The sequence below is a fragment of the Vigna umbellata genome, chromosome 9 (assembly GCF_029865625.1).
Source record: "Vigna umbellata cultivar VRB3 chromosome 9, Vumbellata_1.0, whole genome shotgun sequence".
NCBI lineage: Eukaryota > Viridiplantae > Streptophyta > Magnoliopsida > Fabales > Fabaceae > Vigna > Vigna umbellata.
The window spans coordinates 22,149,741-22,221,829 of NC_142173.1; the positions used below are offsets into that span (position 1 = coordinate 22,149,741).

The 72,089-nt window shown below is 30.7% G+C and overlaps 3 protein-coding genes and 2 pseudogenes across 7 annotated transcripts; 4 read left to right on the forward strand and 1 right to left on the reverse strand.

Annotated features, from left to right (window-relative positions):
* Window positions 1–3,294: 3,294 nt before the first annotated feature.
* On the forward strand, window positions 3,295–5,302 carry LOC124847922 (hydroquinone glucosyltransferase pseudogene; annotated as a pseudogene).
* Window positions 5,303–6,649: 1,347 nt separating this feature from the next.
* On the reverse strand, window positions 6,650–21,734 carry LOC124847913 (vacuolar sorting protein 3). Of its 2 annotated transcripts, none has more exons than XR_007029659.2 (14): window positions 20,289–21,734; window positions 16,308–16,583; window positions 14,898–15,094; window positions 14,456–14,597; window positions 13,525–13,797; window positions 13,368–13,440; window positions 13,072–13,120; window positions 11,594–11,876; window positions 11,235–11,290; window positions 9,474–9,542; window positions 9,269–9,380; window positions 8,136–8,225; window positions 7,514–7,643; window positions 6,650–7,072 (listed from the first exon to the last, which is right to left on the reverse strand). XR_007029659.2 is itself a non-coding variant. In XM_047325504.2 (14 exons), the coding sequence occupies exons 1-14, from the start codon at window positions 21,408–21,410 to the stop codon at window positions 6,980–6,982; spliced, it is 3,006 nt and encodes a 1,001-aa protein (XP_047181460.2). In that variant the 5' UTR covers window positions 21,411–21,730; the 3' UTR covers window positions 6,650–6,979. The 2 variants fall into 2 exon arrangements, 1 of the variants encoding a protein (XP_047181460.2); XM_047325504.2 differs by having other exon boundaries at window positions 7,514–7,684; window positions 20,289–21,730.
* Window positions 21,735–27,704: 5,970 nt separating this feature from the next.
* On the forward strand, window positions 27,705–29,481 carry LOC124847912 (hydroquinone glucosyltransferase pseudogene; annotated as a pseudogene).
* A 3,355-nt stretch (window positions 29,482–32,836) lies between these two features.
* Window positions 32,837–37,191, forward strand: LOC148192930 (cyanogenic beta-glucosidase-like). 4 transcript variants are annotated; one of them, XR_015781877.1, is made up of 11 exons: window positions 32,837–33,085; window positions 33,365–33,447; window positions 34,013–34,082; window positions 34,176–34,234; window positions 34,391–34,466; window positions 34,559–34,636; window positions 34,725–34,812; window positions 34,901–35,156; window positions 36,724–36,784; window positions 36,887–36,995; window positions 37,071–37,191. XR_015781877.1 is itself a non-coding variant. In XM_088098113.1 (10 exons), coding segments are annotated over exons 2-10 (765 nt in total). In that variant the 5' UTR covers window positions 32,837–33,085; window positions 33,365–33,381; the 3' UTR covers window positions 36,888–37,156. The 4 variants fall into 4 exon arrangements, 2 of the variants coding, with proteins under 2 accessions (XP_087954239.1, XP_087954238.1); XR_015781878.1 differs by having other exon boundaries at window positions 36,724–36,794; window positions 37,071–37,156; XM_088098113.1 differs by having other exon boundaries at window positions 36,724–36,794; window positions 36,887–37,156.
* A 28,805-nt stretch (window positions 37,192–65,996) lies between these two features.
* On the forward strand, window positions 65,997–68,196 carry LOC124841794 (NAC domain-containing protein 43-like). The gene is made up of 3 exons (XM_047318134.2): window positions 65,997–66,367; window positions 66,627–66,901; window positions 67,091–68,196. Exons 1-3 carry the CDS (start codon window positions 66,184–66,186, stop codon window positions 67,898–67,900), a joined length of 1,269 nt encoding a protein of 422 aa, XP_047174090.1. The 5' UTR covers window positions 65,997–66,183; the 3' UTR covers window positions 67,901–68,196.
* The last annotated feature ends 3,893 nt before the right edge of the window (window positions 68,197–72,089 follow it).

A 72,089-nucleotide genomic window follows, 5' to 3' on the forward strand; every position in this document is an offset into this window, starting at 1 on the left:
CTTCAAATATTATTCATTGAAAATCATGAAATATATATCAACCTGCATTTCAATCGGATCAAACACCTAATTATACTTTTAAGACATGAATAACTTTTTAATATTTTATTATTTAAAACTAGCACGACAGCAGTGGGAAGACACGATAATTTTGTTTGTCTTATATTTATACGTATAATATACATCTATATAGATATATATCTATAAATATATATATATATATATATATATATAATAAATGGAGAATATCTTTCTTTACGTTATATTTTTATTATTCATGTTCATGATAGAATATTTATGTATTTTCATAGTGTCGAAAAATGTTTTTGAAACCTAAATAAATATGAATAGAACAATCAAGAAGTTTAACTCTAATATAGATCAAAGGTATTGATTAATTCTAAACATATCTTTTTAATGTAAATCTTGTATTTGAATATCTAAGATTAATATTTTTACATCAAGATTTAAAACTTGTTTTTAATGAATTAGGATTTGTATGTTTATGATGTTAATGATTGAGTATGTTAATGAATTAGGATTTGTATGTTACATCTAAGATTTTAATGAATTAGGATTTAACTATCTTTTCTAACTTTATAATTTTATTAAATTAGGATGGAAGGGTATTATGTACTTCAACACCAAAGTATGGGACAGGAAAAGCAGCAGAAAATGAAAGAGGTTACCTAGTTGCAATGTCGGTTTGTTATCCAAAACCTGGTTCTATCAAGATTAAAGATGGTGAAATTCTAACACTAGAGTCCATATACGTAAACAAATTTCATACTGGAGTCATGGGTCATTTTTACATTTACTTGGCTGATCAACTTCCATTAGAAGATTTAAAAATTGGATGTGAAACTAGTGATCTTATTTTTCTTGATAGCTTATGCAACTTGTGGTGTATCGAAAATAAGAATATTGTAATTCCTTTTTACTTTTATATTAACTAATGTAAAATTATTTCATTATGACATCAAGTAAATTATATTGTTAAAATGTAAAGCTAAATAGGTTATACAAGTAAAACTAACTATAAAGCTTGTTGAGAAATATGATTGTTGTTTAAGACATCCTTTTAAACTAATATGTGAAAGTTGTTTGAATCCTATAATTTGGGAAAAGTACAAACTTAATTATTAATGTGAATAATTTATGTTGTTATTGTTTAGGTTTAATGTTTTGGTAGGTCCCTTTTTTCATCCAGAATCTCAAATAGGTCTCCTATGTCTCAATTGGGTCTTTATTTTTGAAAACTTGAAACAAATAGAGGCTTCCTTTCAAATTGGACAAATGTCGTTTAAGAGGCCCTTACGTGGCATGCTGACAGTATTTTCGCCTAAGCTAAACCTTTTCGTCTGGGCGAGATATGCACTAGAACCTTTTCGCTTAAGCTAAAACTAAGTTGCCTAGGCGAGATTTCGGCTAAAACTTAGGGTGCCCACGGGAACATTTTCGCTTGCGCGAAACTTTGCTCGCCTGGCGACAATGTCATGCAACTAAGCTTGAGCCACTAGAGTTTTTTCGCTTAGGTGAAACTTGGTGCCTGAGCGAATCCTTTTAAAACTGTTGTCTCGTCAATCTAACTTAAGCGAATTTAGCTTAAGCGAGACCATGCGACCCTGTGTTAAAACTCAGAAAAGGAAGGACTGGTTCATAACCACTTTCTTTCCAACATAATGTTTTCTATCCTCAAATTATAGGACACGAGGTATGAAGAGATAAAACACTAGTACTTTATCACAAAAAGAAAAGTGGTTTTGCTTCAAGAGGAATATGATCCCTTTTTTATTAAGATTCCAACTTTTTGATATACCATTAATCATTGTTGCTATTGAGGTAAGGTATCTCATTTTCATGAATTACACAACAAAATATACTTTAATGAAATTCAACCATGAAACAGCTACTAAAAAGACCGAAACTAATTTAAATAAATAAAATATTAAAAATAAATAAAAATAACCTTCGTTAAATCAATCCTAATCTTATCTGTTTTGAATATTTAGAAAAGCTGAATTATAGTTAATCAAATAAAAATACTATTTACACTAAATATCAATTTGTAGATTTAGTTAATTTCATATCAAATAACTTAAGTGCTAATATGACAATCCAGTTCATTGATGACTTGACAATTTTATTACACTTATTTTAGCAGGAAAAAAGCAAAAATTTTAGAAAAAAAGGAATATATATATATATATATATATATATATATATGCACCCAAAAAAAAGTATCCATATCCATATTTTAAGGATTAAAATACATCCAATCCTATGTTTTACAGGTTTATAGTATTATATGATGCTAGGCTGCAATTGGGCTAACTTTAAGTATCATTTATGTGCTAATTTTGTCTAATTTTATTTATGAGTTACATTTTGTCTAATTTTATTTATAATATAAGTCATGCGCAGCTAATTATAATTTTAGATTGAACCTCTAACACTAGTTTTAACAAAGTGGCATAAAAATTGTCTAATATCTCAAGTTTGAGATGTCCTGAGTTTAATAATAGATTAAGCTAATTAATACTATTGCATCAAACTTGATCATTTCAAAGTTTTGTACCACATTAAAATACAAGCCAGGAAAACGTAGTCATAAAAAACCTAAAAATTAAACTATCCAAAAAATTATAGGTGAGAAATCCAAAATGGAAAACATAATTTAGTTCATTCATCAAAATATTTTTCACGAATTTAATATATACAAAACAATGTTAAAAATAATAAATAATATTTTTTAAATATCACTAAGAAATTTAAAATTCTATATTTTATCATGCATACCCATCAGTTTAAACTTTAAGGAAACCATTAAGGCCATCAACAATGTTATAGAGATTATCTCAATATATGTGAGAATAACTTTTTATTTATTAAGTAATTGATGTTATGAAATATCAAGCATCATTCTTACTAGGGTGAACTAATTGCACACATTCATAAAATACTGTCAGTTCATTTTTTGTTGTTGAAGTTAATCACATTTATTTATTGAAATATTTCTTCTATAACTCCACATTTTCAAAGAGTTCAAATAGAAATGTATTGTAACATAAAATATATGTAGGATCAGTTTCATTAAATTCCACAAACTTTAAGAAAAAAATGGTGGTTTTACAATACAATATCTCAAAACTTACACATTAGAAGATGTTTCAAACTCAAAGATAGAGAGAGAGAATGAGCAAACTGAAGAACTCTTGCATCTCTATAAATTCACCAGCTTTGTCATAAACCATGAAATATATTTGGTGAGAAAAACTGCATTATAGTTAATCAATGGAGGTCAAAACTCACATAGCAATAGTTTCAGTTCCAGTATACAGTCATCTACGTTCAATTCTTGAGTTCTCTAAGAGACTGATTCATCTCCACCATGATATTCATGTCACATGCATTAACCCTACATTTGGTTCACCCTGCAACAACACCAAAGCCCTTTTTGATTCTCTTCCTTTAACCCTAAACCAGATGTTCCTTCCACCAGTTAACTTGGAGGATCTTCCACATGACACTCACCCTGCAATCCAAGTTCAGGTCACAATCTCTCGTTCTCTACCTCTGATCTATGATGCATTGAAGGCACTGCATGCTACTTCAAGGCTTGTTGCAATCATTTCTGATGGTTTGATAACACAAGTGCTACCCTTTGGCAAAGAACTCAATGTGTTGTCCTACTCATATTTTCCATCCACAGCAATGTTACTGTCGCTTTGTTTGTATTCTTCTATGCTTGACAAGGCAATATCTTGTGAGTACAGAGACCTGCTAGAACCTATAGAGATTCCTGGTTGCATACCGATTCATGGAACTGATCTTCCCGACCCTCTTCAGAATCGATCAGGTGCAGCATATAAACAATTTCTCGAAGGTAATGAAAGCTTCAATCTACTTTTGTTTTCTCTCTTTTATAATGAACATTGATGTATTGACTTGACAATTTTGAATTAGCAATTACTTATGCAGTAACTATAATAGTATTTTATTCATGACTACTCATCTGTATTGTTAAACTTAAGTTGTAAAAGTGGTTATTTAAACATCTGTATTTAAGGCTTTGAATGTTTTAGATGTGAATTGTTTCACTGAATTGTAACCAAACATCTGTAATATCCTTTAAGTAATCTGCTATTGAATATAACATAATAATAGGAAGAAGGATATTTGTCACCACCATTTGACAACAACTCATTTAAGAGTAAAATAGTCACAGAAAAAAAAATACACTTTTTGTAAAGAAAAAGTAAAAGTGAAAAGTAATAAAGGATACTGAAATGAAATGGATATGAGTGAATTTTGGATGTCAAAATACTATAATTTTGTATAGGGTTTAGGATACCTCAAAATTTGTCACATTTATTTAGTTCTATGTTGCTGATAAAAAAAGGAAGTTTTGAATCTTTTGAGTGATGAAACTAATTATGAATATATATGTTGACAACATATTTTTGAAGGCAATGAAAGATTCTACTTAGCTGATGGTATATTGGTTAACAACTTTTTGGAGATGGAAGAAGGGATCATAAGAGCCTTGCAAGAAGAACAGGAGAAAGGAACAATCCCTTGTGTTTATGCAGTGGGACCCTTTGTGCAAGAGGATCCATGCAGAGAGGGAAGCAGCAATGACATAAAATATCTGAGATGGTTGGACAAACAACAATGCAATTCTGTGTTATATGTTTCATTTGGAAGTGGTGGCACACTGTCTCATGAACAGATAAAAGAGCTTGCTTGGGGATTGGAACTGAGTGGCCAAAAGTTCTTGTGGGTGTTAAGACCACCTAACAAGTTTGGCATTATTTCAGACATTGGTGCCAGAAATGAGGACCCTTTTGAGTTTCTACCAGATGGGTTTTTGAAGAGAACAGAAGGGCATGGGTTGGTGGTGCCTTATTGGGCATCACAGGTTCAAATCCTTGGTCATGGTGCAATTGGGGGATTCCTATGCCATTGTGGTTGGAATTCAACACTTGAAGGTGTTGTGCATGGGATTCCACTGATTGCATGGCCACTCTTTGCTGAGCAAAAGATGAATGCAGTTCTGCTGAGTGATGATTTGAAAGTGGCTCTTAGGGTTAGGGTTAGTGAGAATGGGATTGTGGAAAGGGAAGAGATAAGTAGGATCATAAGGAAGCTGATGGTGGGAGAAGAAGGCAAGGAAATTATTCATAGAATGAAAATTTTGAAAGATGCTGCTGTTGATGCTATCAAGGATGAAGGATCTTCAACAGTAACCCTAACTCAGTTGGCACTAAAGTGGAAAAGTTTGAGTTTGGGATGTGATTAAAACTATCTTTGCAGTTAAATAAAGATGGTAGATTAATGGTAAGGTGATACATGTCTATATTCATACAATCATTTTACACATTATATCATAGATATTAAAAGAATAAAAATTAATAAAAGAATGGATTTTTATATATATATTTTTTTAAAAAAATAGTATTAAATGAATATAAAAAAATGTGTTAAAAAGTATAACTTTTCAAAATAGTATATGTATATCTTTTAATTTTTTATATCTATTTATTATCTAAACATATTTATATATTTATTTTTCTATTTAATTCTTCTTAAATTATTTTATATTTAAAAATAAAAATATAATTTTGTTAATGTCAAGTAGGTGTAGAAAAAAAATGAAGTGTTTTGTGGATTATTGCTTTAGTTCTGATTGAACTAAAAATCTCATGATTATAAAAATCAAGACGATTCTTCATGTTTATCCATGAAAAAAAAACCAACTTAATTATCATTATATTACATTTTAATTATACTTTTTAACTATTAATTATAAATTGAATTAATTTTAAAAAATAATTGTTAACATTTAACTCCCTTTAATTATTATATATATATACATTAGTATTTGGAATTAAAAAATAAAAGAAAGTATGATTAAAATATGAATATAATGGTTGTATAGGGTGTTTTTTATTGGAGAGTGTCAAAGTATACTATACTTTTTCGATAAGAAAAGAGGATTTTACCAAATATATTAAAGTAAAATATATTTCTACAGAATTGTTTAATCCAATTTTTATTTGAGATATATTGAACAATGTCATTTATAAAAAATAAAAAAAGGGGCGGGTTGCAAACGTGTATTGTAATGTTCTCTTAAAATTAGAATGTATCATATTTTTTAAATATATAAATAATGTGCAGAGTTTAAGAATTGAAATAAAATAGTGAAAATAACAATGAAAGGGAAAAAAAATTCTATCTATCCTTATGATTGTTGACCAAGGAGTATAATATTTATTTCATAAAAATTGATTCAATTAATTTCTAATAATATTATTAATAATCTTACCTGCAGATATATGCAAAAACACGTTTTTTTGTTGTCATCCCGGCCCTAACAAGAGACACTTTAGAGGATAAAATACCCTTATAATCAAGTGTATTAGGAAATAAGCTGATTAAATTGTAACAGAATCATGCACATAATAAAATTTAAAATGAATTACAATTACAATCGTCCGTCTTCTAATTAACGTGATTATTTTTCTTTATCCTCAACTTCTTTTTCCTTCATTTTAAAGGAAACGTTTTATAATGTAAAGAGTGCAAGATGAGATATTTGCAGACAACTCATTGTCTGTATTAGAGAGATGCAAACATAAGTATGTTGACGTGTGAACTAAAACAGCTGATTATTATGGGCAAAAAATTACATTTTACATCATCAAATTTACAAAGAAATTTGCCGAAGGGGGATGAAGGTATGGAGAGTACAATGGAGAACTCAACAGATATTTACAGTAACATCATGGGATAATAACTATATGAACTTCTACTCTTTTAGCTTAGAATGTTAGAACCTGATCCTCCAAGCTTTTTACATCAACCAATTTCCTTTTCCAAATTTTGAATGAATTTGGATTGGTATAAGAAGTGGAAGCTGCTTCTGGGATTCAACCAAGCAATAGTTGCATCTAGTTACGACATAGTTTAAAGATCATCTACTCACGAGCCAACCCGGTTTAAATAGGATGTCTTCCTTAAAATTGCGGCCTGATACAGACACTGACTCACCTTGACGACGGTAACACTACAAAGGATTGAAAAGCATAAGTGAGAAATTTAAATTCTTATAGTGCTAGAAAAATGAGGCACAAATAAACAAAATATAAGTCAACCTGATATACTTGCTAATGTTATTAAGGAAAATTTTCTTCTTTCAATGCATGAACAGTAAACAATGAATTTAAGAGAAAAAAAATTGTAGCTGAAGTTTTATACTAAACAGATTAGTTAACAAAAATGACGGAGCATTACTTCGAGAATGAAATGGATGAGCTCAAGAAAGGTCTATAAAGAAATGGAGAAACAAGTTTAGCTGCTACATTTACTCTGTTGCAGAGGAATAAAGATCAAGTGTCCTAAAATCAAACATTTGGCAACAGCGTAGCAAGATTGTGGTGAGACATGGAAGTTTGGGACAAAAGTTCTATTTGAGGCATGAATTGAGAGAAGAGCTCGAGTAACTAACCTTGTAACATACAACAGTGTCATCGGGATACATTGCAAATAGCTTCGTACCAAGCCGTGCATCACAGGAATCACAGAGACTCTCGTCATCAATTTGAACATGCCTTGACCTCTCCTCCAATCTTGATAATCTTGCATCAATGTCCACAGCACGAGATAAATTATGCACAATCTGAAAGAATTTCTAACTAAGATCACAAGCCCATAATACGTGATTGACAACAGAAAGAAGAAATCAACCTTGAAATGTCAGACTACAGAGCACAAAGAAAAATTAATCTGGGGAAGATGGCATATAGGAGTTATTGGTAAAAATTAGTTTCATTTCAGAAATTACTGAATTTGGTGGTTACATTACATCCATACAAACTGGTGCTTGCTGTAAAGACTATACCAAAAGTATCTAACAAAAATAAGTCATACTTGTTCTATGAGCATTTAAAAAACAGTTATATTTGCCAAAAACCGAACTTCCAGAGAAGTTTCATAACGTGGGATTACTGATTATTTTTGACAGAAGCCACTACACCCTGAGTGGAGTTTAATTTTTCTTTCTCTATCACGTAGGAAAAAGACCTGAGATTAGGACAATCTATCCATCTGGAAAAAAACCAGGTAAGTACCTGTCCTTGACGATGATGATGAACTCTGGCCCTGAACATTCTTAGTAAAGTATCAGAAGCAAGTTGAAGTGGCATATCTGGAGATAGTTTCTGCATTATAAAACCAAAACTTTAAAATTAAGAACAACTCTGAAATGAATTAAATATAGTTAAAAAATGACAAACTGCATTTTAATAGATAGAGTCCTTTAATTGCAGAAAGATACATCCATCACTGACAATTATAAAACTTAGCATTTTCAATATGCCTACGGAGTGGCTTGCGCATGCAGCTCCATTGATTAATTTATAATATAACTGTTTCATAAAAAATAATAAAACTATTCATGAGACATCACCTAATAGTTTGAGGTTTGGGATAGTACACCACTGATATTGGTATTAAAGACCCCATGACAAACTCAAGAGTTCATATGTTGCAACCGCTATTTTTCTACACAAGTGTTGAATTTCAACATGATCTGAGTCATACAATTGCATTGTTCGATGTCCCAACATCAAACCCAAGATGATCTTGCATGTGGAGGAACTTTTAATACACCATCTATATACCTTCACCTAAGAGGTTATTGAGAACAACATTAGAAGAGAGGAGGTAATACAACCCTTCAATCCTTACCAAAGGGCTGAACAAGTTTAAAACCTGATGGCTTTATATGGGATAATCATTTTTTATATTAATAATCTAAAGGAACTCTTCCAATGCAAGGAATCAACCCAATCAAGAGATGCCTTTCAAGGTCTATCTATACCCATAGGCCCAAAAGGAAACTTGTGTCTATTCAGAATTAGCTATTTTAGGGAGAAGGGAGTGAGTTCAAGGAGAGAGAATTGTTATAGGGGAGAGAATCAGAACTGAAGGAGACATTGTGGAATTGGGAATTGATTGGAGTCCAAATATATCTTGTCTTGGGGAAGAGCATTGCTCACATTCATCTTTATATTTTTCCTTCTTTGCTAATTAAATACAAATCATGGCATTATCTGTAAGGATATTCCTAACAGGTACACATATTTTCATGTCAACAGATCCTTTATCCATTTACAGTGGAGTAGGGTGCAAAATATGCACACAGCAGAATCTAGATGTTGCGAACGATTTGATTAAAAACTTAATATAGTGAGTTTAGTACCTCTAAAACTTGCAACGGATCTAATGATTCTCCATGATTATGGAGTAGGCGAACAGCAGCAGTAAACATGGGATCCTTACCATCTTGTGGGTCCAAATACATTTCAAGCAACCTGAGGACATTAAAAAAAGAGCATTAAAACGAACTTGTTAAACAATCTCAGCATAAATAAAATAAAACATTAAAAGGGTAAGTCGAGACAAACTGCATGTATGCATCAGCCCTTCCTATCTCAGCACAATACTGCTCAGCAGCTTCACTGTCTTCAAGTTTCCTGGGAGCCACCATATAATAATAATAATAAATAATAATAATAATAATAATAAAGAAAAAAAAAGTCCTTGTTATTGATTTTAAGACATTGTATGCCAATTGGTTTTTCTGCGTGTGTTTAACCTTGTTCACATTAAACCTCACATTCCTAAATCTATGAGAAATTCAACTGTTTGCTAAAATACATATCCAATGGAACCATGCTGATTGCAGAACTCCCAGCGTTAGACAATGACATTAGTCTGAACAGAATATGGTAAATTTATATCTCCCAATGCTTTTAAAGGTTTTTTCTTTACAAATTATTAGAAACTGCAAGCTTTGACACCATAAAAGGATAAATATTTTCTAAAAGCGTAATACATATTCATGTTTTCTATTTTGTCTACAACAACCAAGCCTTATCCCACTTAAAGAGGACAGTCAAATATACGGATAAAACATCCTCTTTCATCCCAATCAAAAACAAATTTTTAAATGAATCAAATCATTGGAAGGTCAATTTTAATCACATTTCTCGCTAGTATACATAATAAAATCAAGATTCCAAAATCACAGCATTTGAGATCAAAACTCCTGCTCCAAAAAGGTAGTGCAGTGCAAAGATGGAATCAAAGTTCAAAAAATATAAAATATTACTCTTTGAATGTCCATGGACTATTGATCACGAGAAAATCCCAAATTTTTTCTTGCCTTTATTGGTCTATTTATCACACACTTCTATTGCAACAAATTACCCTGTTTCTGCCTTTGGGTCTGTTCTTCATCTATTCTCATTGTTTACTATTTTCTATCCTAAAAAATGCACACAAACGCAGCACTATTTACTAGAGTTGTCTTGCTTGGGTCCATTGGGTGTTGGTTTTTTCTATATTTGCTATTACTCCTTTCATTCCTATTTATAAGATCCTTTCAACAAATTCACACTCTTCAAGAAAATTAGTTAAAAACAATAAATTGATCAATAATTTGTATTGTTGTTTCAAAATTAACTTTGGTATATTTAAAGCTAAAGTAGTTGAGTGAGACTTTAATATAAATGAGTACTTACATTCTCAAATCAGAGTAGAAAAGAGAAACCTTATTTCATTTATTTCAAATATTTATTAATATTTTAAAGTAAGAAAATGTCAATTACTTAAGGGTATTTTAGGAAAAAAATAATTAATGCATCATTCAACTACAAAGGAGTCTTACAAAAAGGGTTAACAAGTTTTATTAAATGAGTCTTAAAAATCGGGACGGAGGTGGTAACACACAAGATTCCAGTTCACCAGTGGCTTGTTAATTTGGACAGCATAATATCACATTTAGGCAAAGTTTAAAAAGATACACCTTACTTGATAAATTATTCAGGGCATGCACATGTTGTTATATGATGAACAGAATGTATATACCATTGTCAGTCTAAAACTGGGGAGACGGTTATTGGCAGTGCAATTTAGATCAAGCATTTACGTATTCTCTTCTCTGAGTCTGTTTGCATGTCATCCCAGTAGATTATGAGTAAGCTAGTTTGTTTTGAAATATTTAAGCTTGAATTCTGACGTTTTGTACTTGTTTAACCTTTAGAGTTTTAGCATTATGACCTTGTAATTTGCTCATTTACGTAAGGGTTTAACTTGTACTTTCATAGCTTTGACTGAATTTATGTGAAAGCTAGTGCAAATTTTGAAGCTAATTCGACACTTACAAAGCCAAAATTTGGAGGACCAAAGTCTCCTGCCCCAGTCTTCTATATAGAATAGCCTGTCAAGTAAAGAAAAAATAAGTAAAGAATGTTAATCCTCCTGTTAGAATAAAATCACCGGTTACAGATTTCTAGGGAATTAGGTGTTACATAATCTGAAAAACTAGGATGATTAATTCTTAATTATTAGGTGTATTTATTATAATTGACTCTATATTATGTTATAAATACATGATGTGTGGCCTGCATTAGACACACAATTCATTCAGAACATATACAATTCTATATGGTATCAGAACTATTCTATATGGTATCAGAACTATTGTTATTACCCAAGAAAACATCAAAAGTTTCAAAATTACCTTCTCTAACCACAATTCTGATCCTTCAATCAAATAAAGAACTTCTTCTGGATCATACAAGTCTGAAGATTGCAAAAAAATCTGCAATCTTTCCCTGACAGGTGTGTCAAAGATTGAGTTCTTGGACACAGCCAAACTTGTCTCCGTATTTTCACTATCCAGAGTCTTAGAGATATTTTCAGATTCAAAGACTTCAATTGCTGATTTGGCAAGTGAGAGGGCATACAACGTATGCAACTGTGTATCATTACAGTCCTGATCTTCAATCAACCACTGGAGATACCTAAATACAAGAACCGAGCATAAACCAAAGTATTAGAATTTTAATAAATAGAAAAAAAAAATTATCTCAGTCTATTTCCTACTTACAGAGGAAAGTGAAGGCTCCTTCAGGTTCAAAGCTTATATTAAATTGTCTATATTTTACAAACAAGAGTTCATTCTTGATGTACATACAAGATACCTAAGTTTGTACTTTTTCCTTCCTTCTAGAATTCTAAAAACATTTTTTACTATTGCATTCATCACTAGACTTTTCTTATTTTTTAAAATGCTAATAAAATGGAGGTTTAGAAAACTTAGAAACTCTGGCTGCATTAGTGATAAGATGATTCGTGTCATGGATGATGGTACTATAGAGCTTCCAAATTGAAAGAAATTATGGGAACAGAATAAAGAGAAACAAGAAAAGGGATTCTCCTTCTAAATATAGAGTTTTATTAATATAAAAATTTAAAAGCTCTATGAATGCAGGTCACAGAAGCTCTTCTCTATATATATTGAGTTTTAATATCTTGGAGGCATACAGAGTCAGTTTACCTTATTTGGGAGTGACTCAGGATTTCAGGTGGGTATGAATTTTCCAATGAGCATGCATTAAATCAAACAGGACTTATTACTATACTAGATTCAAAGAGCATACCACATTTGGATTCACTGCTATACCAGATAAATCAGAGCATGAATTACATTCAAAAAGCATGGCACATCAGTCGTCCAGGAGACATTTACATTTTCAACCATCATGAAAACAGAAGAGAATCACAAAAACATTGTTAATCTGATTTTTAGATTCTATGGGATCAGTTTTGTAAGCAAATTTAAAATATTAAATAGATTTTGAATGAGAAACATTTTTGAAACTAGAAAGAGAGAAGGCATCAAAACAGGTCCTGAACGAATTTTACAATGATGATGCAACGATGAGATGTGATGAGCAATAGTAACTTAATATTGACACTCTATAGTAATAGTTCAGGAAATATAAATGTAGCCTAACTAATGTAACATTTTCTAACTCTAATCAGTGGTTATATTTATTATATAGTCAGCAAAACATAAAAGGAATGAAAATGAAATAAAAGAAGAATTAATAACTCTATCAAATCCTTCAAATCAACAACCATAAGCATCCTCATAAAATTCTTAAACATCTTAGTTTTGCTAGCATACTGCAGACAGAAAACACAATGGCGTACCTCTGTAGAATTTCTACCTTCTGTGGATCAATGGTTGTAACAACTTCATCTGTAGTGTGAAAGGAATAACACATCACTGATGGTTTCAGAAATAAAACAAACTTAACAAAAAAAAAACATAACAACGACTATCATATTCGAGAACCTTTTGGCAGAGTATATTAGGCATTGGATGATAATATTCATTAAAGCAACTAGTCCAAACTAGTCATAATTTACATTTCTCAATAAAAAGTATCAAAGCATAACAATAATCCAAATAACGAGCACAAAATTCTCATGGAATCAAGGCCAACCAGGAGAAAGATGGATCTCTCGTTTCTCTGAAGTTAAAACTTTGACTGCAAGAACCTGGCTAATATCTGCAATCTGAAATGAAAATATTCAAAACATGAATAATGATCACTTGATCAAATTATCAAGTTGGAACAACAAACACCTAAACACTCGTACCCATCCTAGATGCTGTAGAATCAACTCTTGATCAGAAGATTCCTCAAGAATTTTTGATGCTTCAGCTGCAGCAATTGACCTCCCAGAAATGAGGCTTTCCCCACTGTCCTGCGTGCTATTCTCCAAAGCAGGGTCTTTCCACAGGCCAGATGAATAATTTCTTGCTAGGATTCGCCAAATATGCACAGCTTTTGAGCTCATTCCTTTACTTGCACACAAGAAGGCAAGTGTCCGTAGGTGCCCAGACTCTTCTAACATCTGCTCCAATTCCTCCTGAAAGAGAAATGCATTCCATAAGGTCATTTTTCAAGCAACTCCAGGTAACTCCCATTATTTCAAGCAACTCCAGGTAACTCCCATTATTTCAAGCAACCTATGTTTCCATTAAAAGGCAGCATAGATTTAGAAAAGGGAATCTTCTCATTTCCTGTTCATGCTTGCAGTTGACATTCAAAGTAGGTTAGGTTTGTGGTTTCTCGTGTTCATTTTGCTATTGATGCTATTTTCTTTCCATAGAGCTTCAGAAATAATCATATCAGGAACAAGAAAAAGTAATTCCTCAAATCTACATAGAAATAATATCTGCAACTCCATTTACTATTTTTTACATTGCTAATTAGGAAAAAGTATCAAAATCATTTCAATCAAATAATTAATACATGTTAGAATAATGTTCAGTTCATGTATTATATCTTAAATGCTTAAAATTAAAAAGAATAAGTATTTCGGAAGTAGCACCCATTCTTGAGTATTTAGGAATCAATATTATAGATACAGATGTTCTGCATAATCTAAGTATCATTCAATAAGTCAGTCAATTTTTCACTTAAACAACTCCATGCACCTCCCTCTATTTCTCTCCTGTAAATTCAACAATTATAACATCCAGAACTCAGCTTATTTAAAAACAATAACATTAATTTGCACGTACCACAACACACCAGTTTGTAGAAGATGCCAGCCTCTCCATGTCCTCAACACAATTTAGAGCTCTATAGAGATACATTAGTAGAGTGTCAACTCCCTCCCTGACTGATTCGGTTAGGTCTTTTTCTCGACAGGCCTCCAAATACCTAAACACAATATTGATCAACAAAGATGGTTACAAAAACAAGTCAAAGACCATAACAACAGATTCCACAAAAATTATTAATATACGGTGCAATTTTGAAATGAGACTGAAACCCAAATTCAGTATATTCCGATCTTCTTCTATGTAAACTTTCCTTTATAATCTGCCAAAAGTCCTGGTACAGGATATAGGAGCTTTTTGTAGGAATCTGTATTGTATTAAATTACCATAGACTACATGAATATAATCAACATCCAAAACTGAAACAAATAAGTGAATAATAACAAAATTGAAGTCAGACCTACTAATGTTCTCGATTGCTGACTTCAATAAATCAGCTCTATTCACTGGATTGAGAAATAGATCATTATCTACTATTGTTTCTACACCTGCTTTCCTCAGAAAAGAAGCTCTTTGGATTGTCATCAAGCCATCATCTATAACATCTTCAAGGGGGGCTGGTGGAGGATGCAAACCCCAATACCTATTCCTAGGAACCTACAAAAGCCAGTTTGAACATCTGTACCACATTCATACAGCACAAATTTTAAATAGTTGAATAATGTATATGTATTCAGGACAAGTACCACATTTCACAATATAGCCCACATGACCTAATAGAAAAATTAGTAGTTAATACAGTACATTTGATTGAAATTAATTAAGCACATCAAATTGCCCAAGGTATCACAAGAGTGAACTTCTACCATTATGAGTGTGTTAAGCAAAGCTTTTTAAGCTAGCTTTTGGCTCATTTGACTAGCTTATTTTAATATTAAACCTATTTGATAAAAGAACTTATTTGAGTAGCTTGTAGTATTTTGCAGCATTTTTCTGAAGTTCTATCCTCTCAAAAGCACAACTACTTTTTGCAAACCATGCCACAAGCGCAAGAACCATAGCAGCCATGATAGTCACTTCAACAGTCAGCATATCAAATGAAAGTTAGGATAGCAGAGCATGGATCCGCCATGTAATAGCACTATAGAACCACTATTGCTGCTACTCAAATTCAACAATACTTTCTTATACGCCTTGCATATTGATATTTTGCCAAAAATATTACATACCACAAACATAAGTCAGCAACACAAAGCAGCCACTCCCAAAAACACTATAGCAGTATATTAAAATTTTAATTTAGATAGACGTAATCCAACCACAAAGCTGGTTCACTAAATGAGGGTTGCCCCAAATATCTTGACACTATTTCTAGTCAATGTAGAACTTGGGTTTTTCCCAAGACAGAATGGCATATAGCTAGATGGCTACTGTTTTAATATTATACTAAATAACCAACCATCAAAATTATTATTATTATTATTATTATATATTACTTAAATATTATTATTGTGCAAATAACTTTACAGATTTTAAAATCGAAATATTTTTAATATTATTATTGTTCTAAAATATTGTGCTTAAAATATCTCTATTTAAATTTGTGTAGAAAATTAATATTGAATATTGATTTTTTTCTTCCAATTTTTTATTAGAAGGGATTAGAAATTGATATATGAATAAGGATCTAAAAGTTAAAAGTAAGGCTCTGGACAACAGTTAAAACTGACAATCCAAATAATAGTTAAAAATATAGGTCAAAAACACTATCTTGTCTCAACGAAAACAAAACATTGCAAAGTGGAAAAAAAAACACAATTTTGAAACAAAGCTTAAGGCAGTGATATAAATAGAGACAAACACAATGTACCAGTAAGGACCATCGATTTGGATCACGCATTATAAATGGGAATACTTCAGAAGGTTGCATCGTGTCAGAAAGCAAGAAGTGGTCCACTGCTTCTTTAAAATGCAAGTCAAAAAGCAAGAGGAATCCCACTTGAGCATGAACAAACGAAAGCAAATCTTTTGACATTTCCCCTTCTGACTCAAGCTCCTCCACCAAGGATATGGCTCCCTTATAGTTCTTCTTCCTCAGAAGGTCTTTTATTTGTTCTACAGAAGGTAATTTCTGATAGCACACTACCTAGAAAGACATGTAAAAAAATTAAATACTTCATTGAGCTAGGAATACCACAGTCAAAATTATTTTTAATTCGACAACAGAATAAATTAACACAACATAGGATCTAATAATTAATTGAGGCATGATCAACAGTTAAAAATTTAAATGACATTAACAAAACTACAAGCAATAGAATAACAAAAAACCAAACAATATCACTTTGCATCACAAGGTCCCTATTTTGCCTGGCATTCACAAATCGTTCCTGGTGCAGACACGTTGGAGCACAGAACACCCCAAATTACAACACTTGGCTACAACTGAATAGTTGTTAGTTGTTAGTTGTTAGTTGTTAGTTGTAGTTAGTTACAATTGAACCGTTGTCAATTGTAGGTCATTACAAATAAACAGTTGTCAATTAATTCGTGTTTCCTTTGTCCTTATAAACATGTGTTTTGCAACAAAGGTTTACTGAGTTTTGTGTCTTTCACTCCAAGTAATAATCACTCTTGTTAATTCAATATGTTATCCGAAGGTAGTTGATCCTCATTCATGGCTTCCATCAATCCTAAAACTCCTCATATCCTACTCCAACCCCTACTTCACTAGGAGATTCTCAATCATCTATTTTTGGTGCATGCTCCAGTAGCATTTTTACATCAAATTACAGAGCAAATTGATAAAAACAACTGCTTTGTACAGGTTGAACATGTGAGGAAGGCACATTCTTTGCATCATTTCATGGTTGCTCGTCAAATTTCATCAAGATTTCTTACAGAAAAAGATCGTGTTCTTAATAGACTTAATACACTTGAGATTAAAAACTGATAAAAATATATGCTTGAGGGCTTAACAGATCCCTCTCATTATCTTCTATATATATTGAAAAAGCAAGAGTACATGGAACACCAAGAGTCTGCACTAGACCTCTAGGTACAGAACTAGGTACTACTCATTACTGGTCTGGCAGACTAGCCTTAATGATGATATGTAACAGTAATTACTCTAACAAATACAAAGTATCTTTCATGAGAACCACAAGATTAAATGTTTATTGTATGGCTTCAGTTGTCTCTTTCCAACACTGTCTTGTGGCGGGTGCTTGGATGTATTCAGTCATATGTAATCCACGTCAAGATACATGCATATTTTCATCATTAAACTAGGAAAAAAGCATGTCAATTGTGTTCTAAGTTCAAAAACTCTTTTTTGGATAATTACTATTACTGAGAATTTCTTCTTCTTCTTAAGTCTCTTATTGACTCTCTTTGTTCAGATGGAGATCCTGCTTCCTCAAAAGAACATATGGATTCCATTCTCGAAGGATTTCCTCTAGAATATGATTTTGTTATTGTAGTTATTGAAAGAAAAATTGATATTGTTACTATTGAAGAAGTTGAAGGTTTTCTTGCAAAAGAACTGCAAATTACAGAAGTATATGAAAGGATCATATTCTACCCTTTCTCTTAATATTGCTTAACATTCATTGGCTCATTCCTCACATTCATGATCAACAAAAATCAACACAGCAACATTGGCCAGAATACTCAGTTTTACCAGACAGATTTTACTGGTTCTAGACGAGGAAGAGGAGGTTGCTTTTGTCATTGAGGAGGTTGCTTTCGTAGTTGAGGAAGAGGCTGTGGAGGTTGTAGTTCTATGTAGTGCCAAGTCTGCTTGAAATATGGTCATACTTCCCTTTTATGTTATCACAAGTTAAATTTACAACATCAATCATCATCTATGACCTGTACATTTAATGTGGCTTGGGTGAATTCCTCAATAGCTGCTCCTGGTTATTTTTCAACTTCACATTGGCCTCAAACATCTTGTTAGGATACTTTAAGACTAACCCAATCGCACAAAACCGGTTCATAAGGTAAGGTTTGCACACTTATATATTATAAATTGGCTTTATGTCTAGTCGAAATGGAACCTCTAACACATCTCTTACGCTAAGACATATACATCTCATACGTGAGACTAGATATTAATGGGTGATCTGATGGTAACCCGATAGCGAATGAAACAATAGACCCAACAAACTACAAATTTCGCTAAGATAGGCTCTAACCATGACTTTGACACTATGTTAAGATGTATACTTTAAACCAAACTCAATCTCACAAAATCAGCTTGTAAGGTGAGGTTTGCACCCACTTATATATGGTGAATTGACCTAATCTCTAGTCAATGTGAGACCTCCAACACATCTAACATTCCATATCAATATATTCATCCCACCCAACCACAGGCTATGGTCACAAACACTGAACCATCTGCATGTTAGACCTGATTTACAGATTCAGGGACTTCCTATCATGTAACAAATTTCGCTTAAAACATCCAATAGAATGCTCCTTTCGAAGGATCTAATCAGACTTTTGTAGGCAATGGGCAAGGTCTTCACATACACTCTTCTGGCTCCACTACCTTCTTTTCACTCTTTAATCTGAAAATCCACTTAACTCTCAATAAACTTTTATAGGCTCCTTCAATACACAAGAATTTAATTAGTGTGGGAAAGTTTCGTCCAGATAACAATGTCTATTTTGTGTTTTATTCCCAACCATTGCTTTGTTAAATTTCAAAAATCCTAGGAAGTTCTTCTTCATGAACATGTTGGACCCGATGGCCTCTTTAGTTTTCAAGTCTTCAGTTTATGCCTGAGTATTGTTTGTTCTGGTAATCCTGGTATTAATACCACTATTTCCAATAATTGTTCTACAGGCAGTGCCTACACTTGGCACCTTAGATCAGGAGATCTTAATCGCAATGTACTACATACTTGGCACCTTAGATTAGAATATACCATTTTATAGTGAAAGTTCTATGCCTTTTTGTTCAGCATGTTATACGGGCAAAGCACATAAACTTTCTTCTCAAGCTTCCTTATTAACAGTGAATCACCTTTTCAAATAGTGTATAGTGACTTGTGAGGACCTTCCCTGTTCCCTCTTCTAATGATTTTTCTTATTATATTTCCATGGTGGATGCCCTTTTCACATAATTTGTTGTCTCCCGACTATCTGCTCATGGAAGACACTTACAACCAATTTCAATTCCTCTCCCAACTCTCAAAGCTAAGTTTCCCATCGCAGACTATGTTCTCTGTTCAGAACTTCTGAACCCTGTTTTAATGTTTTGCTCTGTCCTGTGTTTGAGCATTCTTTGATCTGATCTCTGCTCAAGCCTTCATGTTTGCCTTTGTTCTGATCTTGTATTGGTGTCTATGTTCACGTTTTGTTTTGTTCATCAGCCACACACCTCCTTTTGTGCTGGGTGACATTAATTTTACACTATATAAAAATTATGTATTTATATGTTGACCTTTTTATTTAAGCAATGTAGTGTGAAGCTTAATGAGGCTAAATTCATTAATATAACCTAGGACTAAAATCAATTACAGGCTATTGAGCACCTATACTTGCGTTTGGTTTATGCATCCAACACAAATATTCTCATAATTCACCTATATGTATCTATGAAGTATCCAAGTCTTAAGGTGTGAAAAACCAATACAGTAAACTATGAGACAGAAGGAGGCACGTAAAATTGCAGTCGTTATTATGAGCTACTCCATATTCAGATTACCCCAACAATCAATTATTCCACATGCACCAAAAAATCAAAAAAGTAAACCGACCGTCCAAGCTAATATCACAAGTACATAATCAATCAACTAAATTATGATCTCAATGGCACTAGATTCAAACTACAACATACCTTGGTAGCAGTGGCAACAACAACAATCCTCCCATCCCTATCTTCCTCGCTAGCAACAACGCATCGCCCAACTCCTTCCCCACCAAACGGCAAAACCTGAACACACCCACCATTCCTTTTATGATACAACTCAATCTTCCCATCACTCACCACAACCACATAATAACCAATCTCTCCAACTGAATCCAACCCATGCCGGAACACCAGACTCCCTCCCACCGGCTGCCCATGTGCGTCAACAATAACCCCCACATTGTCCACCAACAACAGCACCCTCCACTCCTTGTGCAAAAGCTTCAACCTTGGCGGCCGCGACACATCCGGCAGCGAGAAGATCACACAGCTCTGCCCAGTTACACAGGAAATCAAACTATACCCATTTACAGTACCAACAACAATAGAATCATTAAGCCACACCATGGCACTAACAACCCCATCAACACACTGAATCTCCTTCAAAACCACAAGAGAGCCACCACCACCATCATCCCTCTCATTTTTCCCATTCCTATTCCCCAAGACAAGCTCCGCAAGAATCAACCTCTTCCCAACAACAACCGCAAAAACACAACCACCCTCACTGTGCATTTCACCCTCCTTCACTGAGTTCATTCTCAATTTCTGAAACAACCCTAACCCCGAACCTAGCCCCGAACCTGAACCCGAACCCAAACCCAAACTCTCGGATTCGCCGTTCCTAAACCTCCTCCTCGTGACCAAAGATACTCCCTTCGAGAAATTCAATTTCGAAGCGCGATTCGAGAGCTCAGAGTCCACCAAGAACAAAGCCCCATTGGAGAGCAACAGAACCTTCCCGAACTCCTCGATCACCGAAATGCACTCGACTGCGGCGTCGCTCACCGAAACGCTCCGCAGAAACGATAGCTTCCGCAGAACGGCATCGTTCGGGGCGCCGTCACCGTCGTCGGTGTCTGCCGATAGGGAGAAGAGGGTTCCAGAGTTAGTTCCGACGTAGAGGACAGTAGAACGGTCCCGTCTCGCATCCGGCAGTGTGGCAAGTGCGAGCGATCGAATAGAACTGGCGCGTGAGTGGGCGGTGAGGTCGAACTGCGCGTGAGGCTCCAAAACCACCCGAGCCATGCTGCTTTCAACCTTCGACATTCTCTAATGTCTCAGCCTTTGAGAGTTTCGTCTTCAGTTACAGCGGAAGTAACTAAAAGTGAAAATCACCCAAATTTTAAATAAATAAATAAATATTCACATAACTAACTAAATGTGAATATGAAAACACTGTTTCTGAATCCGGCATCGAAAATTCTTCACTTAGCGGCGCCGATAACCGTCGAAAATGTTCCGGCAGCGGCGGCGGTGATCACGGAGGTTCCGTTTTCCCACGAGCTGTCTTTGTCGGTGGGGTAACTCCTCTCGGTGGCCGGAGCTTTAAGTCTAAAAGGAGCTGAGAACAAAATTATATAAAAGCCCTCCACAGAATTTTTTTTTTTTTCTTTTTTTCAATATACACTTGTAGTTTTGCAATTCAGGTTTAAAATAGTATTATTTTACAGTAATATGAATTTATTATATAATTTATATTTTATAAGTTTTATTGTGTTAATTGCACATGCTAAATTAATATAAGTCTCTCGTAATTTATTATAAATTTATAGAAAAATGTTTTTTTAATGAACTGAATATTCATTGGAAGATTGTTGAAAGGTAAATTAAATTGATTTTTTATTTAGAAGATTTTATAGATCAAAAAATTTAATTAAATATTTAGTGAACTAAAAAAACTCATAAATTTATTTATCGAATTTTCTTATAATTTAAAATAAAAGTTATCTTTTCCATCAGTTTTGTTTTGATTTTTCAAAAAAAAAATATAAACTATAAGCTATTTCACCTAATTTTGCCAACCAGAATTATTCAATTCAATATTAATAATATTTATATTGCTAATACAATATTAATATTTCAGACTTAAGCACCTTTTTTATGATATTTTTTTATTCATCATATCATTTTTAAGTTAAAAGTTTGATTAATCCTTGAATTCAAAAGCAATTAATTATCTATATCATCAATAAATAGTGGAAAAAAATAAGTTATCTATTGATATTATTTAATTTTTCCCACATTTTATTGGTCGTGTTAATTTAATTGCTTATCAATTGATAGATTGGGAACATTAGTTTAACTTAAATACAATAAGCCAAAAAAAAGGTTGAGAAACCAAATTTACAAATATACCAAAGTTGATCGATAAAAAGTAAAATCAAACTTATATTCATCTTTTAAACTAAATTGTCTTTAAACAATACAGTTATTATTCAATAATTAATAATTACAATATGTAAAATCAATTTACAATTAAAAAAATACCTTACTTAAGAATAAAAATGTGGAATCAATTTAATATTAGATTTTTTTTAACACCATTCACTGTAACATTCCAAAATTTCTACAAATTATTGCTTAAAATCATCCAAATCTTAAAAAATACACACACACACATATATATATATATATATATATATATATATATCATTACATTGTATTTAAAAGAAATATATTTCCAAAAGAACCAAAAACTACTTTAAAGATGAAAACAAACTTCATTATTTACTCTACCACTACTTCAAGCCTTCGTTGACCATTCACACTTCTTATACTAACATTACCATCTATTCCTTGCAGAGAAAAACTCAAACAAACACAAAAAAAAAATGAAAAACTAATATAATTTAGGAGCAATAATTACATATCATAAAGATTATGGAAATAAATTTTTGTTATACAATCAATTCTTAATATAGACTTTCCCTTTGCTCTCATCACTCAATCACTTATTCAACAAGCATTTCCTATAAAAATCAAACTAAAATCAAACTAAAACTCAAATGATTGACATTCATTAACATTAACGGTGTAACATTTACCCATATGACTCTAATCTAAAACTTTAATCACAATTTTATAACACGGCTCAAATAAAGGAATACATTTATATGTTACTTCTTAAAGACTAGTGTAGTAAATTGCACCTGTCATTCTTACTTCAAAATCCTCTAGTGATGTTCCAACACTCAAAATCAAATTTTCCAACCAAAGCATGATAGGGTTAATCCCATTAACTCCATAAGTATGATACTCATATTATATTTGTCTACCATGTGGAGCATCTTCGACTCACACTACCTAAATATTTGACTTTATTTGAGTGAGATACCAGTTGATTCAAGATAGTCTCACATCCTCAAAGTTCCTTCAATACACTTGGACTCACCCTAGATTAGCATTTCTCTTGGAAATAACTAATTTGACAACTAAAACACACTAAATTTTTCATAAATAATCCTACATTATCAAACATAACTCAATAGAATTATAAATATAATTTGTGGCAGCTAAGAAAACAATTTATAAAATTATAAATCACTTATACTATGAAAAAGTCTCATAGAGTTATCATTTAGCGTTAGGTAACTATCCCCAGTGCCACAAAGTCAGGGGTTCACTACCTTGCCAACACCTGTCAGAACTCAAGCGTCGTCCGGTGGCAACTAGGCACCACCCAGCAGTGAAACCCTTGGAACACATTTGTTTGCAAATTTTAAAAGTGGTGCCCGGTGGTTCTTACTTAATACCCAACGGTGATGTAACAAAAACTTATTTTAGTGCAAATTAAGGGTCTTATCTAACTTTAGATAATTCTCATCTCGCTCTAACCATTAATCATCATTTACAATATTCTTGAAACAACATCTTTCATCAATCAAAATAGATTTTACATACCAACCAAGTTTTACTTAAAGTTTTTTATACTTTTAATCTTCATAGGTTGCAACTTTTAAGAAATATAATGGTTGTAAGTACAATCACAATGCACATCAAAGACATACAAATCATCCAAACATAAGGTCATCAGTATACCATACCATCATCGAGATCACACTCATTCAACAGATGGTGTAAACATAAGAGGCTTTTTTAATGCTAAATCGTTTAGTGGTCACTTATCATATGATATTTTTTATAGAAGGTTTTGCTTTATATAACACTATTTTTAAATGAAAATATTTCTTTTAATCTTAGTGTTATATAAGAGCCAGACTTTTGTTTCCATAAGAAGCTAGCTTATTTTGCTCATATAATATGTTAAGAGATTTCAATGAGTGGCACTTATTCTTAAACATTGTATATGATTTTCTAATTCATTTAATCAGTTTGTTCTAGAAAACATTACTTTAGCTTTTTTCTTCAGACGTTATAGGATGCTTCTTTACTAGACGCTACTTGTTTCAAACAATTTTTCTTACACAGTAATATTTTGTTTACTGTTATTTGTTATGTGTACTATATGAAATATATCGGTCGACATTATCGATAAGGGTAGTCTATCGGTCGAGGCAGCCGCTTTAGATAATTAAAGACTAATTAATAGTGTCACGATCATTTATGGGTAGCTAACAGGTATATTAGCAGATATTAATAGTTAATTAATGGTTTTATTGTCATATCAAATATGAATATATGATATTAATGATTTGATTGTCATATCAACTATGAATATACAATATTAATGGTTAATTAATAAGTTTGATTCTTATAAGCCCTATGAATATATGATTAATGTCGAGGTAAAGACATTTTTTACTCTAAATCAAATTGAGACCTCTTTGAGAAACATATATGACTTGAGCATCGGAGTGTCTTCTGCAGGCAATAACCGATCATGTGGATTACGTTCTTGAAGTGGATTGGACGATCGAGGTATAGAGTAGAGCAAGGAAGGACGACCGACCATCTGCCCCTTTCAACACCGAAACATTTTGGCGTCCATCGAGTTGCTTAGATAGTATACTCTTTAAAATATTATAATTTATTATGAAGTGATAAATATAATTAAGATAAATTATGATAAGAAGTTATAAAATAAAGTATTATAGTTGTTTTAAAATAATGAGACTGAATATTTTAATGTTAAAATAATTCAATAATATAAAGAATTTCATAAATAGGTCTTATTTTGTAAAACACTCATAATCTCTCTAAAACTTATTCTTTGAGTTCTAAGAATTTTAACTCTTGAGGTATTTGTTTGACTATCAGGAGGTTCCTAAAAGATCATGATAGTGAATTTCACTTTCAACCGATAAGTTTTCTATATAGAGTAAGCCAAATTTTGCTTCTTTTCCTTTAGTTTTCAGTTTAAGACACATGCAAAGAGAATTTCATGCATGTGTCGTTAACTCTTTTTTCCTAATTATTTGTTTATCAATGGTTAAAGACATATCCTGATCATAATTCTATGGTTTATAAATACATATATAGTCGTCTGAGCTAAGGTAGGGGTAATTGTTCTTTTAGAGCTGTATAAGCTTTCCAACGAGGTAAGAGAAACTAATTAGTACTTTAGATGTTGTAGATAATCTGATTAACTTTGTGTGTTTGAAATGTTCTGAAATGTGAAGTTGGTATGATGAATTATTGTATTTTGTATTGATATATTGTTAACATGCTTGTTTATTGAAATCTGATGGGTATTGCATTTATGCTTGTGATTTGAAATTAGTTAAGGTGTTTGAAAGAGTTATTTTGGAGTATGATTAGGTAGAAAACTATTATGGCATTAAGAAATGGAAAATAAGTTGAATTCTAGGTTGGTCTTAGTTAAAAAAGAGATTCTGATAGGTGAAAAGTGTAGAAAATGGTCAATTGGTAGAAACTGAGTTTTGGGGTATGTTTTATAGTCATTTAAAACTTGTTTAGGCCTTGAGTTAAGAAAAGTCTAATGTAGAATTGGTTAGTAGTTGATAGGTTAAGTTTTGTACAATTTTATATCCATTTTTAGAGGTTTTAACTAGTCAAAATCTAAAGTATAGAGTATGTGATGAAAATGAAGGTTTAGGGTCTTATTTTGAGTTAATTGGGAGAGTCCTTGGGCTCCTTGACGCTAAGTGACACTTTGGGGTGTTGAGCGCCACAAAGTTAGAGAGTTGTCTGACTTAGGACACTGAGCGGATAGTTTGTAAGCGCCACTAGCCTACTACAAGTCTGGCGCTGAGCGCCAAGGTTCTAGCGCTAGGGGCCCTGTTCATTTTGTGAGTTTTGTGTTCTTTTCTTTTATGTTCTTGTGAATGGTAACTATATTAATGCTTTAAGGTGTGTTTGGTATATTATATGGAATGTTATGAAGGTTTGTGTATGATGTTATGTATGTATCAAGGTTTGGTTAAAGAAGAGTTTCTAAGGTGAATTTCTAAAAGGTTGCTTCAAGTATTGTATGTATGAATGTAAGAAGCTTAATCTTGGGAGTTATCATGACATTCTAATGATAATTCATTCTCAATTAGAGAGGGGCGATGCATGTGGTGAGAGTAGCAGAGATCGTAGTCTAGGTGCTCCATCTTGGCCTAAGACGCAAACAAACTAATATTGTGTGTGTGGTAGGGTGAAACACAATAGTTCTGCAAAACAATAGAAGTAATCACAAGTGCATGACCCGTCATAACTCAATTCATACATGTATCTGGATGATCAGGTCTAGATTCATGGTATGCCTAAGATTTTTTTTCTTATCTATAATAATTATGTTTAAAATTTTGGTTTTGTTTGTTTCCTCTGATTTAGAAAATAATGTATTTAGTCACTTTTATTCAACGAGGATAAATTTTATCCTTAAACTTCTCCACTCTTTACATATATACTTCCCCCATGTTAAATTTTAAAATTTAATTAAATTTAATTAGTTTTTCCTTTTTACTGCTTTTCCCATCAAACTCACACCAACACGCGCCACATGCCTTGGCTCACTTCCTCTTTCTATTTCCTTCCTTTTATGTCTTCTGGACTTTAACTCTTTATTTGGTAAGTTAACACTCTCAATTCTTGCCACCATATTAATTCAACACGTGCTTGTCGGTTACGACTCAGAATATTAACTGCATCACAATTTCATACACATAATAATAATATTTTTAATACACACAAAATTTTTACATTGATTTTCACAATATCTTTTAATACTTTTCACTTTCTTTCTTTTCTTAAAAAAATACAAAAAGTTATTTTTTATAACAATTTTAACTAAAAATAATATGCGTAAACTAAATTGAATTTATCTTTTATATAAAAGTAAAAGAGAAGTTTAGTTAGGTACATTTAAAATATGAAAAAACTAATCTTTTTACAGAAAATAAAACATAACCATTAATTTTTTTAATAAAAAATATATAAATATGAAAAATAATACTTTCACACACAATTTTTTTTAGATTTATTTCTCATTACTTTTCCTTACTTTTTTTTTTTTACTTTTTCTTTCTTTATCGACCTACCGCTTTCAGTGAGAACTGTCAACACACTGATTTCAGAGAGATTTCTGATACAGTATCTACACGTGTTTAACGTAAATAATAGCATAATAATGAATTATAAAAGCAACCAACCACCCCTCATGAAATCAAACAGTCTACAAAGTCATACGTTAATTTCTGTTGTTGTCTCCATTGTCATCTTCTTCTGTCTCTGTTCCTCAAAACCTCTTTCTCTGGTTTTTCCACCTTCTCCCCAAGCTCTTCCCATGGAGTCATCACCAAGAACAACAACCCACATAGCCCTTGTCTCAGTCCCTGCTTTCAGCCACCAAGTTTCAATCCTCGAGTTCGCAAAACGACTCCTCCATCTCCACGCCGACACCTTCCACGTTACATGCATCATTCCCACACTCTCTTCTTCACCTTCAAAGCACTCCTTCTTCTTCGATTCCCTCCCTCACAACATTCACTGCATCTTCCTCCCCTCCGTCAACTTCCATGACCTGAACAACAATGGCGTCTCCGTCGAAGTCCAGACTCAGCTCTCCGCCTCTCGAGCCATGTCCTCCGTCAGAGAAACCCTAGTTTCACTCTCCAAAACCACCGATATTTCTGTTCTCGTTGCCGATGCCATGGCCCCGGAGGCTCTGGAGTTTGGTAAGGAACTCCACATCTTGTCCTACATATACTTCCCTTGCTCCACCATGGTGCTGTCCGTTTGCTTTCATTCTCAAAACCTCGACGAAGAGGTTTCGTGTGAGTACAAGGATCACCCCGGTTTGATACACCTTCCTGGTTGCATCCCTATCTCTGGCAGAGATCTTCCTGACAGCATGCAAGATAGAGGAAGTTTGGCATACAAGCTTTTCCTTCAACGATGCCAAAGATACCTTAATGGTCATGATGGTATATTGGTGAACAGCTTCACGGAATTTGAAGAAGAAGCAACAAAAGCAATATCACAACATGGTAACGGTGGTGATTACCCTCCTGTGTATTCAGTTGGCCCCATCACACAAAGTGGTCCAAGTGGTTCAAAAAGTAGGTGTGAGTGTTTATTGTGGTTGGATAAACAAGAACCTAATTCAGTTCTTTACGTGTCTTTTGGGAGTGGTGGCACACTTTCCCAAGAGCAGATCGACGAACTGGCATTAGGGTTGGAGCTGAGTAAGCAGAAGTTTCTGTGGGTCAACCTGAGAGCACCAAACGATAGGGCAAGTGCTACTTATTTCAGTGAGGGGGGTTTAGTGGATGATGATCCTTTGCATTTTTTGCCAAAGGGGTTCCTAGAGAGAACCAAGGAGCAGGGTTTGGTCATGTGTGGGTGGGCCCCACAAGTGGAAGTGCTTGGACACAGGTCAATCGGTGCATTTTTGAGTCATTGTGGTTGGAACTCAGTTTTGGAGAGTGTTGTGCATGGAGTGCCAATGATAGCGTGGCCTTTGTTTGCCGAACAAAGAAGCAATGCAGCTTTGGTGAGTGATGGATTGAAAGTTGCTTTGAGGCCAAAGATGAAGAACCCTAGTGGGATCAATGGTGTGGTGGTGAAGGAGGAGATTGTTAAGCTCATAAAGGCTGTGATGGAGGGTTTGGAGGGTGAAGAAATCCGTAGGAAAGTCAAGGAACTCAAGAAGCTTGCTAACTGCGCAATGATGGGAGATGGGTCCTCTACAAGGACTATAGCAAATTTGGCAAACAAGTGGAAACTTTTGGGAAAATCACTGTAGAAGAATAAACGTGGAGAAATCTCCTGAGAAAGTAGTTCTACCTGTTTTTTGTTTTATTATTCCATGTTAATCATTGAGGTTTGTTTGATTGGGTTGAGTTTATGCATTATTTTGAGTACTGCTTTTAAAGAGATCAGATGAAATCAAATAAAACACGATACTATATATCATATAAAGTTCTATTCATTTCATCTAATTTTTATGACATATTTTAATATAGCTTTTGTCATAGTAATGTTTACTTCACCATTGATAAACCATTTATCCAACACTTTTTTTTTTATGAAAATAATAAAAGTTACTCATAGTTTTTACATTACAATATCATTTAATACTATTTATAAAATATCACATTTCTTAATAAAAACATATAAGGAAGATGATACAATAATATAAGTTACTCAATTAATGAACAAATTAAAATATAATGATCCAATTAAAAAATATAAAAACTTTAGTACTTTAACAGGTCAAAAAGTTTAATAGAAATTCAATTAAAAATATCTAAGTTTACTATAAACTTCAAACTTGATCGTATGCCTTTTTAAAATATGAAAAATTAAAATTAGAATCAAGCCTCATGTTAAAGTTATTTTAATTATTATCAATAAATTTACTTTTTCGGTTCATCTACCAAACTTTAAATACTAAAAATCACATTGAATCGTTTTGTGCAAACTGAAGTTCAACTTTAAATAAATCATATTAAACGTAAAAGTATAAGAAATTATTTAACAATTAAAATCTTAAACCATATTGAATATTATTTTTTTGACTTTGTGGATATCGAATTTTGTATCAAGATAATAGTAATAAAAAAAGTATTACATTAATTAATTGCTTCCATGAGATACAATTAAATGCTTCCACGAAATACAATTAAATGTATCACGTGACTAGGAAAGAAGAGGACCACAAGAATTGAACCTAAAGGACTTTGTCAACGACGATTTTAATGTCAGAGGTTGAGTTGCAAAGTTCGAAAAATTACTCATTAATGGGAATGGAATATGGAGATAACTAAAGCATCAATTTACACTTCTTTTGAAAAATTATGTTAATTTCTTACCCTTGGTTCTAAAATTTTATTACTCATATTTCATAAAAACAAAAAGTGTCACACTAGTTTAACTCAGGTAAATTTTTATAGGAAAACATGAGAATAATCCTGAGTTTTATTTGAGTTTTCTAATCACGATTCAAACTCTTACTATTTTTTTGAAACTAAAGAAAAGAAATGGAACGAACCAATAGGACGTTATTGTATGAACTATCTTGGAAAATGAAAGTATTATCAATAACTCAATCCTTTACATAGAAAATTATAATTAATAAAGAGGTCAGAGATGAGAAGTAAATTAGTGATAAAATTGTCGCACATTTATTTTTTTAGTTGTAAGATAGTGACATGTATATGAAAAAAATGTGATTTTGTAGTAGGACTTTACTTAAAGAAATGTTTATTTTGACATACAAAGTGATTTATGGTTAAAAATGAAAAAATATATCTTAAAGAAATGTTTATTTTGACGTAAATTAAAACTTGGTCTAGATGATAAATAAATAAGTATTCAAAACGTATTTTTCAATCACGTGTTTAAAATTGACGTGACTCTAAAGCCAACATGTCAAACTCTATTTTTCAAATAGACATGTTGGTAAGCATAATCAATGCATTTTGTAGGATGCCAATTGGTTAATCTAGCTTAAACTTGAAGTAACTTTTGTTCATAGAGAACCAATTAGCTAAGTATTTTTGTGTATGTATGTGTTCAATTATGTTTTCCATAAATGTTGTACTGTAGAATTTTAAGGGCTAAGATTTCATCTAAGTGTTACCAATAATAACTCTTTATATCTTTGTTTTAGCAAATAGAAAATCTCCACCAAATACACTCTTACAGTTTTTTATGTGAAAGGGTTAGGCACATGATAGGTTAATAGTATTGGTCTATTATATGGCTTTTTTGTAATGTAAAGTTTAGTTATAGGGGGTGTTATATTGTTGTCATTTATTTGTCTATTTGTATATATTAATTTGTATGTTGATACAATCTAATTTTTGTAATTTAATATATTTATTATTAGTGATAAAAAAAAATATCGTTTATTTATTGTTCATATATTTTCACCACACTTTTCTATGTGACAATCCAAACCACGTTGTCACTTTCGTCGTCACTCATTCACTCTCTTTTTTTCCTTTCTTCACAGCCAACGCAAAGTGTGTCACCGCATTGTTAGTATGAGCATCCATTTCCTTTCCATTTCGAAAGAGGTTAAAGGTTCATTCTTTCATATTGAATTTTCCTTTTTGTTTCATAATTCGTTTTTCCTAATGCAAATATTTTCTTAATCTTTCTTGTTCAATTTAGAGGTGTGAAAAGGTAGTGGTGACTATGTTTGTTGATGAGGAGAACAATAGTTCTATAGTGAAAAATATGTAAGGATGGGAAGAAATTGATTTTTTTTTAAATATAGGATTAGGCTTTAGTTTTTATTTAAAAAAGAACCGAAGGATAAAGTAAAGAATAGGCTTTGGTTACCAATGCCTAAAGTTATATATTCTTTACCTCATCTGAATATGTTAGCAATATCACGAAGTATAAAAGTTTTTATGATGCCCAAATCAAGTCTCAAGTGTTCACTTTGCAAAAAAACCTTCATGATTATGCTTTAAAAATCGTTTGGAGTAAAAAAGTTTTGCTATAATCGATTATCACAGATAGATTTTTAAAGGTTGCTAAAAATCAATTTTGGCTCTAGAATAATCGATTACCAGAGTATGATAATCGATTATAACTTACCATAATCGATTATCATAACTAGACATTGATGTTTTTTAGCATGTTTTTGATCGTTGTACATTCATTAAATGCATAAGTGATTACCATAAGTGGATCATCGATTATCACACGGAAAAAGCTGACAACAAATTTTTGGAGGTGCCATTGAGTGAGGTCTTTATAAAGAGGTTTTAGACTCTCATTCTAAAGAGCAAAAACTATGAAAAAATGTGATTTGGGGTTTGTGTAACTCTTATGTGTTGGTTTTGAGAATTTGGTGTTGGCAAAAGTAAGAACTTTCACTAGGAGTGTGATTGAGTGTTGCTGCTCTTTCTGAGTTAAGCCTGTCATCCTTTGTGAAGATGCAAATGAAGTATTCATCCTTCGTGAAGCATTCAGAGGAGGTATTCATCCCTTGTGGCCTTAAGAGGAAGTGAGTTTCATCTCTTGTGGTAACAAGATAAGTGTTTCTAAACCGTTAAACTTATATTTCTGTGTGGTTGTTATAGTTTATTGGTTTGTGATAGTGAATAGTCACTACAAGAAAATTGCATTTTATATACGGATTATTATATACGGATTTAAATCCGTATATAATAAAAATGTTACATACGGATATTATATACGGATTCGTTATATACAGATATTATATACGGATTTATTATATACGGATTTTATATACGGATTTATAATTAATTAATAAATAAATAAAATTAAGTTATTTTAAGTCGTCAACCCTTTCTTTTTTTCTCACTCGCGCTGCAACCATTTCTTGTTTGGAAAAAGGGTCGAGGCACTCCCACCACCAAACCTATTCTTCTTTCTCTTTCGCTTCAACCGTTCCTAAATCAGTGTTCTGGTCGTGGTTCTCTCTCGTCGAGCCCTCCTTCCCCTTCTGTGGAGCCTCGGTTCTCTTTCGTTGAGCTTTCGTAGGTCGCGCATTGAAACCCTAATTTTCCCTCATTCGAACCATCATTGTGCGGCCTTGGTACCATGGTTAATTGGTAAGTAATGTTTAATTCTCATTGAGCTAAATTTTTGAATTGCAAAAACCCTAATCCTCTTTTTCTCTCATCCATTTTCGATTTATGCAATTCCTCGCGTGATAAGGTTCTATTTTCCATATTGTATGAAAACTGATGGTAAAGTGTTAAACCCTTTTTTTCTTTCTGGTATATAGTTAGTGCCTTGAAATTCCATAGCACCCAACTTGTTGCCCCCTTGTTAAGTATGCATTATATTTTTCTAACAAATGCTTGCCTGATATCTATTCTGATGTGCAGAGTCAGAAGAGGGTTGAATGCTTTCTAATAAATCTGTTGTCCTCCAAGAACAAGCTCTGGAGGTTTTTACGTGTCTCATCAATGTAAATTATGGCCTGTTATTTATTTTTCAGTCAGCATTGCCTACTTCCAGTTTTGCCAACCACGACCAATTTAGAAGCTGGGTCTATCAGATTTTATTATTGTTCTGTTTATTTTGTGTTATTTCAAGTTTCTGCAGATAGTGGCTAACTACTTTATAGGAGCAGTTCCAATCAATTAGGGATTTAGTAAGTTTTTCTTTCGGTTGTAAAACAGCTCCAGTGTTGATTGAATCAAATGTACATTCAGTTGTCTTTCACGCTTCAGTTTTCTCCTATTTAACAGTATGATACCCTTGCGTCAGACCTCCTTTTCTTTTTATATTTTACAATAAAATAATATAATTATTACATTTAAAAAAAAAAATTAGATATATATTTAATTATTATAGTTTTATATACTGAATAGATGTAATACTAAAATAAAAATTTTCGCAATGGCCTCCAAAGCTCCGGTCATTGAATCAATTTGACAGATTCCTTTTACATCTAGTCATCATTTGATTAGGATAAATTTTTGTAATGGCTTGAAGGGAATCAATTCTTTTCATCGTAAAATGTAATATAGTTCGAAGGTGGTGCAAAAGAAGGTGGTAGAGGACCAAGTGTGTGGGATACTTTCACCCATAAATTTCTAGGTATATATTTTGTTTCCCAGATATATTTATCTATGGTTTGGTTAATATCTTAAAAGGAGTTATATAATTTACAATGTGTGAATTGACTTGCAGATAAGATACTGGACAAAAGCAATGGAGATGTGGCTATAGACACATATCACCGTTATAAGGTATATGATTTCTTCAAAGTAGTAATTTATTAAGTCATTCTTAAGATATGATAAATTAATTCTTACTATATCTTGAGTATTGTGTTTGTTTTTAGTTTATTCTATTTTAATCGTTGATGCAATATAATAACATATACATTATACATAAATTTACAGGAAGATGCTAAATTTATGAAGAATATGAACTTGGATTCATACAGATTCTCGATTTCTTGGTCCAGGATTCTACCAAGTAAGTCAAATGCTGAACAATGATGATTTTAGATTAAATTTGACTTTTGAAAATATAAAAGTTGATTTTTACAAACAATGCATTCATTGCAGATGGAAAGTTAAGTGGAGGTATAAATCAAGAAGGAATTGACTACTACAACAATGTCATCAACGAACTATTGGCTAATGGTAAGGTTCAAACTCAGATTTCTTTTATCTCATCACATTTTTCTGTTATCAATGGTGGTATATGACAATTAAATATGAACATTTGTAGGTATAAAACCACTGGTAACTCTTTTCCATTGGGATCTTCCCCAAACTTTAGAAGATGAATACGGTGGCTTCCTAAGTCCTCTCATAATGTGAGTTTTGATTCCAAAGTATTAATTACTTTACTCTTGGAAAATTCAATAGCTAGTTTGTTGATCAAACACCTGTATCAATCTTCAGCAAGGATTTTCGGGATTATGCTGACGTTTGCTTCAAGGCATTTGGAGATAGAGTTAAGCATTGGGTTACACTGAACGAGCCATGGACTTACAGCATTAATGGCTATGCAAATGGAACAATGGCACCAGGACGTTGTTCTAGTTGGGTAAATCCAAATTGCGTTGGAGGGGATTCTGGTACAGAGCCCTATATAGTTTCACACAACCAACTTCTTACTCATGCAGCAGCTGTTCGTGTATACAAGACCAAGTACCAGGTTTGTTATTACTTTGTTAAGAACCTTTTCTTTCATCAGTTCAAATTTTGTTGAACTTTACCTATATATATATATATATATATATATATATATATATATATATATATATATATATATATATATAAGAAAAGGGATAGTGGGAGTAGTAAACTGATATTTTGAAACGTGCATGTGCCTCCTTCAAGGTGTACACACTTCTTTCAAGGTCAAAATTTAATGCATCATGCCATAGCTTCCCATCATTCTCGGTGCAGCACCTCTGGACGTGACTTCTCTGCACACACCCAACGTTGCCTCGCCTCCTTGCTGCTCCTAAGTTATCTCATGCTAAAAGATAAATAAAAGACATTCATCCAATAGTCGTGGGCCACTCTTCCACCCATAACACCCCTGCTCCACACAATCAACACTATCACCGTGCTGCACATCCAAACTGCACACCTTGGTTCAAGCGTCCGTGCACACCATTCATTCCAGCCCTCTTCATTCAGCACTGCTCCATGCCTTTCTCCAAAGCAATTAAATAAATTTCTTCTCTTCCACACTTAATTCACCGTATGAGTCTCTTTGGAATAAAAGCACTTTGCTGGATCAGCTGCTGCCCGTCCCATCACCTAAAACTCCCACCTAATCTTCTCTTCATCTATTCCCCTCACACGTCCACGTGCACACCGCTTCTCCTCTCAATCAACATTTCATTCTGCTTCCAGCACCTTCAATCACCGTGCACACCATTATCCAACACGCACACACGTTGGTTCAAGTATTCCAACTCCCGTGCTAGCTGCTGACACCTCCACACCATGCACAAGCCAAATTAAATCTCCATTTCCAGCTCCACCTCACGGGCACTCCCAAAAGTGCTCTTTGCTGCCAGCGAAGGTAATGAAAATTAAATGTGCTCCAGTTCACATTCCAGTGCAAACCATCCGTGACACCTCAACGTGCTTCTACTTTCATCCAACTCAACACTCATGAAAATATCAATATTTCTCCCAAGCCGAGACACTTCTTTCTCCTACACTCCGAATCATTCAACACCCTTCATTCTAACACTGCTTCGCTTCTCTTCCAGCTCCGTGCAGTACTCCTTCGGTTGCAGCCCTTCTCTGTGCATTTCTCTAAATAAAATAAGATCAGTTTCCCATTTCCGCGTGCGTCCCTTCTTCCAATCTCAATCACCGTTTTGCTTTCAGCAAAATCCAGCTCCTAAATCTGCACTTCTCTGCTTCCAGCTCATGACCGAAACACCTACTGCTGCTTCCTTTCTTCCAGCGCAACACAAGCTACACCAAACCGTGCCAGCTCCTACTCTCCAAGGATGCTGTGACCGAGAGCTTTAAATGGAGAAAATGAGGCAGCTCCTATTCCATTATTCACCATTAAATTGACTTTGTGTAAAATATATATTGACTTTGTGACTGACATGCATTTGGTATTTGAGTTCTTTTTCCAATCCTTTTTTGCTTAACTTAGTGCCACCATTTTATAACTGCCATGATATTTGGTATTTGACTTGAAGATTTGACTTCTTTTGAGCCCTGCTTCTTCTTTTCTGTGTTGGCAGTCTATCTGTGCAGAAAGAACCGTAGGGATGCTTTTCTGTGCTGGTATTCCGAGAGTTAATGGTGATTACTAGTTAATACCCTCAATAACTACCATGGTCTAACCTTTTTGTTCAAATTTTCATACTGGATTGAACTTCATTAAACTTTTCTTTGTCATTGCAGGTTGGAAAAGCTATAACAAAAGATGATAAAGCTCAAACATAATTGTTCTGGTTGTGATTACAAGTTGCTAAATTAGTATTGAAGTCCAAAGTGTTATTACTACAGAGAGGTATATGATTCAAATGCTACATAAATATTTTATTGTATTAGTTGGTTAAAATTTTGTTTAAATATATTTGTATAGTGTGGATGCAGGGCATATATATTTATTGTATGGGATGTTAGTCATGATTGATATATTGTTATATATATTACATTTATTACGTTATATATTATATAGGAAGCTAAGATAAGTTTTCGTTTCAGATTTTAGGTGTAAAATATTATAATATATATATATATATATATATATATATATATATATATATATTAGATGGTTTGTAATAAACTTTTTCCTTTGGGATTATTAGTATATTATATTAAAAGTATTAACTGGATTGCTGCAAAATTAATTTTATTTGGATGTATGAACGTGTGAATGTACCAAGAGGTTTGAACAAATATTATGCACCATACCTTGTGATTTTAGTATAATCTTGTTGCAAATTTGGATTCAATTATATTAATTAGTTGACTTCTTTTTCATAATATTTTAGATAAAAACTCTTAAGAAAAGAAAATAAGAAAAAATCTGCTGAAAATTCTTTGCTGTTTTGATAAAAATGTTGCAGGAAATTATTTGATGTTTGGATATAAAAATGCTGCAGAAAATTGTTTGTTGTGTTGATTCAAATGCTACATAAATATTTTATTGTATTAGTTGGTTAAAATCTTGTTTAATATATATTTGTATAGTGTGGATGCAGGGCAATATATTTATTGTATGGGATGTTAGTCTTGATTGATATATTGTTATATATATTACATTTATTACGTTATATAAGCTAAGATAAGTTTTCGAAACCTATGTCTTATTTTTGATAAATGTTGAAAGTTTTCAGTTAATTATATCTTTTATTAAATAGTTGTAAATGTTTATCTATATTAGATGATTTTGGCAATTTGTTAGTTATGTTGACTTTTATCAGCTATTGAAACTCATAACCATTAAATGCAGATGCAGAATCACCTATTTTTTTTTTATAAAATCATAAATTATATACGGATTTTTCCGTATATAATTATATGCAGATTTTATATACGGATTTTCCGTATATACTTATATACGGATTTTCCGTATATAGTTATATACGGATTTTATATACGGATTTTCCGTATGTAAATTATATACGGATTTTTCCGTATGTAAATTATATACGGATATATTCGTATATAACTTAGCTACGCTTCTTTTATATACGGATTTTTGTCCGTATATAATCCGTATGTAATATCATTTTATATACGGATTTTGGAGGTTATATACGGATTTTGACCGTATGTAACTGTGATTTTTCTTGTAGTGTGATTTGTATAAATAGTTGTATCATTGACTTGAACACTATTCTAAGTTAAGCTATGAACATGAATTTGGATCAAATATGTATTGCATGATGAATTGGCTAATGAATATGAAAATGATATAAGATTGGTCAAGGGTCTCGCGAAGAGATTTTGTATTTGTAATTGATTAGTGAACACGTTGATGTTGGGAATCATGAAGTTGGAGGTTATCCTAATATTCTAATAATCATTCATTCTCAAGTAGAGAAGGATGCGTTATATGGTGAGAGTGACAAGAAGTCCTAGTCTATGTGTCAGTTTTTGACATAGGTATTGACGGGTTAATCTTGTGGATGACATGATGTATTGCATTGACAATGACTCTGTAAGAGTAATGGAGGCCTCACAAGTGTTTGAATCCCCTGAGTCCAGTATGATTATTGTATAATGAGATGATTGTTATTATAAATGAATCATATGTAATAATATCGTTATGCTTGTTTTATGTTTGTTTTATGTATGATCTTTTGCATGTTAACTCACTTCTACTTGTTTATGTTTGTGTGATAATAATATAACGTGATAATTATAGAGAGCAAATTTTGATACATAGTTGGAAACATATAAGTGTGAGGAGATGCACTAGAAATTTTTTGAGAATTTTGAAAAGCATTTAGAAAAAATGTTTTATGTTGTAATATTTAAAATGACATGTTTCGAATAAACAAACTTCTATTTTTAAATTTTATATTTCTTTAGATAAAAGTGGAATGTTAGAACAGGAGTGAGGTGAGATGAAAAAAAGATGAATGAAGCATGGAAAAGAGATGCGATAATGTTTAGGTTAAGAAAAAGTGAAAGTATAAGTGGGTGGTGGGTAAGTGGGACAATTACATGAGATAGAAAAATAATTACCCTTATAGAAAAAATAGTTTTAATATTAAGAAAAAATTTGGAAGTGCAGAAAAAAGTGTTTGAACTGCAGGTAGAAGCCTCTACCATTTTTTAGTGTTTTTTTGGATGGAGATAAAACATATAGATAGAACTGTCGTCTCCAAAGTTACTTTCAAATCCCATATCAAAATATTATTATTAATAGTTGGTTCAATAGAAGAAGTAGAGACATATATTATTTATTATATGATAATGTTTAATATTGAAACATTTATTAATTTATTAATAATACTTTTAAACTTTATTACAGTTGTATAAATATTTAACGGAAAGTACTTTGATTACATTAATAAATAATTAATATTGATTTATTTTCGATTTTATACATAAATTATTTATTACATTATTATTTGAGACAATGTTTGTAATCAAAGTGAGAAGAAACTAACACCAGAGTTTAGAACTGAATCTAAAAGAAAAGAATGGATGATGTGATGCATGTGGTTAGAAGTCAGAGTATGGTCCCAACAGTTACGTCTAAGTTTTAAATCAATAATATATTAGGATAAATGATTGGTCTAATACAAAAAAAAATATTGACATATTTTATTTTTGGTGAATAAGAAAAAGTATTATTATTCATTACATATGATATTTAATATTGAAATATTTATTGTTTATTTAAAATTTAATATTTAATAAATATTCTTAAAATTATTAAAAGATTTATAAGTATTTAGTCATTGATAATTATTGTGTGTATTTATTAAAGAAATTAACATTAATTTATAATAAATCTTGAAAAATAATAATTTTTAAATTAAAAAAAAACAAATTTTAAAGGGTATAGTTTTCCTTATGAGTTTATTACAAACTAACATTAACTTTTTTCTGTAATAAATACATGCGATAATTATTAAATATTAAACATTTAATTAATTACAACCCTTATCAAGATTCAAACAAAATTAACAATATTAAAACTTTTGTATCATCATTATGATTTTTTTTTCTTATTATACTAAAAGGTAAATATGTCAGTATTTATTATATTAAATTGACTAATTGTATATAACATTATAACAAAGATATGTATGTGCTCATGGAAAACGTTTACTTACTAAATAAAACTTCTATGGACGATTAAAAATCATTTCTCACTTCAAATTTATTTATAATAGCATATTAAATTTAGTTATAAAAGGTATTTAAAAGAATTTGTTGGTGAAACTTAAAAGTTGAATTATTGTGAATTACTTGATAAAATATATATATTCATAATCATTTACACTTTTTTTCTGGCTGTACTATTTTTTAAATGATTGTTGTTCTGCTACTTATTTATGTAAATGTTAGTTTCAAAATTTGACCACGGCTTAATTAGTTACTACCGTTTGTATTGTGTTGATTCTTTTATTGTTAAATTAAAAATCATGTTAAAAATTGTATTAAAATATTATAAATTATTGCAAAATGTGATTTGTTTTCCTGCCATTGTTTAACTTTATTAATGTGAGTAAACCATATAGATCTTTCTTTTTCAAACTAAACTATTTTACTGATTAAGTACACATTTATTTTGATAATGACTAAATTATCATCATGCTTTTTGTTTCTAATTTTGCAAATTGTTTATTCTTGAGATTCTGTTTCTTTTTTTAACAAATTCTTAGTAACATTTTTTTCTACTTTTAATGATTTAAATATTTATTTACAATAAATTACTTTATTAAAAATAATTTTTTTATAAACTGATGCGAATATAAATATAAAAATATATATAATTTCATATTTATAAATTAATTAGGAATAAATTTTTTGAAGAGTAACTATGATAAATAAGATAATTTAAATATATTCTAACTATGATAATAGGAAATTTATCATAATATTGTAATTAGGGTTGATTTTTGTAAAATTATTTTTGATAAGTGTAAATTTATTTGGTTAAAATAACTTATGTAATAAAATTTTTGTTACTAAAACAACATTTCGTAGAAGATACATCAATTCGTACTTTTTTTTAAGGAAACCAAATACGCATCAAGACGTGAGACAAATGAGTAAACTTTAATATAAAATGAAAAGTTGTTAGAAATTATTTTAGTCATGTGAAAAAACTTAAAAATAATGTAAAAAGACAATTTAAGAAATAATCGTTTTAAAATCCTTGAGACATTTAAATATTTTTAATTTCAAAAATTTAGTAATTAACAATGGAAGAGTTTTTAAAATATAAAAAGGGTTCAATAATTGCAAGTGAGTTGTCTAAAATAAATACTAAAGACCAAAACTATAAAAATTATTATTATAATATTAATAAATAATAAATTTTCCCCTAAGACAATTGTATACTTTGGATACTCTCCTGTATCATGCTAGTCGAAGAAATCAGCTTAAAATAGTTTATGCATTTTATGCAATGACAGTTGTTATTAAAATAAACGAAAAATACATTTTTACTCAAAATTATTCAATAATTCTACAGATATTTTATGGCACGTAATTTTCAGTGAATTATGTTTCCAAGAAAAATTTCAACAAATTCTAAATTTACAAGTATTTTTTCTTCAATATTTAAATTTTTATTTAAATTTACAGGAATTTTATATCTATATAAATTGAATGATATTTTTTTCTAGTAAAATAAAAACAATGATATATTTTAATTTAGAAATTAATAAAATGGAATCTGCATTATGTAATAATTTTTAGTACACAAACAATTCATGGTATTCTACGTAAATTTTTTTCTTTCCTAACATCAGGGGAACTCTTCATCAAATTTTATTAAATTAGTCTGAAATAAAGTCTTGAAAACTGGTAATAATGTGATTTTCATAATGTTGGACTGTTTTGGGCTGGTACTGGGCCTGAAGATACTAGCGGACTAGAATAAGGGTGTTGTTATCTCCACCACCATCCTTACTCTCTCCACCTTCCCAATTATCCTTCTGTTTTAACTTTTTTAATTTTTAACTTTTGAAATTTTTTAACATATTTCAAAACCCTAATTTACCTCTTACTTTCACTCCCGCGGTAGCTTTATCCCACCACCACACCACATCTTTCACTCATTTTCTCTTTTCATCTCCGTGCAAGGTTTTATTCTTCTTTCTCTTTCTTTTTCTTTCAACCTTCTCTTCCCCACTTTCCATTCCCTTTGCTTCCTTTCATTGTTGGTGTTGATTCCTGGTGTGGAGAAGCGTAGAGGAGGAGCGTAGATATAGCGGTGGATCTGGTTTTTCATCTCCATCCCAGGTTAGTTTAAATTGATATATCTGTTTATCATGTGCTGTTGTTGTGCTTGGTTGTCTCTCAGCGCGAAGACCAAAACGGATGTGGGATATCCATTTGGCCTTAAACGGATGTTGACATCTGTTTCACCTTAAATGGATGTTGATATCCGCTGAAGGATGACATTCGTTTAAAGTTTAAATCTCTATTTTAGGATTTATTTGATTATGCACATAGACGAAGCACCACTCCAACCTTCGAGCACCACCAAGACCGACTCCTGGAATTGGATCAATTCCTTCCACCACCACCAACCTTTGCAACCTCCCACACACACCACGTAACAAAATTCTACTACAGTGTCACACAGCAGAACGAATGAGAAGAAGAAGTTCAATGTTAAAGAGAAAGAAGAGATTGTGTGTTTGCCATTGCATATAGGGTACCAGGTATATGTCACTGAAAGATAAAAGAGTAATGAGAAGGTGGAGGGAGTAAGGGGTGGTGGTGTAGGGAGCAACACCCCTATAATAAACATGTTCCTAAAATGAGGCTTTTTCTTCTTGCACACTATTATTATGAACTTCATTCCCATATTAATCGAAAATGACTAAAATAACCTCTCTCACTGAACCATGAGAACACTGCTATTGTGGCTGCGCGCTGTTGTTTGCGAAAAACTTGTTCCAAAATAATTATTCTAAAAAAATCTTTTTGAAAAGCTAATTCCATAAGATATTATATAAAGTTATTTCTAGAATATATTTCATATAATTAAAAAAGCATGTTCTGAAGATCCAATTCTAGAAATCATGTTTTAAAAATTTTGTTCTGAAAATTTACCACATAAGATTTCCAAAACACAAAATCACTTTTACAAAGGATAAAATGATAATTTTAAAATTGTGAGGGTGCTTGTAGAAATTCTGTGGGTACAGAAAGAGGAACCGGAAAATGAAGCTATTATCTACATATTGAAAATACACATACAAATTGAAATATTTCATAATATTTTAAAGGTTCAAACAACATACAATAATATTTAATGTGTTTAGATTACGATTAAATACGAGGAGGAAGGATATAGGATGGTGGTAGGGGTATGATTAACAAGTAATTTGAAAAACAAAAATAGAAAGCTGAGTGCATTAACATAAAGGGGAGTGGAAATAGTAGTATTCTAAAATAAATGGGAGGTTTAATGGTTTAAAAACATCTTTATAAAAAGCAGATTTAAGTGAGTTGTATTAAGCAGTATACGTTTAAAAAAGTTAATCTTTTTAAAACAACTTTAATTTTATATGTCTACACTAAAAATTATAAATATATGAAATAGAATTCAAAATAATTTTTTAATTAATAATATTTTTTACTAATAATTTTATTTTGATCACATAATTTCTTGAAAAGATTAAATAAAATTCACTGATTACCAAATAGTTAGTATACACCGTTATATAATAAATATACTTGTTTCATCAACAAATGAATAATAAAATTGATGTACTCATTATTTACAGATATTTATTAAAGATCTATATTTTGTATTTATTTTAAGTTTTAGCCACGAATATATGCATGTGTGAAATTGTTTGTCCCCCTCATGCTTCATATATGAAGTTTATTTTATTTTCTTTCTTAAGAACAAATTTTTAACCAATAACTCTCGTATCATGTTTAAAAATGTAATTTAAATTTAAATCAATTTTATAAAATCGGTTTGTATATTTGTATTAATCTTATCATTAGTTAATATAAAACTTTTAACACATCTTCTCACGAAAATTATACATGTTAAATATGTAAAATAAGACAACAATGAATAATTTAATTAATAAAGATAACAATAGACTCAACAATATCAAACTTAACTAATAAAACTTTAAACTCAAATTCATAAATTAATTATAAGATTTTATTTACAATATAATCTATTTTAAATATCAATACTTTTACAGTTATTTATAATAGTAAATAATTATTTTTTATTTTTAAAATCGATTTTTATTTAATAAATTATATTCTATATAATAGAAGAAAAAGAAAAAAGAAAAAGGTTTTATGGACAGGAGTCCGTGAAATAAGCACATGTGGAGTACTATAAAAATATCTGTTGAGCTAAAAGTTAAGAAATAATATCCTTGAGGTTATTTATTTTGCTTGAAAAGAAAATGATGATATCGTTCTGATTAGCGTGAAGTTGAAAGATCCATCAAATTTAATCTGATTGAGAGCTTTAGATTTGTGGCTTATGAATAGGTGTAAAAATGGTCCAGCTTGGCTTCAATATTCAATGGCCTGAGAAAATGATAGAAAAGAATATGCATGCCAACTTCAATATTATTATTTTCATATTCAATGTGACCAGAATCTCTCAGGTAACAGATTAGCTTCATGTTTTTATAAAGAGAAACAAAAGCAAAGATTGACATGTTTTTAATACTCTGCAATGCTTTTGTAAAGTATCCAGCAGAATAACAAAGCTGCAAGTTATGGATACTGCATCTTTATGCAGATCTGGACGTAAAAATATATATAATTTATGATCGAAATTGTAAAAGAAGTTGGCTTCTTCTTCAATCTAATTGATTAAATCAGTGTCGTGATCTTCTTGGGACCTAATCGGTTACTTGGCAAATCATGTTTAAACCTATCGAATATTATATACATCATGATTGCTCCTGCAACAACATGTTTGAGAACTATTTTCACAGATATTCCATCTTTCTTTCTCTCTTGTAAACTGATAAAGTGTAACACACACGATGCAGATAAAGTTTATGTTTAATAATCATTCTCTTGCATGGGATGATCTACGATTAATTATTATTTTCAGTTAAGATCAGATTCCTATAGTTTTTTAAACATGTACGTGTGTGTCCATGAAGTATCCTTAGATCACGTCTTTCTGCCTTTTATTTTAAGAACAATATGAATGAAGCTCAAATATATAAATAAGTTAAAATTCAATATGTATGAAGAGATCTGGTTTAACACTAGTACTAGAAAAGGGTCTTTGGAACTATTTTCAAGATTCAAAAAAACTCATTTCTCCTAAGTATACGTGTTTAGAAAACTTTTTCGATTTTTTAATAATTATATGTTTCATTCAAACTCTGTATAGTAAGTAAGCCCTATTAGAAATTTTAGTTTTAACAACTAAGTAGTTGATGTGAATAAAACTAGATTTAGTTCTTTTAACAAGATCTTAAATTCGAGTTTTATGGAGGAAAAAATTACGATTAGGAGAAAATATCCGATTAAAAATTATCATTAAGATTTTTAGGTAATATATCAACACAATTTTGTACTAATAAACAAGTCTTTAAAAAGTGTTTTTTTTTTAGTTTTTAGAAAAGTTGAAGTTTTACACCATTTAAAATTCACATATTAAGAAAATATGTGATTAATTTTAGGCATCAAAAGCTATTTTGATGAAATAATCACAGTTGAATTCAAGTGCCTTTTATGGTATATATGTTTTTAATTGAGGAAATAGGAGTTAATGTTTTTATATATATTTTGGGTTGGTTTCTCTGGGATCCTGGCATTTTGTAACTATAGAAAAAATTATCTTAATTATATATGAATATTTTAAAATGTAAATGTATTTTGTTAAAGATAGGCACATAATAAAAATAAACAATGGATATCATTTTACTAAACGAATAATGTAAATGGTATATGCATCCTTTTGCATAAGTTCAAGCCAGCCCTAATATTCATCAAAACTTTTTATGCCTCATCAGATCTTCCTCAATCACAACATACAAGCAAATAGTTATAGCTTAATAATCCCATAACGTATCAAAATTTTATCTTGAAAGTAATATTGACTTAATAGATATTGCTTTAATACTATTCTGGCTAAAAGTAAAATCATTTTTTTTTCTTTCTTACATTAATTTGAGTTTCATAATATTAACTTAAAAAGCTCATTTATCCAATAATATAATTCTTTTTGAAAAACTCGGATAATTGCTTAGGAAAACGTTTATACATATATATATATATATATATATATATATATATATATATATATATATATATATATATATATATATATATATATATATATATATATATATATATATATATATATCAGAAATATCTAAATGAAACGTTATACTCACAAGCAAAGTTCAAATGATGTATTTAATAGACAAAACGACATGTCTTTTGGTTAGTTAATAGCGATTTAACATACTATCTCATGCATCAATGTTCGGTATAAGAAAATTTTAGTAACTAATTTTAGTGATAAAAAATACGTTGAAAGATTAGTTTTCTAATTTTTACTAATTTAGAAACAAATTTATTTTATATCTAAAACCTTAATAATTAATCTTAGTGACCAATTTATAATAAAAATTATTCTAGTTATCAATAATATTTAATTTATAAATTGATATTTAAATCACGACTAATTATTTTTAGACACTAAAATTGGTCATTATTTAAGAATTTTCTTGTAGTAGTTACATAAGCTTCAAAGCCTAAAAAAGACAAAATTAATTAGATATAGGAATATGAAAATTTTCTTTTTTCTTTTGGTAAGGCTGAATGCACCTTAATTTCACTATATTCTTAGTCTTCTTGTCGTTAATCATTCCTGACACTTCCTATAGACCTAGATTTTAATGAGTGTTGTTACAGTGAAGGATAATTGGCAAAAGAATACAGTTACGGATAGCAAATGTGTAGTGTAATGAAAAGAAAGAAAAGGATATGTGTTGACAATTTCACATCGACGAAAAATAAAATCAATTTAGAGTATATAAGTGAATGCAAATCTCACCTCACAAATAAGTTTTGTGGGATTGAGTTAGATTTAAATTTACTTCTTAACATGATATTAAAATTTATCGTAGTAATAATTATTGTCTTATATTTCTTGTATGTTATAACATTTTCTGAATTTGGTACAATTTTTAACATTGGGCTTATAAAAATTATTACAACACTCTAATAGTGGATAATATGATAAACCCAATAAACAATAAATAATAAATTTTGTGACTTTCATACTATATTATAAGAAATATATTTAGTTTAACTCAATCTTATAAAATCTTGTAAGATGAGACCTACACTTAATCATATATTTTAAATTTGGCGTAAGATGTACATCGCTGAGTGAATATTTAAATTGAAGTTATTAATTGAGAGTTTAAATTAAGATTATATTATTTCTATATCGAAAATTATATTTTTTCTATATCGAAAACTATTCATACAGACTAAAAAGTTAAACCGGTAATCGAAAAATCGAAAAGAAGGATTACAAGACTAATTCGTGAATTATTGTAATAGACATAATTAAAGTACCTTTGGATTGTAATTTGGCCTCCTAAAAGGTAGAAGTTCACCATAAACACTATAAGTAAAACATGTAGGTGAAACATTTAATACTTTTGAACTATATATATTTATTATACTCTTTAAGACCAAACACTTAAACATTAGAGTATCTTATTGAAGTTCTTAATAAGTATTACGAACGGTTTATACTCGATTATATATATATATATATATATATATATATATATATATATATATATATATATATATATATATATAAATATATATATATATATATATATATATATATATATATATATATATATATAAAATTTTACATTAGGTAAGTAAATATAAATTTCATCTTACCAACTATTTTTATAAATATGAGTTAAGCTTTATTTTTTAATTCTTACATTATTTAAGAATGATGAGCAATTGAGCTATATTTACACCATTAAAGACCATGACTTTACGATGCCTAACATGTAAATTATGGGAATTAAAATAATTCTCCATGTAGTAAAGCACATTCTTTGCTGCAACAAACACGAAACCAAGGGAAAAGGGAAAATGTAAAACCTCACCTAGCATCTGGTGGGATATCACTGCCAATGGGGACTTTAGCCTTTGAAAATTTGATCAGAGGTTCCAAATAAAGAGTAATGACTCAAAGAATATTAATATTATAGGTATCAAATTGTTGTGCCTATGATTATGGTTTATTCGAAAATATTTTAAAAAATAAATAGAAACCCTTTAGTTTTTCATGTCTAACATCAATGCATCAAATTGCTGTGCTACACCTAAACATAGAATTTTAAGGAAAAAAACGTGCGTTCATTCTAACACTGCGTCAAACAATATCAACTCTTGTTGACAGTGTTTTCTGTCTCTCGAATCATTATGCAAACAAAATCGGGAATGCACTTATCGTCAAAATACTCACGCGGGTGAGTAATTAGTTCCCCAACATTGCTTTATTCATGATGCTACAACGTTAGACTTTCACTTTTTCTGTGTTTAACTTTTGACAATATTTGAAAGTTTTGACACATTTGAATAAAAGAACAGTAAGAAAAAGGAAAAGGGAAAAGTTGGGTTTAACCGCAAAAGGGGCATACAAAATAATTAGCTATCTTATTGTTAATAGGAATATATTAATTGATCTACATGCATGCATGGAAAGCTTTTTTTTTGTTTGTTTTGTACGTATTTATTTAATTTGTACTCAATAATACTGCAGCCTTTTTTGCATGAAGGGACAGCTTGGTGTATTATAAGTTAAGGAATTGGTTTGTCCTGTATATGTTTCCTGGGACACTCCATCGATTTGAAATGCAATAATCTTAAATTCAGGAGGGTCACCTCTTTTATATAATTATAATTATCGTGTTATGTATGTGACCAATATTAACTATTAATTTGCTTTTACTCAATTATTGAAGTTTGCCTTGTGTTGGCAGTTCTAACGAAGTAGATTTAGCTACAAATATAAAACTTTAACTTTACAATATTAAATGAAAGAGTAAACAACTCCAAATAATTGGTTCAGTGATACATTTGCATGTGATATGCAAACATATGTGCATGATTATGCTTTTATTTATGATTAAGCAAAAAGAATTAGTTGGTTTCTATTATGAACAATTCATTCCGGGTGTAGATATCATTACTGCCTTTAAGGGCAGTTTTAAGAACAATAATAATAATATTATGATGGTTAATTTGTTTTTTAACTTATAATTATTTAATTTGTTGGCACATGATTTTTATAACTTTGGTTAATGTCACATGATCTGGCAATTGTCTAGTTTTTGTTTGGTGTAATGGTGGGGTACTGTGCTATTGGTGATTGAGAACAGGAAATATATTTTGTTCCCTCAACCAATGTTGTTCTGTCAAGTGTTACTTTGTGGATAACTCTGTCTTATCAATCACAAATTCAAACTACTTTTCCAGTTTTTCCATGTTTATCCAATGTACTAATTTACAATAATGTCATTCTCTCCATTACAGTTTTTAGCTAAGTGTTACTTTGTTGAGATTAATGTTCCATACTACACATTGTTATTTAAGAACTATTTTACGTGTAAAAAGGAAATATTTATGCTAAGTATATACATACTATACTTAAAAGCATTTCGCAATCCAAACAAGTAGGAAAACAATATTAAAATAAGTAGAAAAATAGTGAAAATATCTCATAAAATGACTGAAACGAGTATTAATAAAAGCTAGTTTCACAAAAAAAACATGTCAATCAACCATTTTTTTTAATTCTAATGAAAGCATGAATAGTTTTGAAAAGGAAAATTTAGAATGAAAAATCATTTAAATGAGGGGGAAATTTCAGATGATTAGGTAAATGGAAGAAAAAATATTATATAAATGAGTTGAAAATAGAAGATAAGAAAAAAAATACTTCAGGTTAATGAAAAAACCATGTAAAACGAAAAACCGAAGAAAATAAGCTTGAAAAGATACTTTCACTAACTAAAAAGGCATGCTATATTTATTTTTTAAACACAATATTATGTGTTATTTATATTCTGATAGAAGAGAAATCTTAGACATAATTTTGCCAAAACTTCAAAAACCTTATTATAGAAACTTGGGAAGTTGAGAATCACTTATAATTGTTTCACTGACATTAATTAGGTTTAACGATAAAAGGGAAAATCATACTATATGTTTTCAATATTTATATAAAATCTCATGCAAAAATTTAGGTTTTGATTGTTTGACTTCTCCTAGAGAAAAAGTTAGAAGTCACTAATTAAAAAAATTTATATGTTAAACAATTTCATAATTTATTAATATATAGTATCTTAGAACACTATATATTTGAGAGTGTAAGAATTATAAAATTTTCAGGTTTGTATACTTCAATGACTTTTATTGAAAGTTTAGAGTAAATGAATTGTGTTATAAAATTATATGGAGTTTCTTGAATATAATTTTAATGTAAAGTAATATATATGTACTCTCTTGAATTATGATGAAGTCAGAAATAATAATATTTTAAGAAAGAAAATACCTTTTTAATAAAAAAAATTTTAATAATTTTTTTTATAACAACTTATGTAGTAGTTTGTGATTGGTCCCCTTTTAAATATACATACCAATAAAATAGTAATACATAGCTATTATAAAAAAAATGTTAAAAAAAATTATTAAAATAGGATGTTCTAGAAATGACTTTGGACACACATTAAAGATGATATGATAACTTTTCTACATAAATGGAGCTAGTAATATAAAAGAAAATAGATATAAAGATTGAGAGACTTCTTTCATCTATTGTAAAAAAATTTACATAGGTTGAAATAACCCAATTATCCTTTTTGTAGATAAAAAAGTTATATATTTGATTAAAAAGGGTTTTTTATTTAATATATATTACATAACACGTGATGATTATATATAATTTTGGCTGCCCCACCCTTCTAATAATAAAATTGTTAAGAATAAACAGATAAATAATTCAGACATGGGATTGACAGAAACCAAATTAAAGGAAAATTATTATTCTGGAGATGTGATCTGTCGCAGTGCATTATTGAGAAACCATATTGACCAAGTTATATTTCTTTATGAAATCTTCTACATTAAAGTACACGAGAAAGCAGATTCTTTAAATAGGTATCATTTTAGGAAAAGTATTTCAATCAGAATAGTTTTAGAAGATTTTCTTAAACTTTTTCATTATATTTTTATATTTGAATTAAATTTTAATATAATAAAAATTATTACTTTTTGGAAAATAACTTTCTTCTATAGTATAAAATAATGTTTATCGTAATTTAAAATATATTTATATGTTTGAAAATATTTATTTATTATAAATTTTAATTTATTATGATAAATCTTTTTCAACATCTCAATAATTTAGTGCTTTCAAACACTAGATATTAATCCAATTCAATATTCATTTTAAACTTAAATTTAAATCTACCAACTAATCCTTCTATCTTTTGGCGGGTCAACTAGCCAATAATTAGCACTATGAGTTGCATTTCTTTTTATTTAATACTTTGTTTTTTCTCTCCCTTTTTTGAACATAAAAACTATTTTAAATTTAGCTTCATAAAAAAATTAAATTCAAACGAATTCAACTTTTTCATAAATACAAATTTTAAAATATTGAAGAATGTATTTTAATTGTAATTTTAATTAAAAGATATCAATTTCTTATTAAAAATGACAATAAAAGGCATTGATTACAATCTTTTATATATATATATATATATATATATATATATATATATATATATATATATATATATATATATATATATATATATATATAGTATTAAAATATTATAAACATATTTTTATCAATAAAAAGCGAGACAGTTTTATTTCAAAAGATAAAAGGATAAACTGATGGGTTATATATGAAATATATGACGAATAATAATGAGAAAACATATACAATATGAAATTTTGTACCATTAAATAGCCTTTCAAAACAACTACAAACACTTGTATTGAAAAATATTGTTCACATTTGTTGCAGCATAAACTGGGAGGAAGAGTTTTAGATAAGAGCATTTAAGATATGATTTTCTTTTTCCTTTTTTCTTGTAGATGTGTATCTGTCTCTATCGTTCCACCATGTTTGAACTTTCTATCAAATTTGCTTTCCCAAATATAATAAGACATTACAAAAACTAAAGTAAGTGGTCTTTAGTACTCTCTCTATTCATATTTATACCATTTTTATTTATTCACACGTTTTAAGAAAATTAGTTTAGAACATTAAATGGTACAGTAATTTTTATTGTTGTTTCAAAATTACCCTTAAAATGTTAAATTTGTTGAGTAAAGTTTTAGTATTCCTAAACTTATATTCTCAAAAGGAGACAGAAATTTTATGTTACTTATTTTAAATATTTATTATTCTTTATTAAATATATGTGAATTAGTTAAAGTAATTCATGAAAAAATAATACCAATGCATCATTCGAAGAAAAAACAGGTTTTATAAAAAGAGATGATAAATTTCCTAAAAAGAGTCACAATTAGGAGTGAAACTTTAATTTTCTCACTATAAGATTATTGATTCATCTACAGACTTAATTTTTTGTAAGTAATACTTCTTCCCTTCATTTTGTTTCGTCAATGTGTTTAGTTTACGTTTTCCATTATAGAGTCTCTTATTTTCATATTCTCTATTGTTTATTTTCACTTTATATTGTTATTTTGTGTTTTATTCATATTTTAATATCATGAATTAGTGTTCTCTTTTTATTTTATTTTTAAGTTTTTTAGAAATTGATTCTTGTTATTTTTTTTAAGTGTCTTGTCGTATTATAAGAAAAACATATCAAACGGTAACCGAAAATTCGCATTAATAAGTAAAGATCCATTTGAGATAGTTATTAATATTGTAATTTATGTCCCATGTACATACTATTCTAAAATCATGAATATTAATTTGTTACCATTGACATTGACATTAATTTTTAAATTGATATTATGATTAAAGTAATTTAATGTTGGCTTGGCCAACACATATAATGGGTTTTTAATTTAAAATTTATTTAATTTAAAGCTAAATGAAAATTATTTTTACAATTAGTTTAATTTATACTTTGAGTACTCTAATCACCTATGAGTTCAACAAAACTAAACGAAAAAAAGTAAAATAAATAATTATAATAGATGAAGGAGGTGCATGTAGTGCAAACAAATTTTTTCTATATCACGTTTTTATACTAGTTAAAATTTATTAGATATGAAAATTGGCACAGTTATCGCAAATATAAACATTTCTACATTAGTTTGGACTTTGAATACTAAATTATAATAAATTACAAATTTTTTCTATGACGTTTGAAAATATAACCAGTATAAAAAGTGATGTGGTGACAAAACTATAATAAATTACAAAACTTTTTTATATCGATTGGACCTAGAATCGGTATAAAAAGTTACATGGTGATAAAATTGTAATATTAGAAAAGGGTTTTTATACTTGTTAATCACTATAACTGGAATAGAATGTTTATTCCTCCTTTTCGAAGGGCATTTCACGATTCACTTTCATTAACGCTTCATCTCTTTGCTTCTTTGCATTGGACTTCACTTTCACACCTTACTTTTATTCATTGATGACACTTGTGTTGGTTCCCTTTTGCTTGCAATTCCTCTTTTTGCTGGTTGCCCTCATTGGTTGCCTTTTCGCAGCAATGCAGAGGCGTTGCTCGTGTTGTGGTGGCATTGCTTGTGTTGTGTGCATTCCTTCATTCTCTCGCACTCAAGCTCTTGTGTTGGTGTTGCTCATGATGGAGTAGCTCACTCGTGTTTAAGGTTTTGGTGAATCACAAACAAAGCATTCTCTGTTGTAGTGGATAGCGGATTCCCTCATTTCTCCCATGTGTTAACTCATTGTGTTAACTCATTGATCATTTCTTGTTCTCCTTGTTTAGGGTTTTGGTGAAACATAACCCAAGTAAGTTTTGATCAATACTTGTATTTACTAGTATTATGATGTTCTCTATTTCTTGGAGCTTAATGTGTTTGTGTTATTTCATTCAATTGGTATGATGACTCTTTAATGTCAGGCAAGTCAGTATCAGATAGGTATGATCATGGAGAATAGAGAATGGTATATGTGTTTGTTTCGTTAGGCTTGTACTAGTGAAGTAAAAGTATTCATGATGCTCATTGGCTTGGTGTTGTTTCCCTACTCATTATTCCTGAAGAAACACCTACCCCTATTTATCTCAACTTTCTCTTGTTTATAGAAAATTATATTAGGTATTTTATGAGTTTTTATGTAAATACTATATACATAGACATTATTTGATGAAGTTAGGAAGTATAATCATTATTATACTATTATATGTTATCTAGATGTTCTGGTTGTTCTTTGATTTATTTTATACATGTTTGTATGTGGTACGTAGCACATACAAACCTAGCATTAAAAGAAATAGACTTTTTATAATGATTAATATTCCAATTGGTATAGAAAGTGACACATTTTATCTTGGATAGTATTCTAACTGGTATAGAATGTGACTTTTTTATACCGGTTAGTGCTCCAACTAGTATAGAATATGAACCTTTTTATACCCGTTGATTTTTGAACCAATATGAAAAGTCTGAGTCATACATATAAAGCATCCCTTCCCAAGCGAACTTTAAATACCAGTTCTGGAATCGGTATAAAAGGTTCAATACTTTCTATATTGCTTGCTTTTATACCAGTTCTATAATTGATATAAAAAACCTTTTTAGCATATGTAAAAAGACCTTTTTTCCATTAATAAACGAAAAAAGATGAATGTGAATGAAGAAAGTGGATGTGAATGAGGGAAGCGAATGTAAAAAAAAGGAAATGTGAAGATAAAAGTGGATGAAGGAGATGATGAGAAGATTCTGGATGAATGAGACAAGAAAAAAAATATAAATGAAAGAGATTGTGTGGATGAAAAAGATTCAGATGAAGGAGATGAATGTGAGGGAAGGAGATGAGTGTAAATTAAGGAGATGAGTGACAAGAGATTTATGAATGTGAATAAAAAAAATAAGTGTGATGAGATCTATATATAAAAACACACCCAAATATTTGTCACATTTAAATATCATCCTTTATATTAAAAATAATTTAAATATCATATTTGCGATCAAGAACACACAAATTCGTAATATGTAACTTAGTGTAAGTTAACTAACACAAATTCCTCCCTCACATCCTTCTCCTCCATCAAGAACCACTATGACATCTCCATCATAACTTCATCTTTTCCCACACCCAAACAAAAACGCATTTCACAAATCCCACACTCTCTTAACCCAATTTCTCAAAACGTTAATCAGTTTTTTAAAATGAAACATTATTATTCTGATTGGCAATAGAGAAGAGGAGTTTTGATAAATCAAAACGCTAATCCGTTTTTTAAAAGGAAACATTACTATTCTGATTGACATTAGAGAAGAGGAGTTTTGATAGATCATATTCTCGTAAGAAGTCAATAATGAAGGACATTAGTGAATTTAGAGTGATATCTAAAACTAAGATTTCTTTAGTCACAACGAGTTGTTATATAAAACAAGTGTCAGATGAGAATGTACTCCAAATAAAAATGAAAAAAAAATATAAAATGAAATGTGTTATAAACTTATTATCTTAAAGATCTTAAGTTAAAAATCATATCATAATTTATTACTAATATGACATCAAATATCCCTTTATCTCTTTCCGAAAAATCTAAACAAAACAATTGTTTTCTTCTTTGAAAGAATAAGAGTATTTCTAAATTAATTGTGTTTATAAATTATATAGAAGTTACTCTTTAATTGACATAGAAAATGTAGATAATTATTTTAATTCCAATTCTCAATACGGTTGATGATGTAAAAATTTGTATGTTAACTCCAACCTCACTGAAAATAGTTAAGAAAGTTAGAAATAAAGTGTGTGTTTTCAACTAGTGACTAGAACATTTATTTTACTAAACATGTTCATATTAAACAATCTCTTGAATTAATTGGTAAAATAATCTTTTAGTTAAGATTACCGAATACACTTTATATTGACATCTCACCTTGAGTACGACCTTCCCAACCATAAAACAAGCACCAATATGCAATGTTGCTTCCCATGCAAAATAGCTAGGCAACCTAGCTACCCCCACTTTCCAACTAGATTTCTCAATTCACTATAAACGCCATATCACAGTTTTCAATTAACTCCGTTTGTCTTCGCACAAAAATCAACCGAGATAATTGGAATCTTCTTAACGATAAAAACATGTTTTTTCAAAACATTTTATATCACAATGCAATAATATGTTTTTTTTTTCAAGATTCTTATATTCTTCGCTTTATGACTTTTTCTTTTAAAAGGGAGCCATTTCTCTCGATTACACTGCGTGAAAATGTTGTCTTCCTTTTACAACTTTGCATTGGCATTTCTAGAAGGTGTATTTTTCACCAAACAGATGAAACTATTTCCTTTTGAAAAAATATCTGAAATTAATTGAACTACAATATAGAAAAACGTTTTATGAATTTGTTAGGTATATCGAGAAAGAGATTCACCAAAAAGACACAGATAACAAACGAAATCTAAGTTTAAGTATATAAGAGATTGACACCAATCTTTATCAAAAACCTTAAAATAATATATTAATTAGTATTTCACCTTTATACAATGTTCTACTTTCTCATTTTTATCCAACGTGAGACTTGTTCACGATTGAATTCTTAACAAAATTCAAATAAAAAGATGGTGATAACCTGCAAAAGAAGGTGCTGTTTTGGTAATATTTTAGAGATGTTAGGGTTGAATTGTTAAAATGAGTGAAGACTATATTGAAGAGTATAGCTAGATATAGGTGCAGTATATGATAAAGGTCTGGAAGAAACTCTAACAAACTCACTATCGTTCACTCTCTCTCATTCTTTCCCTGTCATTTGGGCACTGTGTCACATTACTAACTACCCTAACAGCAAAGGTTTCAATTTGTCAATTGGGGTAATAATTTTTCTGTGAGTCGAAAGTGCAATTAGTGCTGGCGGCAGACTTATATATTCTTCCACAAAATCATATTACAAATAGCCACTTAGGATCACACATATCATCACCACTGTAACAACTTCTTGTTGCTGTTTTTGTCGTCTAGTTTCGACTTCTAGGTTGTCGGAGATCAATGATGTCCCCTTTTCTGTTTTCTGATTAACTAGCAAAGTTTAATTATAGTTTCACAACTTTTCCCAAAGCTCGTTTCAATCTTTGTAAAACTCAACCGGACAAACCTAAATTATAAAATGGTGCACCTTATCCACCTTATAATTCTCATTGTTTCTCTATTTCTTTTTCATCTTTTATTTTCACATAGAAATTATTTTTAAAGATTGAATTTTAAGTTTAATTATACAAAATTATCTTATAATCTACACTTTTATATATATATATATATATATATATATATATATATATATATATATATATATATATATATATATATATATATATATTAAATTGACCTAATTTTTTGTTAAAATGAAACTTCCAACACATATAATTTATGTTAAAATATTTACATATCAAATAAAATATTAGATGTTAATAAGTACTAGATAATAATTCAATAGTAAATGAAATAATATACTCAACAAATAATAAATTTTAACTCTGACATTAATAGTACGTAAAAAGTTGAATTTTAAATCAATTTAATTTCATAAAATAGTCAATAAAATAAAGTTTATATTACGTATATATTATAAATTAATTTTATTTTTAATTAAAAGTTTTATAAATAAGAAAAATCAAACTTAGAGGTATTTTACTGTGCAAGAAAAAGCATATTTATTTTTAAAAGAAATTTAACGGTGTTTGTTGCTGGGATTGACTTATGAAAATGCATGATTAATTAGATTACCTGCTAATGCAGAGAAATATAAGTTCTAGGTTCTGTGAATATTGGTGATATGTCATATAGTGTTTTTATGGCACTGGGTATAGTGGTTGAAATATTTTGTTTTTAAGGTAATCATGTTGAATGATTAATGATGACAGAAGTTCAAGACAGTAAGTTGGAATCATGTTTCTGTAATGTAATTTGACAAACTAATTACGCGGTTAGAAAAGCAAACAAGGATACATAATGTATTGATGAATTCTGTAAAGTTGGTGTGATTTGATTAAAATGATTAATTCATATGGTAATTAAAAAGTAATTAAAAAGAATAACCGTGAGAGTAAAATATAATGAATAAGTTATTGGGAGATAAAAAAGAATGAATTGATGGGATGGAAGAAAGGAGAAAAGATATATTTAAGAAAATGGAAAAAGATATAGACATGAAATATGATGACCAATATAAGTGCCGGTTAGTAACTAAAAGTGGTTGCTCCATCGTCCATCAAGAAAAAAAAGAATGATTAGGATGAGAGAATTTAGAGAAGGAAGAAAATGATTAGTACTGTGACCTGTGGACTTTTCCTAACTAAATACATTTCTTTCACAATTCATGTCGCTACCAACACACTCAACTACATCTAATGCATATAATCAAACCGTATCAAAACATTCATCATAATTTAACTGCAAGTTCAACTTTTCTATCAAAATAAATAAATATATAAACGTCAAAACTTATTAATTTATTCTATTAAGTTATTTTAAATAAAAAAGGGTTAAATATGTTTTTAGTCCCTAAACTATTGGCCGTTTCTGATTTTCGTCCCTCTTCCAAACTAAGGTACGATTTGGTCCTCATTCTTTAGAAAAACGTTCGTTTTAGTCCTCAAATTTTTGTTTTTAGTCCTCGTTTTAGTCCTCAAAACGTTCGTTTTTTCGACTAAAACGAACGTTTTTTAAAGATTGAGGACCAAATCGTACCTTAGTTTGGAAGAGGGACGAAAACCAGAAACAGTCAATAGTTTAGGGACTAAAAACATATTTAACCCAATAAAAAATAATGTCAATCTAAACTTAAATTTTATTGGTGTCGTATCTTTTTAATAAATTTCTTCCATAGACCTAATAAACATAAAAAAATATTTTAAACTTCAACCAATTTAAATTACTTGGAAATAAACATGGTCTTTTTATTTATTTTTTATATATTTATAATCTCTTCTTTCATCTCACTACGTCAAGGATGTTTTTTAAAGGGTTAAATATGTTTTTAGTCTCTAAACTATTGGTTGTTTCTGGTTTTCGTCCCTATTTCAAAGTAAGGTACCCAATAGTTTAGGGACTAAAAACATATTTTACCCTTTTTTAAATAATCAGAACGGAATGTTTAAGAAAAACAAATATTGTTTATTTTTCTCTTTTGGCAATGAAGTGGAATAGTTTCTTCCTTTGTTGAGCTATGTGACACGTGAAATATGAGTTTAGGTGGAAAAAAAGTTAAATAGGTATATTCCTCAATTCAAACAAACAGAAAGCCTCACCAAATAAAGTGACTGTTTTTTAATTGTTTGTTTCTTTATATGTAAATGTGGTATGAAATACTCCATTTATCTTCTGTAATAAAAAATCATTTTTAAATGGTATAATCTTTCTCATAATATATATGCTATATTTCTTTTTCATATATTGTGTTGTTTGAATCTAAACTTCAATACAAAATAATATCGTTTTTTACATCATAATGGATTTATATATAAAAGGTGATTTTTTTTTATTTTACTGTAAAATGAATTTATAGTCATCACTATTTATGTCAATTTTTATAAAATGTCAGAAACATTAACAAAATGATGAAATAATTTATACTTTAATATATTTTGAAAAATATATATTATAAAAATTTTAATATATGTAAATGAGCCATTAGATAATTTCATATATATATATATATATATATATATATATATATATATATATATATAGATATATAAAACTTATAATCTATTATTAAACTAAAATATATATATTTGATTAATATTAAATAATGTAATATTTCATAAAATTAAAGTAATTTGTTTTTTTTTCATAATCTAAACATTATTTATCTCGTAGACAAAAACATTTTAGAGTTTTACAATTACTTAGCTTAGAAATATAATCCTAAAATTTGATCGTTACACTATTAGAATTTTTATAATTATCCATTGTTCACAACAAAAATAAATTCATCAATAAACTCAAAATTATTGACAAATTATAAATTATTGATTAATATTTTCGTTAATAAAATATATCGATAAATTAAAATTTGTATTACATATGGAGATATTTGTCGGTAACATATATGAGATTTCATTTTGTTGGTAAACTTCGTCAATAAATTAAAAATTATATTATCGAAAAATATTTTCATTAGTAACATATTTGAAAGTGTGTTTCATCTATAAATTATAATTTTAATTTTTGACGAATTTTGTCGTAATAAATCTGTCAATAAATTGAGCGACAAATTTCTAACCAATTTAATGACATTTTTTTATATATTAAAGAGATATGGATGATAAGAAGAAGATGATATGAGAAGAAAGATGAGGTGGAGGAGGAGACAGGAGTTGGTGGCAACAATGGAGAAACGACGATGATGAAGACAACAACTCAATGACGACACTTAAGTGTGACGATGATGCAGAGGAGCAACGACGATGACTGCTGGAGTTAGAGGAGGTAGAAAAGGAAGAAAAAGAGAAAGAGGAGGAGAAGAAGGAGCATGAGAAGTGATTATTGTCATTATCATTGTTTTTATCTTTTATTAATATTTTTATTATTATGTTTTTAAATAATTAAGGGTTTATTATATAATTTTTGAAAGAGAAGTATTTGATGTTATTTGTGGAATATTCTGCAAATAAGTGGAAATCTCAAAAGATTGAATAAATTATCAAGGATTATTAGTTACAATTCATTCAAGTACATTTTTCAGACCTAAGCAGTTATACTCAAAGAGACACTCATTATCATCACCATTATTTTCATCATTTATCCCTTTTCTAGTGTTCAAAATGTCTATGAGTAACTAACTCTCTTATTCATTAAGGTTGAAAGTAATGTATCTTTACTCTTTATGGTTTATATTATTTAATATACTTCTTTTTCATTATTCTTGTGTTCTATTCATATTCTATCTATTTTCTAGTGTTCACACTGTCTAAGAGTAACTAACTCTCTTATTCATTGATGTTGGACTTAATGAATCTTTACTCTTTGTGATTTCTATTATTTAATATACTTCCTTTTCATTATTCTTGTGTTCTATTCATGTTCTTAATTGCACTATTATTTTTTACTTATTTGTTGGTATCTAATTACTGGAAAACAGTTTAGAACTTTGATTTGGATAGAATAGCTAATAGATTGCCTCTAACCATAGAGTTTAATCAATTAGTTATCATAAACATCTAAATTTAATGTGAATTTTTCGGTAAAAACATATAAGGGATTAGGTTTTTATTCATAAAGTTTAGACTTATCTTTAAGAAGATGTAAATGTTAGAGTAAAGAATTAGAAATATATTATTTAGTGTTTCACATAGAATTGATATATTAAACCTAATCTCGGTGAAGTTTCTATTATATATTTTACTTCAAAAATTTAATTTCTTTCTAGAATTTAGTATTATCATAGTTTCACTAAACAAACACAAGTCTTTTGAAAAACAATATCTAGAATTTTCACTTTTTGTAATTTAGTATACTTGCCAGGATCTTAACTAAAAAAATAAGTCGAAGGTGATGATAGTTGAAGTGACTGAGGTTTGCTACATGCAGTGAAACTGTCATTGTTTCTCAACCAATGCAGGTTCACATAGAATGGTTCATGATTGATAGAGGCTCGTGGAGGTTCAACATTGGTGGTAACATCAATTGTGAAAACATAAAGGGATAAGAAAACAAAAGTGTAGGGGAACAGAAAATGAAAGTGCGGGAAAAAGATGAACACTCAAATGAAAATCATGCAAAAGAAAGAAATGCATCTTTTTTTTTATGAAATTACTACACATTTGATCACGATTCTTTATAAAACTATCGTTGTTTCTTTACCTAAAGAAAGTTTTAAGGATAGTTCTCTGTATAACTATCGTTATATCTCCTTTGTCTCACTTTTAACAATAATTTTCTATCAATCATTGTGATTTCTATTTTTAGTGACGATTTTTAGCTAATCATTATTAAAAAGTTTGTAGAAATTGTCATTTTTCTACTATACATTTTTTATTACAGTGACTTGTTAAACATCATTAATTAATATCGTCAAAAACTCTTTACACTAGTGCATGTATATGTATGATTTGGAAGTTGAAATTTGAAAAAGGCAAAGGTTGCTCAACTACTTAAACATTTGAGTCACGAAGAGTAGATGGCTTGATTTTTTTTTTTTTCTAATAGATTGAGAAAATGTAAAAAAATAATAAAGATAGAAATATGGATGATGTAAGGAAATTCATGTGTTTGATGGAACTCTTATCACTTATCAAAACACTTCTTTCTACATAAAACATAACAATCCAAACACCAAAATTAAATTGTGACTTAATCTATTTACTTTTATCATAAAACAATTGATACATTCAACACCAATCTCCCTCTCACCAAATACCTCATTGAGAATTGAGCTCGTATTAAAAACCCAGATTTTAATTATCTAGTTGAGCATCGAACGCTGAGTCAAAAAAATATAACTAATAGTCAAGGATCATAAGATTTAACAACCAAAATATTATGAATAGATTATAAACACCTAAATTTGTAAATTTTATGGATAATTATATTTGTATATTTTGTATTTACATATGAATAATTTAAATTAACACTATCTTATTTTTTTTCTAGATAAAAATAATAAAAATTGTTTCAGAAATTAAAAATAAATTAAAGCTTTAAAATCATATTAAGATTCCTTTTCTATAATAAAATGTTGGTTTCTTTAAAAGGATAAATTAATCCTTTTAGTAATGTTGTTTTAAGATTTGTTTTTTGCCAGACTTATTTTGTTAACATTTTGTTTCCCTTAAAGTTATAATTGCAATACAAAAAATCATATATAGTACTTTTTTCTTCTATTAACTATTGATCTTTTTTATCCGTTCTTTGATCTTTTCTTGCTTCTCTGCTTCGTGTTCTCGATGTCACACTACATTCATAGTAATAATTCATTCAAAATGTTCAATCTCACCCCACTCTGCATTTTTTTCTCTAACCATCCCATGTTACTTCTTATTAATTCCATTTTCTCTAGATTTGTACATTTTTCTTCTAAAGTTAGACATAAAGTTTCAGCTCTGAAACAAATAATCTTGAAAATAATAATTAAAATGTTTTACCTATTCTGTAAACATTTTAAAATGCTAAACATTAATTTTCTCCAAATATTTGCATTAAGATAAAATAAAATGGACAAGAATGCATATTGCATATAAAATATTATGCGTGTGTGTGAACCTAACAGCATACAGCACACAGCCAAAAATCACAGCAGAGTGATGATTACATATCTTAAAGAGTAACTATTCTCTCCATCAAAACAGAGAAGGTGTCTTTTGAAATTTTGAGAACTGCACAACATTCTACTTATGATTAGGGAACATCTAACACAGATTACTTAATTAAATGATCAAATCTTGGTCAAAATCTTAAAATACCATTAGAAGAATAATAACAGATTAATCATTCTCTTTTTTATCGGCAAAAAATAGCATAGAGAAGTATTCTATAAGACTAGCCGAAGATTAATTAATGAACAGTGAAAGAGAAGGGTCTGCAGAAAAGGTTAAGTTTTGAAAAGAGAGAAAGAGAAGCTTAATCAGATGAACCAAATTGCGTATAGTAGACAGATATGGGCGTCATGTGTAGCTCATTTTCACTCTGTTATGGGGAAAAAACGATCGTAGTATTTAAAATACAATTATTGACCCATCTTCTCTCAGTTTATATCAAAGAAAAAAGCATGTGGTCAAGAGTTTAAGGGTGATGAAGAAGAAAGAAGGGTAGCTGCTGACGAAACACAGTCAAGTAACGGTGGTGATTTGTTTTTGCGTTTGATGAATGATATCGTGACTGATGCTGATGGTAGTGTAACAATGATAGAGGTTGTAACTCACGTACGTTATATGTTCAAAACCTGTTATTTTCTTATTCTTTGTTTTCTCTCAATTCCTTATTCACTTCATTTAACAATATTCTTTATTTTATTTCAATTATTTATTTCAAAACAGCCAGTGGGTTTGGCTTCTTTAGATCATTTTCAAAAATGGACTAACCAAGGCAAATATTTTAATTTAGGAGAGTCCAAAATTCACCAAACTATTTTATACTGCCAAAATAGAAAAACTGAAACTCAAGGATCCTTGTACAACACAAAAAGCTGACGCAAACTAAATGAACCAAATATATGTAACTTATTTTTCAACTTTCTAAAAGAGTTTTAAGAAGTAGATGTAGGTTTTGCTTAATTTCAGTGCTGAAAACAATGCTCCAGGGTTAACCTATATGGCACCCGAGTGAGGTAGCTTTTATAGCTCGCACTCACTGGGTACCTAAACTATCTCAACAACAACATTAACATTAATCTTTACTATTAGTCTACCAGCTAGAAATCCAATAAAAAATACCATATTATAGGTAGCAATGATCACTCGGGTAATACTATAAGCTCATGTTTATGCTTGCACTTCTCAAGTACTGCAATGTTTTCCTGTTACTGAATAATATTTAATGTTTAAAAATTTCATGTATAAAAAGTCTTTTGAATTGTAAGTACTAACCAATAAGTGAAACCTTAAGTAATAAGTTTGAGTTACCCAGTTGAGAGATCCATGAGTTTAAGCATGTAGAAGTACTCTATTGGAGTGAAGTAGATTAGGAGCGTCGTATTTTCCACACATTTTTTAAGTATGATAGATATATATAGCATTCGCTTAATGTGAATACGTGAAAAAGTTGATGAAAAGATTTGGATACCTGGGAGAGAAATTCTCAGTATTTTAAACGCGATTATTCTCGTGGGTAAAAGGTACATAAATATTTTCCTATACATGGTGAGCATAATTTGGGCATGAAAACTACTGAGAGGGAAGAAAACAAGGAAGCAAGAAGGTGAAGAACGACAAAGTATGATGTATGTATGAAACATAAGAGAATGTCAAATTGAAAGCCAAAAAATAAATCATATTTTTTACACGAGCAACTTTATTCCAAGTTGCATGTTGCCATCCATCACATTTTTCTTATTTTCATGTTTGGGGTCCTACCCTACATATTCCTTTATTCTATTAAAAAAAAAAATTCTTGTTGCGGTGGTTGCCCAAGCCAAACATGAAAGAGAAAGGGATAAAAGTAAGATAAAGAGAGAGCTGGCTATGTATGTATGTATGTATCTATAGAGAGAGAGAGAGAGAGAGGTTAATTTCGGCCATGGTCCATGGTTGTTTCAGAGGTGGTTTTCCATGGAGATTTTAAGGTCAGAGGTCGTAGTTGTGGATGTGGGCGTGCGCCCTTACTCTTCTAAGATGCCCACAACGTCCAACCCGGTGGGGCCCCTAAGTGATACCCGCATACACGTGGCCCCACTCTCGTTTTTCCCTCTACAGTTAAACTCTCTCTTCCTCCATCTTTCTTGGTAGGTGGCACTTCTCCCACCATAGTAAAACTAACCCCACATTTTCATCATATTATAAACAATATACCAATTGGTTATTGGTGTCTGGTGTCCCTTCAACCTTTAAAACAAACAAATCCATTTTTATTTTATTTTTTTTACCTTATTTCTTTAATACAATTAATTATCTGTGTGTGTATATGCTTTGGTCCTTTCTGTCCCACAGCACATATATATAGTCTCCCTTTACATACTCATCCCAGTACACTCAACACCACCTCATTATATCTCTCTTTCCTATCCTTCCTTCTAGCGTACCCATTTGAATGCCTTCTCTCTCTCTTCTCTTTGGGTCCCCGCTCAATCTAGAACCACTCTCTATCTAGTTTCTCTTCTTCCTATAGCTACCTAGCTTCCAACGATCGCTCTCCTGGTTACCCACCTGAATGCCGGAAAACATGAGCATATCTGTCAATGGACAATCTCAAGTCCCACCTGGCTTCAGGTTCCATCCAACCGAGGAGGAGCTTCTTCAGTACTACTTGAGGAAGAAGGTCTCTTACGAGAAGATTGACCTCGATGTCATTCGTGATGTTGATCTCAACAAGCTCGAGCCATGGGATATTCAAGGTCTGTCTCACATTCATCACTCTCTCCTATAACTTTTCATCTAGTCTTCACTACTAATGTCTGCCTCACGCACTCTTCCCATGGTTGTTTTTGGTCTTTAACTCACTGCTCTCTCCTGCTTTTCAATTCTACTCGCTTTTTCACCCTTCTCTCACATGGGGCCGAATGATACGTAGGAATATTCAATATTGCATCATGAGTCATGCATGACATGAATCACGCCACCATTTTGAGGGGTTTCTCTTTCTTCTTTTTGCAGAGAAATGCAAAATAGGAACCACTCCGCAGAATGATTGGTACTTCTTCAGCCACAAAGATAAGAAGTACCCCACAGGAACTCGCACCAATCGCGCCACTGCTGCCGGATTCTGGAAGGCCACTGGCCGTGACAAGGTCATTTACAGCAACGGAAAGAGGATTGGAATGAGAAAGACTCTGGTTTTCTACAAAGGAAGAGCCCCTCACGGCCAGAAATCTGACTGGATCATGCATGAATACAGACTCGACGACAACACCACCGGCGACACCAATATCGTAAGCAACTCCAACAAAACCAACTAGATAGTTAGTTAGTTATGGTCTGTAGTTTTACTACAATTTAAAAACGAGTCTACAAACTGCATGTGAAGCTGTGCAATGGTAGTTCAACTATTATGACATGTGTGTAGGAAGTTCGGCTGTGAAACAAACGTGTTTACGAATCTGTTTGTGACTTGACTTTAGGTGTCGAATGTGATGGGGGACGGCGGTCAAGAGGAAGGGTGGGTGGTGTGTAGGATATTCAAGAAGAAGAACAACCTGAAAACCCTAGACAGCCCGTTAGGTTCGGGAGAAGGTAGAAGGAGCCACCTGTTCGAGTCGTGCGACGAGGGAGCTTTGGAGCAAATACTTCAGCAAATGGGAAGGGGTTGCAAGGAAGAGAGCAGCTACGAGGGAAGCTACGGCTATGGAAGGTTGGGAAGGGGTTACGAGACAGGCGTGAACAATGACAGGTTCATGAAGCTGCCGAGCCTAGAGAGCCCAAAATCCACAAGCATGGAGAGTCAGCAGAACAACAACAGCAACAGTAATAATGGTGATAATAACAACGAGATGAACAATAATGGGTACCATCCCATTATTCCAGCAGACATGGGGACGGACAACGAAGGGTCATTCGCAACCCACCAGGTGAGTGGTGGTGACCCCAACATGGTTCACCCAATGGAGCCATCATCAGGTGGAGGAGGCCTCACCAACTGGGCTGCGCTGGACCGTTTGGTTGCCTCTCAGCTCAATGGCCAAACCGAGGCCTCTAGGCACTTCGCATGCTTCAACGACCCCACCATCGCCTACTGCACTCCCCACCATGATCTCCCATTGCCCACCCTCCGATCCTCATCAAATCCTTCATCAAACACCACCCTCACCAGACCTTCCGCTGCACCCGCATACATCAACCCCGCTCACGACTTCGCCAGCGAGATTGACCTCTGGAACTTCACCCGCTCCACCTCCGAACCTCTCTGCCACGTCTCCAACACCTCACTCTAGTCCATTAAACCAAACCAAATTAAATCACAATAATAATAAAAAAAAATAATAATAATAATATATATTTCCCAACCCCACCTCCTTCACCTTTTCCCTCCCCCATGTTCCATTGTTAAATATACAAATAATTAGTCCTTCGTCATATTTCATGTTTAATTAGTTCTTCTCTCCAGTCAGAGGATCATTATTACAGACTCTTAAACGTGATAATCCTCCTAGTATACATTTTACTTTGATTAGCTTAATTCAACTCTTGTTGTTAATTAATTTTCTATTGACAATTGTCTTTTAGTAAATCTTTTTTTCTCCATATAACTAGTCCATATTTATATATATATATATATTTCGTACACAAACGTGGTTACAATCGAGTTTCATCGAAATTAATTAACCTAACACGCATGGAATAATGGAACGGATATAAAGAAGAAAAGGTTGGAAGATGGGATGGCATTTTCAACCAAGGGTCTTTGCTTAATGACGATGTCTAGCATTATTTAATTTTGGTAAATATTTGTGCGAGGGGTGGTGAAGTTGAACGAAGAGTGTGATATTTTGGTAATTGTAAGCGCAATTATAAGAAGGGTTACTTTATTTGATCTGGTAAGAAGATGATAGGGTGGTGTTTGAATAATAATAATGATGATGATGATGTGGTGGTGGTGTTTGTGTCACGTGGTTTGTCGGTTTGTTGAAGGAAGGTGCAGAGGCCATGGCTGAGGTTGTCCTGTTGCACCAACACTCTCTAATTACCAAAAGGAAGTGCCCCGGGACATGGGCTCCGCTGATCATACATACTATACATGCATGAGTAGAAACAAACGCAATACTTTCACATCCAACGACCTACAGAGAGCGACACCATAAAAAGCCTCCATATAGCTTTAGCCAAGTCAAAAGATCAGAATCTCTCAGACATTCATAATTACGTAAGCTTTGCATATTCATTTCGTCACTAATCTCGGGGTAAAGGGTAAAAAAGAAAGGGACCGAGGGACCAGTGCTTTTTCAATTTTCATCAGACGCAAAATACTACTATCACATGCTTGTTTTTATTATTCTTTTCAAGAACTGTACTTCCAACTCCATGCACACAAAACCCCCCAAACAAAAATGTACCAAAATGCTTCTTCTTCTTGTTCCACTGTGTGCCACACCACGCCACACAGGGATATCTTCATTTCCTTTTCACTTTCTTATTTCCTTCTTTGGGAGGAGCCTCCATTTTCAAATTATCAAACGTAAGCCATAGGTAAGGGACTTGTTTGGATTTTTGGTCCACTCACTTTCTTTATCTCTTTCTCTCTTTCACACTTATACGTTCTTGTCGCCTCTGCTTAAAACTTTCCTGCCACACTATTTCTAGAAAAGGATCATCCATTTTTCATTTATTTATCCTCATCTCCATGAATAATACATACTCGTGTCAATCACTTCTTATTACTTCTAAGATCATTAACGTCTAAACCTCTCTTTCCTCGCATAGATCGACTGCGATATATATATATATACATAAACACTAAAATTAACAAGCAAACGTAGTAGCTGTTTTCTGAACTTGTTTCTATAACTAATGAGTTATATTCGTCTTCTACGGGAATATTGTGGGTTGGAAAGTTCATTAAAGAGTGAAATAACTGGAAGTTCATCATGCAAAATTAGCAGGGGCCCAGATGGATATTGTTTTGACGAAATAATAATAAAAGGTTATTGTTATGGTATTTAGTTTTATAATATAGTATTTGGAGAAGTGTGGTACGTTGGGTGGTGAAAAATATGCGAAGGATAATGATAAGGGTAAGCAATAGATTAAGAATAGAATGGATTCCGGAATTTAAGGCCATGCCACCAACCACACTACAGAGGGTCTTTACGTTCGTTTATTGGTCGAATTATTTGATAACGACCCAATCATCATCTCAGCTACCCCTAATCTCTGTCTCCCTACACTCTACAACTTCTTCAATACTGTTTATTACTAATTTCTTTTCTCCCATTTTTTCATTTTTTCCTCTTTCGTTTATAATATATACATATATATACTACTTCATCCCTAAGTATCTAAATATAAATATTATTTTCAAATTTCCATCTCTTTTTCTACCGTGTTATTTTCTTATTGTCTCTTACATTAATACTTTTTATAAAAACATTCATATTTTTTTAGTTTGCAACTGATAAATGTTATGAGCAATCTTGTAAAGATTGGAGACTTGAAGGTTTAGTTTTATAGTTTAAAACCTCGTCTTTTGTTATCTTCTCTCCGTATATGCATTTCTTATTTAAGGGTGATTTAAAAAAAAATGCTGTGATTCCAATTAAATTTAACATTTCCAACAAAATTAATCAACTTTTTTAATAAATGTGAATTGATAATAAATACGCTACTTATAACATCATTGTCTCAATAATGTATGGACGTTTATTTTATTTATTTGGAGGAAAATTAGAGATGAAAAAAGAAAATATTTCAATGAAAAATTAAACAATTGTTTTTTTCTAAAGACTAAAATTACAATTGTTTTTGGATGGAGGGAGTAGTTTTCGAATAATAAGTACAATGAGGCAAAAGTTGGAAATTTTATATTTTAGGAACTAAAAATAGTTATTTTCTAACTTGTAGAAATTAAAAATATATTTAACTCAAATTAAAAAAGTATAATGAGAGAGTTAAGCGTAATCTATATCTTGCATTTCATTAACAATTTTGACATTATGTTTAATAAACTCTTACCATTAACGGAGAACAAATATTGTTTTCTCTATCGTTATAAACGTAAGATTTCCTTCATCGTTTCAACAGGGTAAGTATACTTCTACTTTGTCATCATAAAGAATTCAACTTATATATGTTAATTTTGTTTAAATTTTCACAATAACTTCAACGTATAATAAACTAAAATTCCATTCAAGATAAATGTATCATGAATTTAATCAGTATTCATTGTTAACCTATTCATGAGCACCGTAATTAACTCAGAATCCTATTCATTTCTTTTATAAGAAAAAACACCAACCAAAAACAAAAGGAATGTCAAGATCAATTTCCTTGAAACAGTACAAATATACATATTATAATAAGTGTAAATTTTTCCTTAGTTATAGCTTTCTTTAAAGTCCTCTTTTTGGAAATAAAATCCACGAATCAAGTAAATTAAGAATTAAAATACCACACGTCACCATAGTTATGAATTTATAAGCTTTATATACTTTTCAAAACCTTAATTATGAACAAGCTTAAGAAAAAGTGAGTCACGTTACGGTGACATATATAATAGGAGTGCCCTAAAGTTAATTTATGGTTATAAATAGCGTGATGATTGTATGAGTTTGGGAAAATACGAAGGATGTGAGTACATGGTATTGTCGATCTTACTATATAAGTCTATGAAAAGCCTTTTTCCTTATTTTCTATCCAACTGCTAAAGGGGAAAAGGAGGAAAAACATGGTTCTCCTCTTTCTTGTTTTCTGGTTCCCCCTTTATCTATTCTAAATTCTGTGACTCATTATTGCAAATCTGGTGGGTTGATTGAAACTTTATCACTTCTTTTATCAACCTCTTTGAACACATACACTCAGTCAACTCCATCATAATTAATACATTCAAAATATATAAACTCTCTATTCTTTCATAAAATATAATAATAAGTAAATAACTCAGTCACATTGAAGAACTTCAAAAGATGTAAATCAAGACAAAGATTTTAAACACTGCAGCATGAAGTGACTTAAAAATCATCACACAATAGAAAGTTTCTCAAATAATAAAACACGCTGATCTACCAACAAAGCATGATTTAAATAAATATATTAAATATTTATCTCTATTTCCTTTCTTATTGTTATAATGAAGATACTTATTGGAAATGTTTGGTAACGAGACACTCGAAAAGAAAAAGTAAGTAAAAGTTCTTTTGGGTACATCACAAATTTCAATTACATATATATAAATATATGAAAGTAAAAGTGATACGTAACTAATGTTAAACAAAATAAACAAACATTCAAATTTAAGATTGATTGAACGTGTAGAAAATCTCGAATTTAAACAAATATCTAGACGGAGAATCCATGAGAAAATCATAGAATTGAAAGATTGCGTTGTCATTGATTAACTGTAATCATAAACTTTTAAAACTGTTTTTGATAAACATGCCGACTTAGTTCATGTAACGAAGCGCGTTTAAC

What these genes read in the sequence shown, in the direction of transcription:
- LOC148192930 (XM_088098112.1), top strand. Translation starts at nt 33,382, where the DNA reads ATGCTTTCTAATAAATCTGTTGTCCTCCAAGAACAAGCTCTGGAGGTT. An exon ending in TTTCACCCATAAATTTCTAG is followed by an intron (nt 34,083 to 34,175) that starts GTATATATTTTG and finishes ATTGACTTGCAG; the next exon opens with ATAAGATACTGGACAAAAGC. An exon ending in TTGGTCCAGGATTCTACCAA is followed by an intron (nt 34,467 to 34,558) that starts GTAAGTCAAATG and finishes CATTCATTGCAG; the next exon opens with ATGGAAAGTTAAGTGGAGGT.
- LOC124841794 (XM_047318134.2), top strand. Translation starts at nt 66,184, where the DNA reads ATGCCGGAAAACATGAGCATATCTGTCAATGGACAATCTCAAGTCCCA. An exon ending in CGAGCCATGGGATATTCAAG is followed by an intron (nt 66,368 to 66,626) that starts GTCTGTCTCACA and finishes TTCTTTTTGCAG; the next exon opens with AGAAATGCAAAATAGGAACC. An exon ending in CCACCGGCGACACCAATATC is followed by an intron (nt 66,902 to 67,090) that starts GTAAGCAACTCC and finishes ACTTGACTTTAG; the next exon opens with GTGTCGAATGTGATGGGGGA.
- LOC124847913 (XM_047325504.2), bottom strand. Translation starts at nt 21,410, where the DNA reads ATGTCGAAGGTTGAAAGCAGCATGGCTCGGGTGGTTTTGGAGCCTCAC. An exon ending in GCAATCGAGAACATTAGTAG is followed by an intron (nt 14,598 to 14,897) that starts GTCTGACTTCAA and finishes TATTGTGTTTAG; the next exon opens with GTATTTGGAGGCCTGTCGAG. An exon ending in AGAGATCCATCTTTCTCCTG is followed by an intron (nt 13,121 to 13,367) that starts GTTGGCCTTGAT and finishes TTCACACTACAG; the next exon opens with ATGAAGTTGTTACAACCATT.